Source organism: Lepus europaeus, chromosome 18 (genome assembly GCF_033115175.1).
Source record: "Lepus europaeus isolate LE1 chromosome 18, mLepTim1.pri, whole genome shotgun sequence".
Classification (NCBI taxonomy): Eukaryota; Metazoa; Chordata; class Mammalia; order Lagomorpha; family Leporidae; genus Lepus; species Lepus europaeus.
The window spans coordinates 61853972-61923404 of record NC_084844.1 but is presented as its reverse complement, the minus strand read 5'-3'; the positions used below and the strand labels follow the sequence as shown (position 1 = coordinate 61923404).

The following is a 69433-nucleotide window of genomic DNA, read 5'->3' as shown; positions in this document are numbered from 1 at the left end:
TGACGTTTGGAAACCTCCCGCACCTGCTGGGGCCCCGCTGAGCAAGTGTGTGGACAGCCATGAGCAGCCGGCAGCCGGAACCCTGCCCCTTGACCCCCAGCGCAACCCAAGTCAGCCTGTATTTTTATTTAAAATTTATTTATTTATTTATTTATTTATTTATTTTGGAGGCAGAGCTGCGGACAGACAGACAGAGAGATCTTCCATCTGCTGGTTCACTCCCCAAATGGCTGTAATGACTGGAGCTGGGTCAACTGGAGTCAGGAGCCAGGAGCTTCTTCTCGGTCTCCCACGCAGGTGCAGGGGCCCAAGCACTGGGGTCATCTTTCGCTGCTTTCCCAGGTGCATTAGCAGGAAGCTGGATCAGAAGAGGAGCAGCCGGGACTTGAACCAGCGCCCATATGGGATGCCGGTGCTGTAGGCAGAGGCTTAACCTACTGCACCACAGTGCCAGCTCCATCAGCCTGCATTTTGTCTGTTTTTCATTTCATGGTGTCACACACTGGCTCTTTTTTTTAAATCTCTCTTTTTAAATTACAGAACAATTTTTAAAAATATTTATTTATTTGAAAGGCAGTTACAGGGAGAGGGTGAGAGATTTCCCACCCCCTGGTTTTCTTCCTAACTGTCTGCAATGGGCAGGGCTGGGTCAAGCCAAAGCCAAGAGTTTGGAACTCCACTGGGTCTCCTAAGTGGGCGGCAGGGGCCCAAGGACTTGGGCCATCTTCCACTGCCAGGCCATAGCAGAGAGCCAGATCAGAAGTGGAGCAGCTGGGACTAGAATCGGCACCCATATGGGATGCCGGTGCCACAGGCTAGGGCTTTAACCCGCTTATACCACAGCGCTGGCCCCTAGAATCTCTTTTAAATGATTTTACGTGGCCTGTCTCCTCTTGCTGCACCTGGGGTAGTGGCTGCCATCATGTGAGTCCCCCAGAATTCCCAGGCCTCAGTTCCCACATATGCAATCCTGGACCACACAGGGCGGTTCCGTGCGAGTGTCACATGTTAGTTTTGGTTTTGTTTTCCTGGAAGGTATGGTACCTTCTAGTCTCACGCTAGAATCTACATTTTCTTCTTGGCGCTCTGCCCTGGCAACTCTTCAGATCCGTCTCACCCTTTTTATTTATTTATTTATTTAATTTGAAAGGCAGAGTTACAGAGAGAGAGAAGAAGGAAGAGACAGAGAGAGAGATCCTCCATCCGCTGAGTCACTCCCCAAATGGCCGCAATAGCCAGAGATGGGCCAGGCTGAAGCCAGGAGCCAGGAGCTTCTTCTGGGTCTCCCGTGCGGGTGCAGGGGCCCAAGGGCTTGGGCCATTATCTGCTGCTTTCCCAGCCCACAGCAGAGAGCAGCCGGGTCTTGAACCAGCGCCCATATGGAATGCCGATACTGCAGGCGGCGGCTCTACCCACTACGCCACAGCGCCAGCCTCCATCTCACCCTCTTTAACTTTGCATAGATTCTTCCTCACAACCTGTGCAGCTGCTAATTCCACACGCTGTACTGTATGAACATCTGAATCTTTACAAATTTATCTGATACAGAGCCAGACGGAAATATCCCACCCCTGGTTCAATCCCCAAAGGCCCCTCTTTTCATTGACAAAAATCCAGCGTTCTAGACCAAATATAATTTTGTATCCTGAATGTGAAGGCATTGTTGTACTTTATTTTTCCTCCCCCGGGCTGATTCCCCGGGGCTCCCATTTGGATTATTTTATTTGAAAGGAGAGAGAGAGAGAAAGAGAGAGAGAGAGAGAGAGATCTCATTCGCTGGTTCACTCCCGAAATGCCCACAACAGCCAGGACTGGGCTAGGAGCAATGACCTCCATCCGGGTCTCCTACGCGGGAGACAGGGGCTCAAGGCCTTGTGCCAACATCTGAAGCTGGCATGCAGAGCAGAGCCCGGGACTCAAACCCGGGCACTCAGACACGGGATGTAGGTGTCCACACAGTGTCTCAAATGCTACAGCAAATGGCAATCCCTGGAGGGCACTTCAGTTGTCCCCCTGTCCCTGGACGCCATTAGCCTTAAAAACATGAGCACCAGGCCGGCGCCGTGGCTCAACAGGCTAATCCTCTGCCTTGCGGCGCCGGCACACTGAGTTCTAGTCCCGGTCGGGGCACCGATTCTGTCCCGGTTGCCCCTCTTCCAGGCCAGCTCTCTGCTGTGGCCAGGGAGTGCAGTGGAGGATGGCCCAAGTGCTTGGGCCCTGCACCCCATGGGAGATCAGGAGAAGCACCTGGCTCCTGGCTTCGGATCAGCGCGGTGCGCCGGCCGCAGCGTGCCAACCGCGGCGGCCATTGGAGGGTGAACCAATGGCAAAAAGGAAGACCTTTCTCTCTGTCTCTCTCTCACTGTCCACTCTGCCTGTCAAAAAAAAAAAAAAAAAAAAAAACCATGAGCACCAAAACACTTTGCAATCCAGCGGCATGCAGCGTCCTGCATTTTAATTGGCCATGGCAAAATGCCCATCTCAAGGGTGCCCCACCTCCCTGCCTCCCTCCCTCCAGGAGGAGGTGACTGTTGGTCCCCTAGGTGCCCACTCCCCGCCCAGCCAGCACCTGGTAGCATCAACCCCAAACACTCTGCCAACCCAAGGAGGGACAAAAGGCGGCTTACCACGGTCGTGTTTTTCTGATGGGTGATGCGGTTACAACTGGAAGCCAGAAGCTCACTGCGGGTCGCCTCCCCATGAAGGTGGTGGGCAGCCAGAGCACAGAGTAGCAGAGAGCTGGAGTCGGGACGCAGCCAGCATCGGAACCCCAGGCACTCGACATGCGATGGGGGAGGGGGTCCCAACAGGAGGTTTAGCTCCCTGGGTCACACCGTGTCGATTGTGGCTATTTTGAGATGTACAATGTGTTATAATACCAGCGAGCAACAGCTCCCTCCTATCTCTATCCTGTCTCCCTCCACCAGCCTCGTCATATCCTCTATCCCCCCCGCCCCAAATTTATGTTACAGAGAAGGAGAGATACACAGAGAGAGATCTTCCATCTGCTGGTTCACTTCCCCCAGGGCTGGGCCAGGCCAGGCTGAAGCCAGGAGCCAGGAGCTTCTTCCAGGTCTCCCATGTGGATGGCAGAGGTCACCTTCTGCTGCCTTCCCAGGTGCATTAGCAGGGAACAGGATCGGAAGCGGAGCAGCCAGGACCCGAACCGGCATCCTCATATGGGATGCTGGTGCTGCAGGCAGCGGCTTAACCCCCTGAGCCACAGCACCGGCCCCATGCAGCGCTCATCCTTGTGTGGCTTATGTCGCCCAACCACAACGCCTCTAGATCCCTGTTGTCACACCAGGTTGCCACAGGTGACCAGTTTTACAATCAGGAAGAGCCCCACCCTTCTTTCACTAGCTGAGGAGAGTTCCAACTGATTTCCCGTCTGCCTGATGCAGAACTCGGGGTGGGGTGGAGGGGGTGGGGGAAGGGTGCCCCGAGTTCCGTCCCAAGGGTTTGACTCCCTGATATCGCTGAAGGGGAACTGAGTGGCGGGGCTGGGTTAACGCCTCTTGCTCTCACGCTGCCCAGTGGCGCAGGTAGCTCCGTCACACACAGGAGAGAAAATTCAGAGCCCGTGAGATCAGCTCCATTGCCGCCGAGTCTTCCCGCTGGCCTGTGGCAGAGTTAGGATTCTGGCTGGGGCCGCGGCGTAGCTAGCTCCCAGTGTTCAGCTTTGACAGGCGTCACACTGGGTAGCCTGGGCTGGGGGCAGTCAGGGCTGGCTTCCCGGAGGAGGTGACACACCTTCACAAGGAGCTCTTAGAAGACGGAACAGGACAACGAGGTAAGAAGTGGCTGTGCAGGAAGCCTGGGGGTGCCTGAATGGTGTTGAGGGGCCGAGAGCTGGTTCAGCCAGCCTCGCCTAGACGTGTGCAGGTGGCGCTCAGGACCCTGGGGCGGGGGGGGGGGGCAGGGCTGGAACAAAACGGAGCTGATTCCCCCGGGCCCCCAGGCCTGCACTGAGCCCCTACACAAGTGGGCCACTCGCTTGGGGAGCCTCGGGCTGCGCAGGCGCGGGGTGGGAGTGTCTGATTTACATCTTCAGGTTGAGGGGAAAACCCAGGAAGTACAGCCCGGCACTAATGAAATCGACGGCTAATAATAAACAGCCTGAGTAATGAGTGGTCGCAGCAGCAGCAGCCGCCGGCCCGAGCAGGCGAGGCGGCCGGAGCCGGGCAGCCGCAGGGAGCGGTGTGAGTAGCAGCCTGGGGCGGCTGGGGCAGCGGGGCTCCGAGGGCCCAGCGGGCTCTTGGCGGGGTGCGGGCAGTGAATTCGCATGCGTGGCCAGGCCCCCGGGCCGCCCCCAGCACCTGCACGTGGAGCTGCCGGGCTGGGCCCTGTCTGGGGGTGGGGTGGGGTGGGGTGCAGGACCTGCCTTCCAGGAGCAGGGTAGCGGAAGCAGCCCGGGGGCCATTCCGCCCTCCCCACTGGATCTCTTATTCCAGATGTATGTACCTGTTTGAAAGAGAGATCTGCCATCCACTGCAGCAGCCAGGGCTGGGCCAGGCTGAAGCGGGAGGCAGACTCCATCTGGGTCTCCCATGTGGGTGGCAGGGACCCAAGTGCTCTGGCCATCTTCCACTGCCTTCCCAGGCGCGTTAGCAGGGATGAGGGATGTGGGGTTGCAAGCAGTGCCTTAACTTTGCTGCGTCACAGCGCGGGCCCCATACTGGACCCAAACATCATGCGATCTGATTTGCAGACACTTCAAAACCAAACTGTCACCCCCATCACCCCATCACCACTTTTAGCATCGGCAGCTAGCCAGTGGGTGCTCAAATACTCCTGGTGGTCTGGATGTCTTTTCTGCCCCACTGCTTCCTATCGGGGAGCGGGGAGGTGTCTTGATACTGCCCATGGTAGACCTGTGGGTGCACATTTGAGTCTGCACCAGTCCTCGCCCTGGCTCCTTGTTGTTGTTTTCCCATTGCTGTTTATTTATGGAAGACACGGGACCACTTAGCCTAGAGTGTTTCGAGCAGGGCAATTTTAAAGGGTAGCCCACACGTGCCTTGGAAGCGTGGATTCCTAGAGCAGACGAGGGGTCCTCCCTTTCTTCCTCCCCCTTGCAAGTGGGACCCCAGGCCCCATGGGGGAGGGACAGCCCAGGCCTCTCCCTGCTGTCTGCCACACCCCAGGCGGCGAGCGTGTCTTTTCTCCAATGCCCTTTTGCGTCCAGCGACCAAGAGCCTGAACAGGTACCCAGCCAAATGCGTGGCGTTTGTTCTGAGACAGTTGGCTAGAGCAGTGATGATGAGGCGGTTGAAATGGTTCGGGGGCACGGGGTGGGGGCCCAGGGACCACAAGTCGGGAACCAGCTGGAGCGGTGACCTGGCCCAGCCGGGCATCCCAGCTCTCACAGCTCGCAGACATGGGCCCCTGCCAACACTAGATTTCGACTCCCTCCTTCCGCTCACCCGCTGTCAAGAGTGCAAGAGCCACCATCCGTCCCTTAAAAACCTAAAGTGCCACCTAGGAAAGGCCATGTGCAAAGGCTCTGAAAAGATTTGTGTTGGAACCAACCAACCAACCCACCCACCCACATGTCTGTCTTTTCCCCACCCCCGCTGTGACCCCAGGGCTTCTGGGTACAGCCCTGGTTAACCAGCCAAGCAAGGCAGGCAACAGCAGGGGCAGGGCCTCTAAGAATCTTCGCTCCTGGCTGTACTCGGGTCTCTGGGGACAGGGGAGAGTCCCTGGGCTGTGCGCGCCCCAGGGCTGCTGCCGCCGGGGAGCCCTCCCAGCTCACGGCCCCAGCGAGCAGAGAGCCGTCTTCCTCTGTCTGCTAGCCTCCAACGGATCTCCTTTTCTGAAAGGTCTCTTCTTTCTGGCCTTGGGAAGGGGAGGGATCTTCCTGCTACTCCCCCCCACCCCGAGGCTGATCAGCTAGGTCTCTGCCCCATCTCTGGTCCGGTCTGGTGGCTTCCCCCTTTGCAAAGAGCTGGAGAGTCAAGGACTTCTTTTGGAATTGTGCGCGCATTTGCGTGGCTTGGAAACCAGATGGCGCAGAGAGATCCCAGCTCGCTCCTCTCACAGGGGCCCCTTGCGAGTGAGTGGACATGGGGCGGTGTCTTCGATGTGGTCTGGATTTGCACTTCCCCGAGGTCATGCGGCTTTCCAGGCAGGCACCTGTGCGCGCGCATCTGTCTGCTTTGCAAAAACATCTATGTAAGTCTTGCGCCTGTTTTGAAATGGGATCATTGGTGTTTTTATTGCTCACAAGGGAGAGTTTAGATCTTCTGGGTGCGTGTTCCTTACCTGATAGGCGATTGGCAGATACCTCCTCCTAGACTGTGTCTCTCGGTGGTGGTCTTTGCCAACAAAAGCTCGAAGCATAGAAGTCCAGTTGCTCCACCTGTGCGTTCGGTGTCACTGTGTAAAATCCAGAATGTGAAGATTTGCCCTGAGCTTTCTTTGAAGAATCTCCAGCTTTTAGCTCTCATGTTTAGGTCTTTGAGCTACAAGAGAGAGCTACCTTCTGTCTGCTGGATCACGGCCCGAATGGTCACAAAACCAGGAACCAGGAGCTTCTTCCAGGTCTCCCACATGGTGGCAGGGTCCCAGCACGTGGGCCACCCTCTGCTGCTTTCTCAGGCATATTAGCAGGGAGCAGAATTGGAAGTGGAGCAGCCGGGGCTCAAACCGGCACCCACATGGGATGCCGGCACTGCAGGCAGCGGCTTTACCCACTACGCCACAGCGCCAGACCCTGTCATTGCTTTTAAATAGCAGGTGTAAGTGCACTGTCACTGAGCCAGACCCCTGCTGGTGGACCGCTGGGTCACCTCCCATCTGCTGGGACAGACATCAGCCAATGAACCTGTCATTCACACCACAGGAGCAATCCCAGCATCCCGTCACCAGGTCAGAGACTGCATCAGTCTTTTTTTTTTTTTTTTTTTAAGATTTATTATTTATTTATTTGAAAGTCAGAGTTCAGGGTGTGGCACTGTGGCTTAGTGGACTAAGCCTCCTCCTGTGGTGCTGGCATCCCAATGGGTGCCAGTTTGTGTCCCGGCTGCTCCACTTCAGATCCAGCTCTCTGCTGTGGCCTGGGAAAGCAGGAGAAGATGGCCCAGGTCCTTGGGCCCCTGCACCCACATGGCAGACCTGGAAGAAGCTCCTGGCTCCTGGTTTCAGATTTGTCCAGCTCCAGCTATTGTGGCCATTTGGGGAATGAACCAGCATATAGAAGACCTCTCTCTCTCTCTGCCTTTCTCTCTGTCTATAACTCTACCTCTCAGATAAATGAAAGAAAAAGAAAGAAAGAAAGAAAGAAAAAGAAATAAAAAAAGAAAGAAAGAAAAAGAAAGGAAGGAAAGAAAGAAAGAGAGAGAGAAAGAAAGTTACAAGGAGAGAGGGAGAGATCTTCCATCTGCTGGTTCACTCCCCAAATGGACACAATAAACAGGGCTGAGCCAGGATGAAGCCAAGAGCCAGGAGCTTCATCTGAGTTTCCCACATGGGTAGCAGGGGTCCAAGCACTTGGGCCATTTTCTGCTGCTTTCCCAGGCACATTAGCAGGGAGTAGGATTGGATGTGGAGCAGCCAGGACTCAAACCAGTGCCCGTATAGGATGCTGGCACTGCAGGTGGCGGCTTTGCCCTGCTTTGCTGCAGGGCTGGCCCCAAATTTTTTCCTTTCCACCTTCCACCAGAATACCGCTCCCCAGAGATGCACTGGGCTGAGGCAGTGCAAGCTCACGCTGTGCACCTGCCCGCCATCCATTAACACAGAGCCGGGGTACACAGCAGTCCTGATGAGGTCAGCCACGTATGCCTGACTCAGTCATTTATGAGCTTTTATTGAGCACCTACTGTGTGCCTGGTATTATGGAAGGCATGAACAAGACAGTAGGAAGAAATAGAATATGAAATGCTGTTAGTATTCAAGTTACATTAGATACAAAATGGTCCCTCTCAACCCCTTCTGCTTTGCGCCCTCTGTTTCAGAATCTTAACTGCCAACAGTAACCACCAGGCTTTAAGCCAGAAAATGGCTGATCCCTATTTTATTTTTAAGGTTTATTTATTTTGAAAGAGTTACAGAGAGAAGGGAGGGAGGGAGGGAGAGAGAGGTCTTCCATCCATTGGTTCACTCTGCAAATGGCCGCAATGGCCAGAGCTGGGCTTATCTGAAGCCAGGAGCCAGGAGCTTCTTCCAGGTCTGCCCAAGGACCTGGGCCATCTTCCACTGCTTTCCTAGTCGCATTAGCAGGGTAGCAGGGAGCTGGACTGAAAGTGGAGCAGCTGGGACTCGAACCGGCACCCATATGTGGGATGCCGGTGTCCCACACAGCGGCTTTGCCCGCTACACCACGGCGCCAGCCCCGATGCCCATTTCATAGTAAAGAAAGCCGAGACTCTGAGACACCAGTGACTCGGCTCCCACACAGGCTGGCCCTGAGTGCGGTGCATCTGTTTTCAAAATGAGCTCAGAGGAGGCAGAAATGACAGTGGGGAGAAACGGCCGCCCCATTGACGCAGAGAAACCCCAGAGAGACCTGCTGAGGGCTCAGCAGTATCTAACTTCAGACGCAGCCTGGGCCCCGGCTCAGAACCTGGCAGTGCTGGGTGGGCAGGTGCCCCTGGCGGGGCTGGGCACTCCCCAGAACCCGGTGAGAGATCAGGAGGTAATGACCCACAGAAGAAAATCTCTCCCCTCTTCCTCCTCCCCACCCCCCAGGTTGCCATCCCAGCTCGGGGTGGGGGTAGGGTGACCGGAGTGAGAAGGAGGAGCCGGCCCCTCCCTCCCCTATGGAGAAGAGGGAGCTGGCTCAGCCCTGGCAGTGGGAGGAGATGGCCCTTTGCACAGAGCTGTGTCTTAGCTCCGGCCTCCTGCCACCGCGTGGGATGTCAGCTGGGGATGGAGTGGGGGGCGTCGCCGTGCCCTCGCTCATATCGAGGGAGCTGCCTTCTTCCCCTCACCTACTGAGCGTCTGCACCGTGCCACAGTGGGGATTCCGTCAGATGCTTTTTCTGCTCCCTTGAGATGGCAGGTGCTTTTCTGCCTCCTTTCTCTTGATGCGATGCGTTGCCTTGATTGACAACCCCGTGTTGCAAGCTGTCACTGCCGATCCCGGTTGCCATGGTTTTATGGAGGACTTTGGCATCTACACGTGGAAGGCCTGTCACTCTGCAATTTTCTTTTCTTGTGAGGGATTTGATGTCAGGAACTCTGAACTCAAAGGAGACGTTGGGAAGTGTTCTCTCTCCTCTTTTGCTAGAGTTTGAGAAGAATGGGTGTTCGTGATCTGGTTAATGTTGAGTTGCAGGACTGTGGCATTGTGGGTAAAGCTTGCATCCCATAAAGTCACCTGTTCAAGTCCCGGCTGCTCCACTTCCCATCCAGCTCCCTGCTAATGCACCTGGGAAAACAGGGGGTGAAGGTGGCTCAAGTGCTTGGACCCCTGCACCCACATAGGAGACCTGGAAGGAGCTCCTGACTCCTGGGTTTGGCCTGGTGCAGCCATCTGGTGAACCAGCAGATGGAAGACCTCCCCGCCCCTCTCTGCTCTCTAACTCCAATTCACCAGGGAAACCACCTAACCTGGGCTTCTTGTTGAGAGATCTCTACCAGTTCTGAGTCCATTCAGACTTTCTATCTCTTCCTGTGTCAGTTTTGGTAGATTATGTACTTCTAGGAATTTGTTCTTGTTACTTAAGGTATCTGGTGTGAGGTCGTGCAATTGGTCATAGGATTCTCTTATGAGGTTTTTTTTTCCCCTTCCCCAACTTCATGTCCGAGTTTAGTAATTTCTTTCTTTGCCGGAGTCAGTCTTGCCAAACGCGTTGTCGGGTGATCTTCTCAAAGAAGAAGCCGTGTTTGGTTTGGTTGATGTTCTGCTCCGGTTCTCTGCTCTCTGGTTTTGTTTTTCTCTTCTGCTCTTAATTATTTTTTCCTTTCGGCTATGGCTAGCTCTCGACTTCGTTTGCTGTTCGTTTTTTTTTTTTTTTTTCCTCCAGGTGTAGAATTCAGGGGATGATTTGAGTGCCTTGACCTAAGTTTCTCTGTAACCATTGCTTTCATTGTAGATAAATCAATCTTTAAAAAAATCCAATCTGCCAATTTCAGCCCTTTAGTGGGACACTTTAGTTCACTTACATTTAATGTGATTGCTTATAAGGAAGGATTTGCTTTTGCCTTTTTTCCTCTGTGTGTGCGCGTCCGTGCTTTTTTTTTAAGATTTATTTATTTATTTATTTATTATTATTTATTTGAAAGGCAGAGTTACAGAGAGAGAGAGAGAGAGAGAGAGAGAGAGAGAGAGAGAGAGAGTTCTTCCATCTGCTGGTTCACTCTCCAAATGGCTAAAACTGGCTGGGCTGAAGCCAGAAGCTTCTTCCAGGTCTCCCACATGGGTGCAGGGGCCCAAGCACTTGGGCCATCTTCTACTGCTTTCCCAGGCGCATCAGCAGAGAGCTGGATAGGAAGTGGAGCAGCCGGGTCTCGAACTGTCACTCATATAGGACTCCAGCAGGTGGAACCTTAACCAGCTACACCACAGCATCCGCCCCTCTATGTATTTGGAAGTTTCTTGCTTAGTGGTTACCATGGAGATGACAATGAACCTCTTAAAAGTACAGCACCCTAGCTTGAATAATACCAGCTTTGTTTTTGGTATACAAATCTCCATGCCTGTACCTCTTTGTCCCTGGCCCCTGTACTGTTACTGTCCCATATTCCCTCTTTACGCCTTAGATGGTCCCGCAGCCAGGTGTGGAGTCATGGTTTTATGCATCGGAGCCTTGAACAACAGAAGCAAAAAGAAAGCTTATAAACCATACCCACAGTGCGTCCCTGCTGGCTCCTGTGTTTACTTATGTAAATGCCTTGCTAGTGTTTCTCTTTCTCTCTCTCTTTTTTTTTCTCACAGCTTCCGGTTCCTGTCTGGTGTGTGTTTGTTTAGGCAAGGACTCCTTATTTAGCTATGTTTGTAGGGCGGGGTTCCTGCCCATGCAATGCTTCTGGTTTTGTTTACCTAGAAGTATCTTTGTTTCTCTTTTGATACTGTAACATCCATCTGGGTCTCCCATGCCAGTGCAGGGGCCCAAGCACTTGGAGCCATCTTCTGCTGCTTTCCCAGGCACATCAGCAGGGGGTTGGATTGAAAGTGGAGCAGCCAGGACTTGAACTGGTGCTCCCACGGGATGCTGGCATCACAGGTGCTGATTTAACCCACTGTGCCACAGCGCCGACCCCAGGGCCACTTTCTTCAGATGTGTTTCCTGCTGCTCTTTTGTGTTCTTCTTCCGGAATCCCTGTATGTGTGTGTGGGTCCCTCTGATGGAGTCCCACAGGTCCCTCGCTCGTATGTCTTTCTGCTCTGCCGACACTCAGCTCAGCTGCCTCATCTCCAAGTTCACCTCTCTTTCTTCTGCCTGCCCAGCTTTGCTGATAAACCTCCCTGGTGGCTGGTACATGTCAGCCTTTTCAATTTCAGAATCTCAGTTTGTTTCGTTTCCTTTTTCTCAATAGGCTTTTTTTTTTTTTTTTTTTTAGAGCTGTTTCAGATTGACAGCAACATTGAACAGAGGCAGAGAGAGAGAGGGAGAGAAAGAGAGAGAGAGAGAGCGCTCTTCAGTCTGCTGGTTCATTCCCCAAGTAACCACAATGACTAGGGCTGGGCCAGGCTGAAGACAGGGACCAGGAGTTTTTCCAGGTCTCCCACGTGGGTGCAGGGACCTAAGGTCCCAGGCCATCCTCTGCTGCTTTCCCAGGCGCATTAGCAGGAAGCTGGATTGGAAGTGGAGCAGCCAGGACTCGAACTGGTGCCTATATGGGATGCTGGCACCACAGGTGAAGGCTTTACCCGCTACGCCACAGCGACAACCCCTCCTTGGTGTGTTTTGAGAACTGGACGTGTTGAGCGTCATGTCGTGGTGATGGCAGGATCTCGTTAAGGTCTGGAGCTCCCTGCTTGCGACTTTCCTAAACTTTTTTTGCACAGTGGGTTGGGCCATTTTCTGCTGCTTTTCCAAGTGCATTAACAGGGAGCTGGAGTGGAGGTGGAGCAGCCGGGATTTGAACCAGTGTCCCAACCGATGTCATAGGCAGTGGCTTAACCCTCTGCACCACAGGCTGGCCCCAGCCTGCTCCTACATTTCACATGACACCTGTTAGCACGCAGGGGATGGGCCCTTTCAGTCTGGAAGCCATTGTCCTCCAAATCACCTGTCCACCTCTGGACCACCCGACGTTGAGTCCATGCTTCCAAGTCCCGTCTCTCCCATTTTCTGGATAGCTCCTTCCGCCGCATCTTCTAGCCTTTCTCTTTAATATCTGTATTCGGCTTTGACACTTGGGGTTTCTCACAATTCTGCTTTGTTCTATGAACGTCTTTCCAAGTAGTGACTGCCCTGCCAGGGTTGTGCGTGCAAAGTCTTTTCTGTTTATGAGGACATCCACAATTTCTGCTGTTCCCTCTCGTTTTTCTCCATTCCCTGCATCGTCTGTGGGTGCCACGCTCCTGTCGTCTGTGTGCTGGAGTTGGTCTCTTGCATGCCGGATGCTCCAGGATCCAGTGATCTTGGCTCCTGGCGCACGGCTTGGACTGGCGCACTGAGAGCTTGAGTGTGAGCCCTGGGAACGGACGGGGCTGATGGAGTAGGTGCTTTGCCCTTGTGCGCTAAGGCAGGGCCCTGGCCAACGTCCTGCGAGAGGCTCCTGCTGTCACAGTGCTGCGAGATCTTCTTGGCTTGCTTTTCCCGCAGCGCCCCCTGCTGGTTACCCACTGGCTGCACTGTGGGGACTGGGCAGCTTTGCAGCATCGCCCCCTGCTGGTTACCCACTGGCTGCACTGTGGGGAGTGGGCAGCTTTGAGAACCTGGCACTGTGGTGCAGATTAAACTGCCTCTCGCAGTGCCGGCATCTCATATGGACACCGGTTCGAGTCTCGGCTGCTCCACTTCCGAGCCAGCTCCCTACTGATGGCCTGGGAAAGCAGTGGAAGATGGTTCAGGTCCTTGGACCCCTGCACCCCATGGGAGACAGAAGAAGCTCCTGGCTCCTGGCTTCAGATGGGCACAACTCCAGCTGTTGCAGCTTTTTGGGGGAGAGAACCAGTGAATGGAAGACCTCTCTGTCTCCCTCTCTCTGCCTGTGACTCTGCCTCTCAAATAAATAATAAATATTTAAAAGAGAAAGAAAAATTAAATGCTTTGCCAAAGTAGCGGGAAGCTGGTATTGTGAAATCAGACAGGATGAGAGAAGAGGCAGTGACCCTGAGGGTGACAGCTCCCAGTAGCACCAAAGTGGCTGCAGAGAGCTGGACCATGACAATCACCGAGGTCATTCGGTCAGACAATGGCAGACATGGTGGTCCAGGATGGCTACCCCTGCCTGTGGGGAAGATGCACTCGTGTAGGTGCAGGGGCCCAAGCACCTGGGCCATCTTCCACTGCTTTCCCAGGCCCATTAGCGGGGAGCTGGATTGGAAGAGGAGCAGCCGGGACTCAAACCTGTGCCCGTATGGGATGCTGGGGGTGCTGGCGCTGTAGGTGGTGGCTTTACCCACTCTACCACAGCACGGGTTACCCTGGGAGGGGCCCAGGGAGTGTTGCAGGCAGCAGGAAGTGCTGTCTGTGTGGGCTACAGCAAAACACACAGGTGCACACGTGCATAAAAAAATGTACCAGCCATGTGCTTCGGTTTGTACCCCAGTAAATAAGAAAACCAGGAATAAACTGACGTGACACCAGCGCCTGCTGCTTTGCAAAAAATTCGTGCAACGAGCGCCTACCGTGCCCTGAGCTCTGTGTAGGTTCTGAGGACTGGCAAAGGACAAAACCATGGCGCTCACAGTCGCTGCTGGTACTGTGCCCGGAGTGATGGGTGGGGGCGCAGTGGGCGTGGCAGAGGGCTGGGGAGAGTCAGAAAGCCAGCCCTGGGGGAACGAAGGCTACACAGGAGTCTCAAGGGTGAGGAGGGAATCCCCAGCCAAAGAAATAGAGCATCGTATGCAAAGGGAGCAGCATGTGCAAAGGTCCTGTGGTAGGAAGTGGAACGGAGGGCTGTGAGCAGGGCCAGGCAGGGCACAGCTGGTGTGAGAGGGGGTAGGGATGCTCAGAGCACCCATTTCACTGATGGGGAAACCGAGGCTCGCTGGGTGGCCTTGGCTGGCTGCCCTCTCCTCGCTGAGACGGGGAGAATACCCCTGAGTCCCCTGCCAGCTGCCCTCACACCCCCACCTCTCAGCTCCACAGGGCCCATGGACGGGGCTGGCCATGAGTTCCTGCCCCGAAGAGCAGTTCTGGGACCCCCTGCTGAACACCTGTGTCTCCTGCAAACCCATGTGCAGCCACCGGAGCCAGCGCACCTGTGCGGCCTTCTGCAGTGAGTCCGGGGCCCGTGCCCGCCTGGTCCCCCCAGAGCCGGGCAGCCGTGGAGGGGCGGTGGGAGGGGCTGGGCGCCGAACTGTACCCCTCCATCAGGCCACACTGCCCGCCTCTGGCTTCTTGGGGGGGTGCCCGGCCCTTCTCTGCCCCAGGCGCCTTGCCCAGGTGGTGCCCCTGTTCTGTGATGTAGCCGCAAGACCATTTTTGTCATTCTCCAGCGTGACTCTCTCGAACCTTCTGTTACCAAAGCCATTGCCGTCAGCTTCAACTCTCGTGGCGACTTCGCCTCTTTATGTGAAAGCAAAGCCAGGAGCTCCCATCATTTGCCTGTAACTGCTCCATCAGACTCCCTAACCTCAACACCTTATCACCCCCGTGAATAGCCCCTTAACATGATTTTCACGCTTGGCCCATCTCAGATATTCCCTTTTTATTTATTCATTTTTAAAGTCTCCTGACTTTCAGAATAAATAAATACGGGGGTCGGCGCTGTGGCGTAGTGGGTAAAGCTTCAGCCTGCAGTGTCCACATCCCATATGGGCGCCGGTTCATGTCCCAGCTGCTCCTCTTCTGATCCAGCTCTCTGCTGTGGCCTAGGAAAGCAGTAGAGGATGGCCCAAATCCTTGGGCCCCTGCACCTGCATGGGAGACCCGGAAGAAGCTCCTGGTTTCGGATCGGCACAGCTCCGGCCGTTGCGGCCATCTGATGGGGAGTGAATCAGTGGATGGAAGACCTCTCTCTCTCTCTCCCTCTCTCTCTCTCTCTCTTTCTCTCTGTATCTCTGCTTTTCAAATAAATAATTAAATGTTTAATAAGAAAGAACTTGTGTGACATCCACATATCAATTTCAAAATACAAGTAAATCTTATTTTTTAAAAAAAGATTAATTTACTTGAAAGGCAGAATGATGGGGGAGAGAGAGAGAGAGAGAGAAAGAGAGAAATCTTCCATTCACTGGTTCATTCCTCAAATGGCTAAGGTTGGGCCAGGCTGGAGCCAGGAGCCCCATCCACGTCTCCCACACAGGTGCAGGGGCCCAAGGACTTGGGCCATCCTCCACCGCTATCCCAGGCCATAGCAAAGAGCTGGATTGGAAGTGGAATAGCCGGGACTCGAACCAGGATGCTGATGTCACAAGCAGCAGTATAACCCACTGTGCCACAACACCTGCCCCAAGAAGATCCTTATATATATTTGAAGACTAAGAAATACACTTTCGAAGGATCTATAGCTCGAAGAAGAAATAATGGTCAAAAGTTAGAATGTCTTGAACCGATTTTAGAAAAAAAACCCACCTATCAAATACGGGCAGTGCGGCTAGAACGGAATGTAGAGGACCATGCATAGCCTTCCACTGGAAAGTTCTAGAGGCCCTGTGATCTGGAATTGCTGTTTGGAAACCAGACTGTGATTTTTTTTTAACTCTGACGTCTCGAGACCACCCCCGACTCCCGCAGGCCTCCGGACCCCGCACTGCCTCTCCTTTCTGTCTCTCAGAGTCGCTCAGCTGCCACAAGGAGCCAGGCAGATACTACGACCCCCTGCTGCGGGACTGCGTCAGCTGCGTCTCCGTCTGCGGCCAGCACCCCAAGCCGTGCGCCCACTTCTGTGAGGGCCGGTTCCCGGGCCGAGGGGGCCTCTCGCCCGAGCTCAGGCGGCAGCAGGGTGGGGAGTCGGAGGCCAGGGCGGACAGCACAGGAAGGTACCAGGGATCGGAGCACAGAGGCTTGGAGGCCGCTCCAGGTAAGCCGCTGCTGTGCACCTGCTGGGCGTCGGCCCCTCTGAGTTGGGGACGGGGTGTGGGGAGGGGCTGCACCAGGGAGCAGGTGTCCTGGCAAACGGCCAGAAGATGGGGTCTTCCTAGCACAGGAGAGAACTTAAGAAAAATGCCGAGTAGTCTGGGGGCAAGAGGAGGCAGGATGACCAGGCAGCGGCAGGGGGCCTTGAGGTCATGGCTGTGGAGGCCCAGTGGGCTATGGGTCAGCTGCCCTACTGTGTGAGTGCCCAGGTCACCCCTCAGCCCTACTGTGTGAGCGCCCAGGTCACCCTCAGCCCTACTGTGTGAGTGCCCAGGTCACCCCTCATCCCTACTGTGTGAGTGCCCAGGTCACCCTCAGCCCTACTGTGTGAGTGCCCAGGCCACCCCTCAGAGCGCCCAGGTCACCCTCAGCCCTACTGTGTGAGCACCCGAGCCACCAGCAGCCCTACTTTGTGAGCGCCCGAGTCACCCTCAGCCCTACTGTGTGAGCACCCAGGTCACCCTCAGCCCTACTGTGTGAGCACTCAGGTCACCCCTCAGCCCTACTGTGTGAGCACCCAGGTCACCCTCAGCCCTACTGTGTGAGCACCCAGGTCACCCTCACCCCTACTGTGTGAGCACCCGAGCCACCAGCAGCCCTACTGTGTGAGTGCCCAGGTCATCCTCAGCCCTACTGTGTGAGCGCCCAGGTCACCCTCAGCCCTACTGTGTGAGCACCCAGGTCACCCCTCATCCCTACTGTGTGAGTGCCCAGGTCACCCTCAGCCCTACTGTGTGAGCACCCGAGCCGCCAGCAGCCCTACTGTGTGAGCGCCCGAGTCACCCTCAGCCCTACTGTGTGAGCACCCGAGCCACCAGCAGCCCTACTGTGTGAGCGCCCAGGTCATCCTCAGCCCTACTGTGTGAGCACCCGAGCCGCCAGCAGCCCTACTGTGTGAGCACCCGAGTCACCCTCAGCCCTACTGTGTGAGCACCCAGGTCACCCTCAGCCCTACTGTGTGAGCGCCCAGGTCACCCTCAGCCCTACTGTGTGAGCACCCAGGTCACCCTCAGCCCTACTGTGTGAGCCCCTGACTCACCAGCAGCCCTACTGTGTGAGCACCTGTGACAGAGGCATCTGCTGTCTGCCTGGCTGCCGGCGTCTTTGCAGAACCTCCTGAGAATGAGGAGGAAAGGCTGTGTCCCCTGAAGCCCTTCATGGACGTGGCAAGAAGGGCCCTGCGAGAGCGTGGGGCCCCCTGAGTGCCCGGCACTGGACACGATCCACTCCATCCCTCCCCCCACCGCACCTGCTGGCTCCCCTGTGGCCCCGTGGCATCAGAGCAGGTGACAACCACGCATACCGGGCACGACCTTCGACCTTGGGGCTGCTCTCGGCCGCAGTCCCCAGCAGGCTGAGCGGTTTCATCCCTGTGCCGTGCCCTCCTCATGACGGCATCAGTCTCGGGAGGCCAGGCCCCCACACGCTGAGAGACCAAAGGCTGGGCTCGAGGGCTGGGCCACGGGGGACCGCGGGGGCAGAGCGCCACTGCGGCAGCACCATCGCTGACGTCTTCCCTACACTCAGTGCTGCCTTCCGTTCTTGTACCCAACCAGGAACTCCCCCCCCTGCCACGCAACCACTTCCCCTTTTGTGTCAGTCATACCCATTTGACAGATGGAGATACTGAGTCTTGACATTTGCAGACTTGCCGGGGGGGTCACACAGCAGGTGCACGGCCGTGTCGGGCCCCAAGGCACGGTTGACCAGCCTGGGGCGGGTCCCCATGGCCCTGGGAGGGTGGGCTGTGGCCCACCCCGCCATGGGAGGAAGTTAGCTGCTTCCCGTGTGTGACCAGAAGGGGGCGCCTGCTGCAACCCCAGAGCCTCCTTTGGTGTGGATGTGGGGTGCCGTGTGCCAAGATGGGTAGGGAGCCCACGGAGTGCACACGGCTGTTGAGGCGTTGAGGCCCGTGGGGCTAGCGAGTGCCCTGGGCAGCGGGCACAGCGCGTGCAGGGGCCATTGAGGAAGGCGTGGGCGTGGTAAGGCTGCGAGAGCCTGGGCATCCGAGGAGCAGGGACTGAAATGCCTGCCTCAGGGGCTCCCAGCCCGGGCGGACACCGTGGGACCCCTGCCCAGACTGCAGGCTGCACGCCCTCACCACGGAGCGGGGGGGCGGGAACAGGAGGGATTGGGGGAGGATGCTGGTGGTGGGGTTGGGGGTGTGGCTTTGGTTGGGAGGGGGAGGAGCTGGGATGCAGCTGACAGAGGGTCCTGCCCACCAGGCCGGGAGGCAGTGGTGGGCACGGTGGGGGTGGGGGGAGCTGCAGGGAGGCCTCCTGATGCCCCTGATGGGATGGTGATGGGGATGCCAGCAGGGTGCTGGGAGAGGCGATTTCTTTTCTTTTCTTTTTTTTTTTTTTTTTGACAGGCAGAGTGGATAGTGAGAGAGAGAGAGACAGAGAGAAAGGTCTTCCTTTTTGCCGTTGCTTCACCCTCCAATGGCCGCTGCGGCCGGCGCATCATACTGATCCCAGGAGCCAGGTGCTTTTTCCTGGTCTCCCATGCGGGTGCAGGGCCCAAGGACTTGGGCCCTCCTCCACTGCCTTCCCAGGCCATAGCAGAGAGCTGGCCTGGAAGAGGGGCAACAGGGATAGAATCCGGCGCCCCAACCGGGACTAGAACCCGGTGTGCCAGCGCTGCAAGGTGGAGGATTAGCCTGTTAAGCCATGGCGCTGGTCGGGAGAGGCGATTTCTGATACCCTCGGAGGCCACATCTGCACTTAGGAGAGACAGCTCTCAGTGGGCGGGGCCATCTCAAGGACAGGGACCCCCCCACACCACACACACCAGAGAATCAGGCCAGTCCAGGGGGCAGCCAGCACCGCCCCTCCCCTGCAACGTGGGAGCCTGCATAGGGGCATCTCATTGAGGGGTCAGAAACCCTGCTAAGGGGCAGTGGGCGAGGCCAGAGGCCCAGGGGGAGGGGAGGAGGCTCCTGCTCTCTCAGCATATGTGGGACGCAGTGGCGTGCTGAGGGCGGAATGGGCCGGGTGCCCGGTGGCTGTCCCCACGCCCCAGCCAGTGAGCCAAGCCCTGGAGTCAGTTCCATGGGCACAGGCGTCAGATGTCCCCAACTCCTCCCAGCGCACCCTCTGTCCACCCTCTCTCAGGCTCCTCCCTGTGGGACAGGCAAGCTGGGGGCGGCTAGCTGCAACTTTCCACCCAGGCCTCGCTGCCTCGTTTGCCTGTGACACCAAATGACAAGCAGTCAGCACACTTCTCTGTCCTGCCTTTGTGGCCAGCTGCTGGGGCCGGCCCCACCCTGGCCACACAGGCCCCTTTGAGTGACAGGTTACAAGCGTGCCCCACTGGCAAGTTGGAGCCTAAGCCTGGGGCCTGCACTAAACTGCTTTTAGGTAAGAGAAGCCTTTGAAAACAGTATTCCAACAAAACAAAACCAACACAAGATGGCTTGGAAAGCAACTGGGTTTGTGCTGGGGTGCCCTCTGGTGGTCATTCTCTGCAACCGTCAGAATGCGTGGTCCCTGGGAGGCTGGGAAGATGGCTCCATCATCTCCACCTGCGCTGGAGGCCCACGCTTCGTTCTCCTTCCCTGGTTCCAGGTTCCGGAACCTGCCTAGCCCCAGCCGTGGCTGCTGTGTTCATCTGACTGTCGCTCTCCTTGGCTGCCCCTCAAATAAGTAATTTTTTTTTTTTAAGGAAAGAATGTTTTCAGTGGTGGTGTTTGGGTCCAAAAGAGGCCACTCCACCCACCACGTTCGAGGGACCTGGGGGCCCGTGCCCCTGGGTGACACGTGGAAAGTGGCCTGTTGTGTGGTTTTTGTTTGCTTTTTTCTTTTTAAAATTTATTTACTTGAGAGGTAGTGTTACAGAGAAAAGAAGAGACAGAGAGAGGTCTTCCATCTGCTGGTTCACTCCCCAGATGGCTGCAACAGCCAGAGCTGCGCTGATCCAAAACCAGGAGCCAGGAGCTTCTTCTGGGTCTCCTATGCAGGTGCAGGGACCCAAGGACTTGGGCCATCGTCCGCTGCTTTCCCAGGCCATAGCAGAGAGCTTGATTGGAAGTGGAGCAGTCGGGACTCGAACCAGCACCCCTATGGGATGCCAGCACTGCAGGCAGCGGCTTTACTCGCTACACCACAGCGCCGGCCCCTCTTGTCTCAGCTGTGTAGTACCGCTGATCGGAACGGCATTGGAGGCTGACTAAAGGAGATAGGCAGAAGGGAAGTGGCGCACACAAGCCTGTCATAAGTGCGTCGTGTGCATGTGACATGGGACCGTCATGGGTGTTGCACGTGACATTAATCCTGGCACACAGGACCGTCATGAGTGTGACACACGCACATTAAATGTAGCACATGAGCCTGTCATGAGTGCACTGTGTGCACGTGACCTTGAATCTGGCACACGGTACCGTCATGGGTGTCTCACGTGCAGGTGACATTAAGCCTGGCATGCCTGTCCTTGCACCCAGGGCCCAGTGTTGCCAACCTTGTAGGGAGCAGGAGAAACTTGAGCTGAGGACAAAGACCCTGGTCCTGCTCCTGTGGGCTTTCATCCGTCCACCTCTGGGACTATCCCAGTTTCTCCACAAAAAAGTTTGTGGAAAATGCCAGCCTCAGTCTGGCACCAAAACATGAAATCCATGCCTAGTTTTTTCACATATGCATTGTCCTTGAATGTTTAAGATTTATTTTATTTATTTGAAAGGCAGAGTTAGAGAGAGAGAAAGAGAGAGAGAATCTTTCAACCCCTGGTTCACTCTCCAAATGGCTGCAAACAGCCAGGGATGGGCCAGGCTGAAGCCAGGAGCCAGGAGCTTCTTCCAGGCCTCCCACATGGGTGCGGGGTGGGGGTGGGGGAGTGAGGTGGGCTGCTTGGGCTTGGTTGGGGGTGGGGGCGCAGACTTCGGATAGAGAGAGGTCTGGGCAGCTGCTGATCTAAGGGCGCAGCCACTTAGCGTAGGGCCCTGGGGAGTGAGGGCTGCTCCTCACTCGGGTCCTGAGCTCCGGGTCCCTTCTGTCTTGCAGCGCCGCTGGTGCCCAGGCTGAGCGCGCACCAGCTGGCCCTGGTCTACAGCACGCTGGGGGTCTGCCTGTGCGCCATCATCTGCTGCTTCTTGGTGGCCGTGGCCTGCTTCCTCAAGAGGAGGGGCGACCAGGCTTCCTGCCAGCCCGCGGCAGGGAGACCCCGGGCCAAGCCCTCCCAAGGTGAGTGCATGGGGGAGGGAACGCGGGCTTGCCTACGCGGCCCCTGCGCCTACGGGGACAGCCGTATCGTCCAGGGAGAGGTCTGGGGCACCTTCCTGCTCCGTTTTGGCAAACTCGGATTAAAACAACTGGGCGGGAAGAGGGGAGAAGAGGGTCCCCAAGCCAGGCCCTGGGTGCAGGGCGCACGGCGGTCGGTGCAGGCAAGAGGGCAGAGCTGGTGGTGGTAGGGGGCGCCCTCGGCTTCTGGAGCCCGGGGCAGGGTGGGGGTCTGGTCGCGGCTTCCCGGGCCCCATCGCCGCCAACGCCCTCCCTCCGTCCCTGCCCTCCCAGATCCCGCGATGGAAGCCGGCCCCGCAACGTGCGCGCCGCCCGGCCCGGTGGAGACCTGCAGCTTCTGTTTCCCCGAGCGCAGGGCGCCCACCCAGGAGAGCGCAGCCACGCCCGAGACGCCCCGGCCCGCGGTCGCTGAGAGCCTGGGGCGCTGCCCCGGGACCGCAGCCCCGCGGTCGTGCGCGCGCGCCCCGGACGGCGGCCTCGGCCCGCTGTGCGCGCCCGCCCAGGAGGGGAGCCTGGGCGTTTGAGGGGAGGGGGGGGAGCGAGGAGGAAGGGCGCCCTGGGTCCCGGTGCGAGCGACGTAACTCACCCAAAGTGCCCAGTAATAAAGTCGCTTGTACCTGCTGGCCCAGCCCCAGGGAGTTCCTTCTGCGGAGCCAGGCTCCCCTGCTCCCCAGGATGGGTCTCCGCCCGCGACAGCCCAGGGCCTGCACCTGCGTTGTCCCCCTAGGGCCGCTGGCGTGCCCCTCCCCGGAACTCCCAGCGGTCTCACCGGGATTGCCACGCCCTGCTCCCCCTGACCGCCTGCTGGTGCGGACCCTGGGGCGGGGAGGGGTTGGGGAGGGAGAGCAGCAGCCATGGCTCCGATGGCTGGGTTCCTACCACCCACGTGGGACACCTGGATTCTGAGCCCAGCTCCAGCCATTGTGGGTATCTGGGGAGTGGGCCAGCAGGTGGCAACTCTATGACATTGTGGCCACTGGGGAGTGAACCAGTGGATGGAAGACCTCTCCCTCTCCCTCTCCCTCTCCCTCTCCCTCTCCCTCTCCCCCTCCCCTGTTGTGTGTCCGCTGATTTCCGCTGCCCCGCCAGCCTGAGACAAAGGTGGGAGGTGCTCAGATGCGGAGGCGGGCACACCTGTCGCCCCGCCCCCTCACTGCTGTGTGCCTGCGGGGTGGATGGCACTGCGTTTGCTGTCTTGCAGTGCGTCCTGCGGCGCTGGCCGCCTCCCTCCCTGACTGGCACCACCCTGCAAGGGCCGGGTTGAAGTCCTGGCGGAAGCCCCAGGAAAAGAGCGCGTGGCCAGTGTGGATTCCCGCTCTTCCGCTGACCCGCGCTGGGCCCGCAGTTCTTCGAAGCAGCACCTGCGTGGGTGGCAGGGCGTCTCTTCCTGTGCTGGGCCCCAGGCAGCTGTTCTCAGCACCCCCCCCCCCCACCGCCCCCATCTCTGCAATCCAAAGGCTGGGGGGTGATGCATTTGGAGAAATGCTGCGTTTAAGATTTATTTATTTGAAAGAGTTACACTGGTTCACTCCCCAAATGGCCATAATGGCCGAAGTTGAGCCGATCTGAAGCCAGGAGCCAGGAGCTTCTTCCTGGTCTCCCACGTGGGTGCAGGGGCCCAAACACTTGGGCTATCTTCTATTGCTTTCCCAGGCCATAGCAGGGAGCTGGATCGGAAGTGGAGCAGCTAGAACTCGAACCGACATCCATATGGGGTGCTGGCACTGCAGGTGGCAGCTTTACCTGCTGCACCACAGCGCCGGCCCCAGAACTTCTTTTTGGAAGGTTTATTTATTTGAAAAAGCAAGAGTTAGAGAGACAAGAGATCTTGCACCAACTGGTTCATTCCCCAAATGGCCACAAAGGCTGCGGCTCAGCCAGGCTGAAGCCAGGAGGCTGGAACTCCATCTGGGTCTCCCAGCTTCTTTTCCCAGGAGCATTAGCAGGGAGCTGGATGGGAAGTGGAGCAGCCAGACCTTGAACTGGCGCCCATATGGGATGTCTGCACTGCAGGCAGTGCGTTAACCTGCTGTGCCACAAGCCCACAGGGAGTGATCTCAAAGGGAACCCCCCCCCCCCAGGGAGTGGAGCTTGGAGCATCCCCTGGTCTGGGTGAGCCAGGGCTCAGGGCTGGAACTACATCCATACACAGGGGAGGTCTCACTGATAGCTTGGCTGTCAAGGGCGTGGAAGGAACAGAATTGAGAGGGCAACGAGGTCTGGGTGCGGATGACCTCAAGGCCGGTAAAGACCCCTGTGTCCCTGCTGGCCACGGGACGCTCTCAGTCCCCCATGGACACACCTGTGAGCTTGCAGATGCAGCTGGTCTTTAGAACCCTGCCCCCTGGCTGAGCCACGGGCAAAGGAGACATTGCGCACCAGAGCCCAGAGTGGGCTCAAGGTCACGCACTTGCCCTCACTAGGGTCCACCGGGCTGACCCTGCCCTGCATGGCAGACTGACTCACCCCCAGGAAGACCAGCGCCCTGCACCAGGCCCTGCCGCAGTCAAGGGGCAGGAATCCGTCTCCACTGGAGCCAACCCACATGCTGTTTGGAAGCTGCCTTCAGGGGGTGGGGTGGTGAGGGCGGGGGGCCGCAAGTCCCTGGAAGCAGCAGCTGGGCTGGCTCAAGACAATGCTATGGGGAAGCCCCAGTGCATCCCCAGCTTGCAAGAAAAACCATTTGTTTCTGGTTGCCAAGGCTGGGATGGGAGGAGCAGAGATCAAGGTAAGGGTAATGGGCATGGCTCTGGTGCCGCACTTTGCAACCCCATCCATCACAGGTAATTCTCATTCCTGGCCTGGGAAGTTCTCAGACCCCGCGGGGCGCCCGACCCAACAGTGGTTCTATTTGGAGCGCCTGCCACTCCAGGGGCACAAGGACCCTGTGAGGACCGCGGTGGGGCTGTCCGGTGCCTCTTGGTATTCCCAGGGGAGGTAGGTGAGAGGCTCTCCCACAGAGGTTTGCAACCCACGCATGCAAAACAGGAGGTGCACACCTGCTCAGAACTCGCAGAGGTCTGGGGCAACCAGCTCCAGAGCCCTGATTGCCAAAGCCTGGGGAGGGGACGGGGCCACGGAGTCCACACCAGCCCCCTAACCAGCTACACAGTCACACACTCCCACTGCTGTGCGTGTTCTGCCCACGTGCCACGTCCTCGCCGGCACTGTCACACGGGGCATCACACGGTTGTCACCTGGCCTGATCCCAGCCCTTACAAGGCCTCAGGTGACCTCCATGCGCGCTCCAGCAAAGGCCGCGGCTGCAAGTCCATGTGTGGGGGAGGGGGCGGCCGCCGAGGTGCTGCAGCCCCGCCACCCTGGCAGTAAGGAGGGAGCCGGGCTTCCGGTTATTTTTCGGAATAAAATGCAGCTTTATTATAAGGGGAGAGACTACAAGCCGGGAAGGGAGGAGGCCGGAGCGCGCGGGTCCTCCGACGACAGGGAGGGGAGGGGTGGGGAGGGGCGGACGTCTGGCCATCGAATCTCCAACCACAGCACGAGCATCGGAACTGGTCTCTTCCGGCTTGTCTTCAGAGCAAGAGCACACGCAACGGGCACTGGAACTGGCAGGGGCACATCAATGTCACACGACGCGAAGCACACGCGGCAAGCAGGGGAGGGGGCGCCTTCCCGTGAAGCACCGCGGCGGGGTGCGGGGTGCGAGGCCGGCATCGCAGAAACGCAGGTCGCGGTCACGAGGGGTGCGGGTGTGGGGCTGAGCTGCACCCCAGGCGTCTGGGAGGACGTGTGGGTGCGGGGTGTGGGGTGGGGCCGGCATCTCAGAGACGCAGGGGCGGTACAGGTGCCGTAGGGTGTAGGGTACGGGGCGGGCTGCACCCCAGGTGTCTGCAGGACGTGCAGGGTGTGAGGCGAGGGCGGGGCATTACCGGGAAATGGAACACCATTTTCCTGAACAGAAAGCAGCACTGGGGAGCTGGAAGCAGGCAGAGTCGCCGACTCAGGACATCAGCGTCATGTCCCCAGGGGACACATGGAACTTGGAATGCAGTGCCCACAGGCAGGAGGCAGGAGTGCAGGGCAGGGCGCCACCTGGCTCCTGGCACCAGTGTCTTGGGCGTGGCTGACACTCGTCGGGGACAGGAGGAGCTGCTGCGTGGGGCCCAGGGGACTCGCCACAGAGGCCCAGGCCGGCACACAGGCCCGGCCACGCCTGCGCCTGGACACCCAGCAGGCCAGGGTGCCCCGTGGTGCGCAAGCCTTCCAGAAGGGTTTCCCAGCTCAGAGTCCCGAAGCCACTTCCCCTGCTCCAAGCTGTGCCCGACTCAGCACCGGGTCACCCCAGCCCCCTGAAAACGCTTCGGCTCTTAACCCTACTAAGCACATGGGCGCAACAGGACAGTGCAGGCAAGCTGTCAAGTCGCAGGCCGTGGGGATGCCGCAGGCCCTGACTGTGCCCACCTGGGGGGCAAAGGTGGTAGTGGGGGGGGGGTTTCCCACCGCCACTCTCCTGCAGTCTCTCAGCCAACAAAACAGTTTCCCCAGCTTAAAATATTTTAATTTGAACTTCCTTGATCCATGAGGATGACATGTTCATTCTGAGTCCCTAAATACAGAATCCCAGGGAACACGCCTCCCTGGCTGCTTCTACAGGCAAGCCCGGCCCTGGAGCCACTTCATTCCCGGCCCACACACGAAGCAGGTACCCCTCGCGCACCGCCCACGGCCCCTGCAGGCCACTCCAGCTGCAGCCCCAGCATCCCCGCGCCGGCAGTGAGGGAGAGGAGTTGGGAGAGCGGACCAGGAAGGGGAGGAGGAGGAAAGGGGCCGCTAAGACCGCCCAGAGACCTTCTGCTTGCCCCCCTCCCCATTCAGACCCCAGAGAGAACATGGGCAGCGGCAACCTGGCTCCCTCCGCTGTGCCCGCCCCTGGAACGGAAGCACCAAGTAGAAAGCAAGCTCCACCCACGCACAGTCGGCAGAAACCCCAGGAGGCGGCCACCATCAGGGGAGAGGAGGGAGGGTCAGAAAGCCTACTTCTAGAAACCCGAGATGGCTCCGGCCGGTGCGTCCTCATGCAGTGTGGTTCCGGGCCCCGGCACAGCAGCCGCCCTGGCCCTGCCTGCCCACAGCTGCCATGGACGCCCCTGGGCGTGGGCATGGGCGCGGACGCAGGCTGGGCAGCCACCAAGGGAGGCACCCGCGAGACGCCCCAGGGGCAGGGCCCTCCAGCCAGCGCTGCAGCCTCTGTGCAGTCCCTGCGGGGGCCCAGCCTGGGCAGAGGGGCCCGCGGGCCGGAACGCTGTCAGGGAGGCCGGGGTCGTCGGTGAGGTCGCCAACTCGTCACCTTCGTCCTGGCTGGCCGGCCGCGGACGAGGCTACTCGTACTCCAGGAACTGTTTGTGGTAGAAGAGCAGGTACCTGGGGGAAACAGAGACGTGGGGGCTCGGGGAAGGCCGACACCTGCCCGGCCCCTGCAGGCAGCTGCCCGCCGCCCACCCCCGGGGCTGCATGGCTTTGGTTTTCCTCTCCACAAGGAAGCGAGAACCTCGCCGGCCTGCGCACGCGACAGCTGGCACCACCAAGTCCAGCCCCACCTCCCTGGCGCCTGGAACTCTGCTCCAGGCAGCTGGGTCTGCTGCAGCCCTGGACCGGGTGGGTAGGAGCTGCCGCGTGCCGTTCCGTGCGCTAGGGGGCGCCCGTGGCCAGGGAGGTGCCCGCTGCAGAGCAAGCTCTCAGCAGTCCTTGGAAGGTGTCCCCCCCCCCCCCCCGATGCGGTTTTGGCACAAGGGGAGGTGGCGCTGCCCGCCAAGGGCCTCCCTCCCTCTCTCCCTCCAGAGCCAGGCCCGGGCCGCACCCTTCACTGTCCAGCACATCCTTGATGCTGGCCTTGGTGATGATGGCGTCATCGCACTTGAACCACTGGTCTTTGTGCTGGCGGATGAAGCTGGTGTAGTGGCCGCTCTCCAGGGTGCCTTGGTGGTTCACGACCGCAAACAAGGAGTACCTGAGGGGGGGGGACAGCGGCTGACTCCATGGGGTCCCCATCAGGAAGCAGACACCCGTGCCAGGCGGGCCCCTGAGGACCCGACGCCAACCCCCCCAGCAGCGGGCAGGGCTCGCAGCACAGAGCCGTGGGAGGGGGCCCTGCCCCTGGCTCCCCGCCCCCGGGGCTGCCCACGACTCACTTGTTGTCATTGTTGAGGCTGTCTGTGGGCTGCTGGTACTGCCCGTTCATCCTGCTCTCCTTGCTGCCACGACAGGAGCCGAACTCAGCAGGGGTGGTAAAGCAAGTGCCCGAAGACACGCAGGGGGCTGTGTGCGTCCAGGGCCACCCCGCCACGTGCTGCAGGGGGACACACTCCCCCTACCCCCGCCCCGTGATGGCTATGGCAGCAGGTGCAGGCTGTGTACGGGGCACAGGCCTGGCCACGCCTCCTGGCACTTCCACTGCAGCCTCTCCCGAGGATGGAGCGCAGCTGGGACAGATGTGAGGCCTCCACAGCTGACGCGGCTGCTTCCACAAAAAATATCACACAGCGGCTGGCACTGTGCACCGGCATCCCGCATGATCACCGGCTTGTGACCCAGCTGCTCCACTGCCCATCCAGCTGCCGGCTAACAGCCTGGGAAAGCAGCGGAAGATGGCCCGAGCGCTTGGGTCCCTGCCACCCCACACGGGAGACCTGGATAGAGATCCTGGCTCCAGCCTGGTCCAGCCAAGCCTGTTATGGGCACTGGGGGAGTGAACCAGCAGGTGGGAGATCTCTCTGCCCAACCACTGCAGCCCCCATGCCCCTCATAAATAAAACTTTAAAAAGGAAAGAACTGTTTCAGGAAGGTAAAGGCTCGTGTCGCCTCCGCCCCCCCAGTCTGCACCCCCAGCCGCTCGTGGCGGAAGAGACGCCGCCCACCTGGAGGCCATGAAGGGAGTCATGTCCAGCTCCAGGGGAAAGGACACGTACGTGGTGATCTTGCGTCTCAGCTTGGCCGAGTGCTCGAAGCGCTGCAGACAGGGGCGGGGAGGGAGGGTGAGAGGGAGCTCCCCACTCTGTCTTACGAATCGCCTTCTGCTCGCATCTGGAGCTGAGTTGAAGTAGCACCTTGACAGTAGGGACTCCATTTTGGAGAACCTGAGACTCCATTCTGGGAAGGTGCCCCCCCACACCGTGAGACTCTGGTCTGACACTATGATCTAAAACAGTTGAACAATAGCAGTCCACTACATCACACTTGGCAGAGCACAGAAACCCCCTACCATGATCACTCAAGCTTGGAAGTGAGTAGGCTACACCTGGGTTAACAATAAAAATGTAATTTGTCTAAGTCCTACATATGATTAAAACCAATACCTGGATTAATGTCAAGATTATAATTGAAATCGTTAAGATTGCAATTGGTATTGTCAAGATTATAATTGATACTAGTTTTGCATAGGTTTTAGGTCAGCTTGACCCCGGTAACCATGTATTCCCCCCGATCCTAGCAACCATGTATTCCCCTCCCGATTTTGTGGTTTTTGCCTTTATAAACCCTGTTGCTTTGGGCTTCAGGGTCTAGAGTTCTTCAGGGCATGAGCCCACTCTCCACCGCCGGCAAATAAAGGACCATCAAATTTTATCAATGTGTGGAGCTCCTTTGTTCATACTCGCTCAGGTACAACAGAGTCACCAGCACAAAGTGAACCCCACACAGGCCTCAATTATGAGGTTCAAGTCAGGTCCTAAAAAGGCTGGGCCTTCTGGGGGGGGGGCGGTGTACAGGAGGTCTCCCTCCTCCCAACCCTGCCACCCCAGCAACCTGCGGCAGCAAACCAACGCAGGAGATCGATCAGGCAGTGAGCCAGGAGGGTCCTGTATTTAAAAGCACCCTCGGGTGCTGGAGCTGTGGCAGAGCAAGTAAAGCCACCGCCTGCGACATGAGCAAACCACAGAGACACTGGTTTGAGTCCTGGCTGCTCCACTTCCGATCCAGCTCCCTGCTAATGTGTCTGAGAAAGCAGTGGAGGATGGCCCAAGTGCTTGGGCTCCTGCACCTACGTGGGAGACCCAGGGGAAGCTCCTGGCTTCGGTCTGGCCCAGCCCTGGCTGTCGTGGCCATTTGGGGAGTGAACCAGTGGATGGGCGAGTCTCTGTCATTCTGCCTCTTAAAGAAGCGGCAGGCAGCCTGCAGAGCCCCTGGCTGTTTGCAGAACGGGCTCAGGAAGGCCTCAGCACAACACTGCGATGCTAAGCCTCTGTGTTTATGAACGAACAACAAAATGTGGGCAGGGGAACTGCAGGACCTGGGTGGAAGAAAACCTCCCAACTGCCGCCCAGGGAGCAGCTCACTCCCCTCCCACCGTGCACTGGGGTCATAGCGTGCCCCGTGAGCTGTGCCGGGGACCCGGGGACCGCAGGCGGTTTCGACCGGCCGCCCAGCAGACCGACCTTGAGATGAAAACAAGCCACGATGGGCAATTTCTTCATGGTGAGCTGCTTGGTGGACTCCTGGTAGCTATGGCAACCACTGCACTTGATCTTGGCGCTGCTCCCCAGGTGCTCCGGTCTGGTGAACCTGCCGGGTGTTGAGAGAGCCGAGAGTGCGGTCAGAGATGGCCGTGCTGGACCCTGGCCCGTAGACTCTTGTCCCCTGTGTGCCCACAGTCACATGTGCACGTGTTTGGAATTCCACAGTGAGCGACACAAGTTCTTCCTCCTTCATCTTTTCTCCCCTGGTGCTTCTAAAAATATTCACCTTCAATGTTCTGGCTGCAGCAAAGGGCCAGGGAATAGGTAACGGGCCTTTAACTGCAATACGACCCAGCAGATGAGACTGTCCCGGAGAAATCAAAATGCAATGTGCACACAAAAACCATACACAATTCTACGGCAGCTTTGTTTGCAACAGCCCGAACCAGGTGAAGAGTCTGTGATGTCAGAAAGGCTGCGTCGGGGCTGGCGCCGAGGTGCAGCAGGCTGAGCTGCCGCCTGCGATGCCAGCTTCCCATATGGGAGCCGGTTCGAGTCCTGGCTGCTCCACTTATAGATCCAGCTCCCTGCTAATGGCCCGGGAAAGCAGAGGAAGATGGCCCAAGTGCTTGGGTGCCTGCACCCATGTGGGAGACCTGGATGGAGTTCCTGGCTCCAGCCTGGGCCGTTGCAGCTCCTCGACTTCTGATCCAGCTCCTGCTGATGCACACCCTGGGAGGCAGCAGACGGTGACGACTCAAGCCACTCGGGCCCCTGCCACCCACATGGGAGACCTGAGTTGACTTCCAGCTCCTGGCTCTGGCCAGGCGTTCCGGGAGTGAAATAGCAGATGGTAGTTCTCCCTGTCCCTCTGTGTCTGTTGGTCTTTCAGGTGCAGTTAAAATAAACACACACACACATACATACACAAGCTGTGTGAGAAACTCAGGGAGGGGCTGGTGTGGCACAGCAGGCTAAACCGCTGCCCCCAGTGCCAGCATCCTGCGTGGGCCCTGGTTTGAGTCCTGGCTGCTCCACTTCCGATGCAGCTCCCTGCTAATGCCCCTGGAAAGGTAGCCCAAGACGGCCAGATTGCTTGGGCCCCTGCCACCCATGTGTGAGTCCGAGGATGGAATTCCAGGCTCCTGGTTTCAGTCTGGCCCTGCCCTGGCAGTTAGTGGTCATTTGGGGAACAAACCAGAAGGAAGATCTGTTTGTCTCTGTAAAACTCTGCCTTTCAAATAAATAAATTAAAAAACAAAACAAAACAAAACAAAACCAACCACAGTGAGCGTTTCTGGCACGTGTGGGAACTACGTGCCAGGCCTCAGCAGAACTTCACCAAGAGCCGCTCTGCTTTGTGCACAGCGGAGGAGGGGGTGCAACCCACCCCCACCCCAACTCAGGGTCTGCGCCAGCCCAACCGTGAAGGGCGACTGCCCCCTTTCATGACGTAAGTGACTCAGTGAGGACTCCGGCAAAGTGCTCTGCTTAAGTCAAAGCTGTGGAGGGCCCACTGCAGGTCATTAACTTGAGAAGCAAGGCTGACACCACGTTCAACAGCGCGCGCACACACACAGGCACACCCATACACACACGCAGCTTTGTTCCTGCTGACAAGGGCAGCGAGGTAACCAGAGGCTGAGCAGCTCTCGTACGCAGCCCGTCCGCTCTGGCAGTGACCGCGGACCGCTGCAGGGAAGGGGGAACAAAGGGAGGCCTCCTGGGGCCTCCACAGGGCCGAGCAGCTGCACCCTAAACGCCAGCACCTGCCTCAACGGACCACCTCGTAAACGGCTGAATCAGAAAACGGCTGCAGGTGCCCAGGCGAGAGGGGCCAGCCCCTCAGCTCACAGCCGGGCACTGCCCGTCACCCACAGAGGGCCAGGAAGCTTCGAGATCTGCTCTCTTTCTCATTTACCCGGGACTGGAGGTGGAGAACCGCTCGGGAGCCAGGCAAAGCTCGGGAGGCAGACACAGCCACTCATCTCGCAAAAGACAACCTAGGAGCGCCTGCTGGGTACCAAGTGCAGCGAAGGCTCCACCTGTCCTCAGGGCGCTGTCCCTGCCCGGGGCCTGGTCCTGGATGCTGGGCTTTTCCTGGCTCAGCCACTGCTTGTGCTGGCCTGGCTGCAGGTCTGTGTGCGTCCCCTGAGGGTGGAGGTGTGGGCCTGGCTGTGGGTCTGTGTGCGTCCCCTGAGGGGTTGGAGGCGTGGGCCCCAGGGTGGCACCATCGGGAGGGGCAGAACCTTTAGGAGGTGGGGACTGCTGCAAGGTGCCTATTGGTGGCACTGGAAGGGGTCACAGGACCACGGTAAGCTCTCCCAGCCGCGGCCCCGCCCTGTGGGTGTGCACCCCGGCCCCCCGCTGCTGTGCTGCTGTGATCCTGACCTGCTCCCTAGAAGGTCCTCGCCAGAGGTCAGAGGCGGGTGAGAGCTTTTTTTTTTTTTTTTTTTTTTTAAAGTCAATTACGCAGTGGCCAAGTATCTCATTACAGCAATGGAAAATGGAGTCCTACAAGGGCACTTTAAAAAGGTAGCAAGGGGCCAGCGCCGTGGCTCACTTAGCTAATCCTCTGCCGGCACTCCGGGTTCTAGTCCCGGTCGGGGCGCCGGATTCTGTCCCGGTTGCCCCTCTTCCAGGCCAGCTCTCTGCTGTGGCCCAGGAAGGCAGTGGAGGATGGCCCAAGTACTTGGGCCCTGCACCCACATGGGAGACCAGGAGAAGCACCTGGCTCCTGGCTTCGGATCGGCACGGTGTGCCGGCCACAGCAACCAGCTATGGCAGCCACATAGGGGGTGAACCAACAGAATGAAGACCTTTCTCTCTCTTCTTCTCTCACTAACTCTGCCTGTCAAAAAAAAAAAAAAAAAAAAAAAAAGGTAGCAAGGGTAGGGGCTGGCGCTGTGGTGCAGCGGGTTAACACCCTGGCCTGAAGCACCAGCATCCCATATGGGCGCCGGTTCCAGTCCTGGCTGGCTCCTCTTCCAAATCCAGCTCTCTGCTGTGGCCTGGGAAAGCAGTAGAAGATGGCCCAAGTCCTTGGGCCCCTGCACCCATGTGGGAGACCTGGAAGAAGCTCCTGGCTCTTTGACTTTGGATCAGTGCAACTCCGGCTGCTGCGGTCAATTGGGGAGTGAACCATCGGATAGAGGACCTCTCTCTCTCTCTCTGCCTCTCCTCTCTCTGTGTAACTCTGATTTTCAAATAAATAAATAAATCTTTTCAAAAGAATTTAAAAAAAAAATAAAAAGGTAGCAAGGGGCTGGTACTGTGGCGTGGCAGGTAAAGCTGCCCTGCAGTGCCGGCGTCCCATATGGGTACTGAGTCGAGTCCCGGCTGCTCCACTTCCCATCCAGCTTCCTGCTATGGCCTGGGAAAGCAGCAGAAGATGGCCCAAGTGCTTGGGCCCCTGCACCTGCATGAGAGACCCGGAGGAAACTCCTGGCTCCTGGCTTCGGTTCGGTGCAGCTTCGGCCATTGTGGCCATTTGGGGAGTGAACCAGCGGATGGAAGCCCTCTCTTTCTGCCTCTCAAATAAATAAATCTTAAAAAAAAGTAAAGAAAAGAAGTAAAAAAATGGTTTGTTCAGTGCGAACGCATAGTTGTTTCACAGCACACGCCTCCTCTGAAATTTCCCAAGACCCCCTGGCACTGGCCGGCACTGTCCCCGTGCCAGGGCCAGGCCTCTTACCTGCGCAAGCAGTCGGTGAGCGTGGTGGTGCCAGACACGTGGCTCTCGCCGTTCACCACGCTGCCCTCGCTGCCGGGGCTCAGGGGCCAGAAGGGAGTGGAGCAGCCGGGCAGGTCTAAGCTGATGTCCCAGAAGGGGTCTATGGTGGTGGAGACGCCACTGGAGCAGAGGGAGGTGCAGGTGCACTGAGGACCAACGCCTCTGCGCCCCCAACAATGCCCGGCCCCAACGCACCCCCCACCCCCAACGCGCACCCTGCCCCCGTCGCCCACCCCACCCTCAACGTGCCCCGTCTGAGGCCCTCCCAGGCCAGGACAGAGCAGCAGCGCTCACGCCAGACAAGCCTGGGGCTCCAAGCCCCTACCAGGGATCCGAGTCATGCCTGGGAGGCAAAGGTTGCTGAGAAAACAACAGTCTCCCAAGCCAGCAGATCATGGCCAGCACCTAGGGGTTTTCTGAAAGTGCACATTCCAGGCTCTTGGTCCAGAGCCTCAGCATCCACGCTGCTACCTGGAAACTGCCTGCAAACTGCCACTGCCCCTCTCGTGGACAGCAGAGACCCAAGGCACACTTCAGGCTGAGAAGGCAGCGGCCGGGCCTGCAGCCCCTGCAGGGGGGCAGCGGGTGCTGCATCAAACACAGCCAGCACCTGCCCAGAGACCTTACAGTAGAAATAGGCTGGAAATTTACTAGAGAGATATTAAACCCGGAGATTCCCCCTGGCGAAGGGACTGGGTAGCTCACGGTCAGCGGGCGGGTACAAGCTGCTCAGAGCCAAGGCCCAGCACTGTCTCTGCTACTCACAAAAATACCCTGTACCCGTGCCTGCACCTGCGCCAGGGCAGCACCTGCTCCGCCCTACACAATGGCAGACACTGAAACGACTTCAAGGGCTCGGGGCCAGGACGCCTCCAGTGTGCGCCGAGGGTGACCGCGGGACTCTACAACGTAACCAAGCAGAGGATTCTTTCCTGAGCCTGCAGCCTGGGGCTGTGAACAGACACAGAGGGGAACCCGTGACCCTGCAAAACCTGCGCGCTCGGGGGCCAGGGGACGAGCCTGCGTCCAGGATGCAGCCGTGCCCGGCACCGAGGGTGTAGGGAGCACGCCGCCGGCCAACCGGCACGACCTCCCACCCACCTTCGGCACCCGCCGAGCTGTCTCGTCTCAGTGACTGACAGGCCCGCCTGTGTAAGTAAAGCACCTGTCCCTCGCCTGCAGGCTGCTGCAGGCGCTCCTGTGAGTGCCCGAAAAAACCAGGCGCCGCCCTTGCCACAGAGGCCGCGCGGGTGGGGGCGGGCGGCCGGGACACAGAGGCCGCGTGGGGGCCAGGACACAGAGGCCGCGCAGGGGCTGGGACACAGAGGCCAAGCGGGTGGGGGCAGGCGGCCGGGACACAGAGGCTGCGTGGGGGCCAGGACACAGAGGCCGAGCGGGCGGCCGGGACACAGAGGCCGCGGGTGGGGGCGGCGGCCGGGACACTCACTGGCAGACCTGGCAGGTGACGTCCGACTGCAGCCCTCCGGTGAAGATCTGGTCGATGATGCAGTTGCAGTGGTTCGGGTTGTTGGCCTTCTTGCCGTTATCGTCACCTGGGGACAGAGCACGGCGCTGGGGCTTAGCGGCCGCACCCTCCAAGGTGGCAGGCTCCCCGGGCCCCGAGGGACATGCGAGCCCACAAGGAAGGGCTGCCCGGAGCGTGGGCAGACAGCCCGGGCAGAGCGGCCGTCACGCCTGGGCAGGAAACACCACCCCACACCCCCACCCCCTGCCTCAGCGTTTTTCAGCAGGAATCAGAGTGCCAAGAAAGCAGAAGCCAAAGCCACAGCAGCTGACGGAGGGTCCGCTTATCTAAGAGTGGGTGTTCCTGAGCCACAGGGCATCATGGTGCAGGGACCAAAGGCGTGGGAACAGCCATCCCTGAGCCGGACAAGGAGCTCTGGGTGCAGGCAGCCGACAACGCTTGATCTTTGCAAGCATGGCAACTTGGACAAAAACCAGCTCCTCTCAGAACTTGCTGTAGTGGCCCGGAAGCTGCAGGAGCCCACAGCGAGCAGCTTCCCCCACAAGGTGAGTCCCCGAGACCTCCTCGGTTACAGCCCCGCCCCCCACCCATGTGGGGACCCTCCAGACGGGGACTTCCACGGGGAGAAGGGCGGGCAGAGGCCCAGTGTGGCTCCAGTGGCTCAGCCATACTCCCCCACCCCTGCCAGAAGGTGTCCGTATGGAAACCTCCCCTCATGAGGGCGCCCCACCTGGAGGCCACGCAGTGGAAGAAGCAGAGTTTCAAGAGCCCCCGGCTGGGATCAAGAAGAACCGGCCACGGGGCCAGGGAGGGCTGGGGCGGCACAGACTGTGGATGGGATGAAGGGCTTGGGGGATACTGCTTGCAACAGGTCATGGGGGTCAGAGGCCAGCATCGAGACAGCTGGGGAGTAATTGCGGACTGTGACTTACTGGCAAACATCACAACTGTGCCTGGTGCAGCAGGAATCAGGCGGGGCTGCCCCCACCTCCTCCCCCGCTGCACCCTCACTGCTCCCCCCTGCTCCTCCCCTCCCCCTCCCCGCCGCGCCCCGGGCACCACACCCACCTTTGCAGTGCCGGTGCAGGACGTCCAGGGCGGCAATGAGGAACTCGTGCGCGTCCTGCTGCTCGTAGCCAGCCAGGTGCCGCGCGTGCGTCCACACCAGGTGCAGCAGCTTGTACGGGATGTGTGGGGACCGGTGCCCCGAGTAAAACTGCTCAGAGAGAAGAGGGGACGCTTGTGGGGCCACCGGGAGTGGCCCGGGGCTCGTCTGACCAGAGGTAATCCAGCTGCATGTGCTTGGCCCGCTAGTCCCAAAGGAACTTGTTGGCCCAGGACACACGCACCCACCCCCTGGTGCACTAGGCATGCGGACGGTTTACCGACGCAGTGGCACAGTGTGGGCGTGGGGAGAGAGGGGCCGAAGCCCTCAGTCGGCTGGGGTTTGTGCCCAGGACACCACAGAGGCCGAAGACAGCTCCACAGGACGCATGTGCCCAGCCTCAGCTGCCGGGGAGGAGAATTCACCGCGCGGTCGGGATGCTGCTACTCGTTCTGGAAGTGCTGGGGCTGACTGGGAACTTCTCTGAGCGCCGACACGCAACGTCGCCACCGCTGCACTGGCCATTGGACAAACACCCACGCCGAATGCCGGGGCAGAAACACACACGAGAAAGGCCACGCCTCTCTACGAACACGGCGGAGGGCCTCTGCTCCAGCGACGGAGAGGGGTCCTCCAGGCACGGCCACCTGAGCTCACGCAGGGGGAGCCACCGAGACCTCACACCCTGGGGGCGACGGAGCGACAGACAAGTCCACCACCACAGCCCACGATTCCAAAAGTCCCCTTTTGTAAACAGAGCAAGCGCAGGTGGCTCTAGCACCAGGTGAGCTCGCCCTCACCCCGGGGGACATCCTCTTTCTAAATCAGAATCCGACAGCGCTCACCAACTGGGAACAAAGCGCACAGCTGGAGCCACAGCTCCAACCAGAGCTGGGACTTACTCCTCACCCTCCCCACAGGCAAGGCTGGCCAGAGGCTCCTCAGCCAGGCCAGAGGCAGCTAAGAAAAATGCTCGGCTTTACCCACTACGCCACAGCGCCGGCCCCGTTTGCTGTCTTGAGTGTGGTAGGAGTTACACAACCACCCATTTGTCCAAATTCATGATCTCTGCGTTGAAAGGCAAACTGTGCTGACATCCACTATACTGTGATAGACTTGAGTTCAACAAACTTGAGTTCAACAAACAACCAGACAGGGGCCAGTGCTGTGGCACAGTGGGTTAACTGCCACCTGAGGCACCAGCATGCTATATGGGCACCGGTTCGAGTCCCGGCTGCTCCACTTCCGATCCAGCTCCCTGCTAACGCGCCCAGGAAAGTGCCCAAGTTCATGGAGAGGCCAGCACTGTGGCACAGCAGGTTAAGCCACTGCCTGTGAGGCTGGCATCCCTTATGAGCACTGGTTCCTGGCTCCTGGCTTCAGCCTGGCTGAGCCCTGCCTGTTGCAGCCATTTGGGGAGTAAACCAGAGGATGGAAGATGTAACTACCTTTCAACTAAATAAATAAAATCTTAAAAAAAAAAACAAAAAACAAGGCCGTTGCCGTGGCTTAACAGGCTAATCCTCTGCCTTGTGGCGTCGGCACACCGGGTTCTAGTCCAGGTTGGGGCGCTGGATTCCATCCCGGTTGCCCCTCTTCCAGGCCAGCTCTCTGCTATGGCCCGGGAAGGCAGTGGAGGACGGCCCAAGTCCCTGGGCCCTGCACCCACATGGGAGACCAGGAGAAGCACCTGGCTCCTGGCTTCGGATCAGCACGATGTGCCAGCCGCAGCGGCCATTGGAGGGTGAACCAACAGCAAAAAGGAAGACCTTTCTCTCACTATCCACTCTGCCTGTCAAAACAAACAAACAAACAAAAAGTTAGAGGCAGACAGTTCCTATCTGCTGGTTCATTTCAATGGCCAGGTTTGGGTCAGGCTGAGACCAGGAGTCGGGAACTCCATCCCGGTCTCCCACGTGAGTGGCAGGGCCCACCCCTCTGAGCCATTACCTGCCACCTCCCAGAAAGCACATTAGCAGGACACTGGGAGATGCAGCTGGGACTGGCACCCAGGCCTTGCAATACGGGATTCGGGCGCCCCAAACAGCAGCTTAACCACTGCATGGGCTTCACGAGACTCCCACTGGCAACGGCGGCACTTGTGTTAAGAAGCACCAGCACAGCAGCTCTGGCAGAACCAGCAACACGGGCCAGCGTCATGGCGTAGCAGGTCAAGCCGCCCGCCTGCAGCGCTAGCATCTCATGTGGCCGCCAGTTTGAGTCCCGGCTGCTCCACTTCCGATCCAATCCCTGCTCATGCGCCTGGAAAAGCAGCAGAGGATGGACCAAATCCCCTGCCACTCATGGGGGAGATGTGGAGGAAGCTCCTGGCTCCTGCCTTCGGGCCTGGCCCAGCTTGGCTATTGTGGTCACTTGGGGAGTGAATCAGATCTCTCTCTCCCTAACTCTGCCTTTCAAATAAAATTAAAAACAAAACAAAACAAAACAAAACAAAAAAAACCAACTAGTGCCACCACAACCTCAGCTGATTTCCAGCTGTGTCCTGCTCTCTACCTGTCAGTCTGCTCACAGCTCCAGGCCCAGCAGTCATGGGCTTAGTGCAGGTGTGTGGCAAGGGGACAGAGCAGCCCAGAGGCCAGCCAGACTGCTCCAGAAGGGGTCTGGCAGGAGGTGACCTCGGCTTTGCAGGCCGGATGCTCTGTCCAACCCTGGATGGGTGTGCATGCCCCCAACGGTCCTGGACTCCTCTAGGAATCTGCTGGGCAGGTACCAGCCGGGTGACCTGGGCTCTGAGAACCCCACCAAAGCATGTCTGGAGCCGTGCGGCTCCAACCTTCGGTGAGGCACCCCCAAGTGCAGCAGCCAGCAGATCTGCGGAGCCTGCCGGGCAGGGCAGAGGCTCCGAGGCAGCCCCTGCAGGAAGACGGCCGTGCCTCCCTGGGACACGGGACGGCCGACAAGGGGGAAGGGTGAGAGCCAGCGTCCCTGCCAGGCCCTCACAAGCCGCCCCCTGCCCACTGCTTCTCCCTTGGAAACTAACTGCACGCCGTGCACAAGGGCGCTGCCCGCGGCTCAGAGGGGCGCCTGCCAGCGGCACTCACCTCCTGGAAGAGCGAGGACATCTCGCAGACCAGGCAGGAGCTGGGGCTCTGCATCTCGCAGCGGTGCCTGTCGGAAAGGAAGAAGTCGCGCAGCAGCGGCGTGTGGGTCAGGGCCTGCACGATGCAGTTCATGAAGCAGGTGTTGCCCAGGTTGATCAGCCCCCGCAGACCTGCACAGAGGCCACACGGGGGTCACTGCCCGTGCGCGGCTCCGCCCACCCACAATGGAGGGGCGGGGCTGCAGCAGGACTGCCCATCCACGGCAGAGGGGGCGGAGCTGAGGCTGCACCCGCCCACAGGAGTCCCCACCTTTCTTCACCCACCCATTCAGGAAGCAAGAGAGCAATGGCGGCGGCAGTCAGGCTTCTCCGCTTCTCCAGGCACTGCACTGAGGGCCGCCCGGCCGCCCTGCCGCCCCACATCGGGGCAGAATTCCTCAAACCCCTCTTCCGTAGGAACAGGACGAGGGGGCCCGCGCCCACCTATGGTGCAGTTGGACGTGATCTTTCTTCGCTTCGGGTTGTGCTTCAGCAGCTCCAGCTCCCGTTTGGTCGGCTCCCAGGTGGAAAACTTCTCCCCGACCCCTGGAGGAGGCAGACGGAGCCAGGGCTCGAACACACACACACTCAGGAGCTCACCGGCGGGGGCAGGTGCCTGGCCCATGTCGGAGCCCCGTCTCTGCTTCCCACCCAGCTCCCGGGGCGGTGGGCGACGGCCCAAGTCCTCGGAGGCCTGCATGGAGTTCCAGGCTCCAGGTCGGCCTGGACCGGCCCCGGCCCCTGGCTGTTGTGGGAATGCGGGCAGGAACTAGCTCTTCCTCTCTGCCTTTCAAATAAAAATAAACTAACTTAAAAATTAAAAACACAAGAGGTGGGGGCCTCTGGACAGTCACGGAGGGGACGGCAGCAGGACACCTGTCAGGTGAGCACGCGTGTGCTCCCAGTGACGTGGCTGGAGCTCAGCACAGCCTGCCCCACGCTGTCTGCACCCAGAGCCTCCAGAAGCGTCAACCCTGCTGTCAGAGGGACACCTGTGACCTGGACGGGCCCCTGTGCCGGGCCAGGCCGCCCAGACTGCAAGCAGGTGCTCCTCGCAGGCGCGTGCCAAGAACAGGCACAGAACTGCCACTTCTGTGGCCGGGCAGCTGGGGCTTTTCAGCCGACTGTCTAAGCGTTCTGAACAAAACCAGTAACTGACCCGCACTCACTGAGGACGTCACAGGGTTTCTGAGAGGGAAAGGACAGAGCTACGCGCCCAGGAGACAGCTCTCCAGGACAGCCCTGGACAGGAAGCAGCCATCACCACAGTCTCCCTCGGTGAGCAGTGGGTGGGTGGGGGTCCCCGGCTTGCCCTCATTTCTCTCTACAAGAGCTCTGCCCTTGCCAGGCACGAGGGGACCCTGGGGCGCGCGGCATCCTCGGGGCAGGGCAGCCCAGGCGACAGCAAACCTTGCATCTTCCAGGCTTTCCGCTGCTCCTCCTTGGCAATGACCTCCATGTCCTTGTCGTAGATGTAGTCCTGGCACAGGAAGCAGTAGATGCCGCCATACATGAGGTCGATGGCTAGGAGAGAGCGGCGAGGGGGTTCAGTACGGCCATCCGTGCCACTTCCCCATCCTCGGGACCAGACACCTATCCCCAGGCATCTGAGGGGCTGTGCTTTGTGTGCAAGCTCCTGCAAGGGCGGAGGAAGCTGGGCGGGGAAGAGACCTTCGCTCTGTCCCTAACGCACGGTTACCATGGTTATGGCTACTTGGGCTGCTGGAAGCTCTTTGCTACTCTCCGAGGTATGATCCTTTCTAGTCTCGTAACCTCGACTTCCTGCAACAGGACTGATGCCTGGGCTCTTAATTATTCCAGAGACAGGGAAGATCCAGGCCTCTGAGCACCTGGAAGACAGGCACTCTCTCAACTTAACAATCCAAAAAAATAAAGGGGGAAGGGGAATTGGGCCCCTCCAGGCAGTATCAGATGTGGGGGGCGGGGTGTGGGGGTCCATGCAGCAGGCGGAAGAGCCGCTTCAGAACACCTGCTGTCCCTCTAGCCCCGTCAGCCTCTCCTGACAAACAGGTTTCCTTTTAAAAATCGGCTTCACTTTACTACACGGCTCCAGCTGTTAACAGCCCATATCACTGACGGGCCTTTAAAAGCAGCTAAGCATTGCCATTTAAACTCTACGAAGAGCAGCCCAAGGATCCCAGGGCTTCCCATCACCCCCTTGAGCCACTGACAAAGTCCAGCAAATGCCTGTGGCTGCCCTGAGCTAGCCAGGCGTCCTGTGCACGGCCCCCGGCAGGCGGACAGCGAAGAGAAACCGCGCTGGAGACAAGCCTGCGGCTCAGGTGAGGGTTCTTCAGGGAAGCACAGCCAGCAGCGAGAGGCGCCCCCGTGTACAGCGGACAGTCAGAGCTCCAGCTCTGGAAGGCACAGAATCCTTCTCTTTCCATTTTACTGGAAAAGACAAGTATGTGCAATGGCCGGGGCCAGACCTAAACGGAGAGCTGGGAACCCAATCCAGGTCCATCCTGGACAGCAGGGACCAACTCCTTGAGCCACCTCTACCTGTCTCTCTGGGGGCATGTGAGAGGAAGCTGGGATTGGAAGCAGAGCCGGGACTTGAACCCAGGCGCCTGACACGGGATGCAGGTGTCCCAAGCTGCACCTTATCCGTAAGCCCAAACACCTGTCCCAATGAGCTCTCGGGGAACTGGCGGACGTCCCCTCGGCGGCCGTGGGAGAGGAGCAAAGAACCGACTTCTGCTCGTGAGGATGGAACCAGAAGGAAAAAAAGCTAGAAAATTGGTAAATATGTGGAGTTTGAACACAAGTGCTCACCAGTGAGTCAAAGAAGTCAGAGGGAAGAAAATACCTTGAGACAAATGAAAATGAGGGGCTGCTGTGGTGCAGTAGGTACAGCTGCCACCTGCGATGCCAGCATCCCATATGGGCGCCTAGTTGGGTCCCGGCTGCTCCACTTCCCATCCAGCTCCCTGCTGATGGCCTGGGATAGCAGCAAAAGATGGCCCAAGTGCTTGGGTCCATGCACCCACATGGGAGACCCAGAGGAAGCTCCTGGTTCCTGGCCCAGTCCTAGCCATTGTGGCCATTCAGAGAGTGAACCAGCAGATGGAAGATCTCCCTCTCTCTGTAACTCTGCCTTTCAGATAAATAAAAGCATAAATCTTTAAAAAAAAAAAAAAAAAAAGTCAACTACCTCCAAAGCTTGCGGAGGGAAGGAAATAACCATCAGAGTGGAAACACGTGACACAGAGCAGAGAAAACCAACTGGGAAAAACCGCCAGAGCCAAGAGGTTTCAGAGGACCAACAGCGCTGGCGTTTAGCTGGGCGGACGGGGAGACGCAGACCACTAGAATTAGCAATGAGACCTTTACCAAAACAACAAGGCCTGTGCGAGGACACCCCGAGCGGCTGCACACCAGGAGCCTGCACGAGAAAGACCCCTGAAACCCACAGCCGCCCCACTGAGACACAGGGGGACTCGGTCAGCGTCGGGACCCAGAGCCATGTGGCTGCACCCACGACTCCTGACCGCCAAGAGCAGTCAGCACCAGCCCTCCCTGAGCTCTTCCCAGCCAGGCACTGCCTACCCCAGCCTGTGAGGACAGAGCCAGAGAAAGACACCACAGGAAGCCCACAGCTAACGCCCCCGCCCCCCACAAACACAGAGCCAGCAGTCCCCAAAACACCAGCAACGGAGTCAGCAGCACCTTCAAGCACCCTAAGGCCCAGCAGGATTCATTCCTGGAACACAGGAAAACCAATCAACCAGCAGGATGATGGGGCACAGGAAAACCAGTCAACCCAGCAGGATGATAGGACAGAGGAAAACCAGTCAACCCAGCAGGATGATGGGACAGAGGAAAACCAGTCAACCCAGCAGGATGATGGGACAGAGGAAAACCAGTCAACCCAGCAGGATGACGGGACACAGAAACACGTGGGCACCAGTCTGGGTCCCGGCTGCTCCACTTCCAGTCCAGCTCCCTGCTAATGGCCTGGAAAAGCAGTGGAAGATGGCCCAGGTGTTTGGGCCCCTGCACCCATGTAGGGGACCTGGAGGAGGCTCCTGGCTTCCGCCTGGCCAGGCCCTGGTGGTTTTGGCCATCTGGGGAGTGAACCAGTGGATGGAGGGTCTCTCCCTTTCTCTCTCCTCTCTGTGGCTCTGCCTTTCAAATAAATAAAATAAATTTTTAAAAATACCAAAAACAACCAATACACAATCGGGGCCAGCGTGGTGGCATAGCAGGTAAAGCCACTGCCTGCAAAACTGGCATCCCACCCACATAGGCGCTGGTCTGTGTCCAGCTGCTCCACTTCCAATCCAGCTCCCTGGGGGAAAGCAGCAGCAGATGTGTCTGGGCCCGTCACCCACATTTGAGGCCTGGATGAAGCTCCTGGCTCCAGTCTGGCCCAGCACCCACCGTTACGGCCATCTGGGGAGTGAACCAGCAGGTGGAAGATCTCTCTTTCCCTCTCTGCAACTCTAACTTTCAAAAACATAATTAAATCTACACTGAGCTTGCTCTTCCTCACAGAAAGATCAGTAAGGGAAAATTACCGAAATAGATTTCAGATTATCTACTTCATCCTATAAAGTGGTTCTGAAGTGAAAGGGAAAATTGTTCCTCAAAAAAAATATAAGAGGGGACGAGGATGACCCCAACGAAGGAGCGCGGAACACAAGGGGCAGGCACTGTCGTGTTCCCGAGTGTGCACGCATCATAACAGACAAGCAACCATGATCCCAACCGATACCTACACACACACCCATACCTACACACACACAACTATACCTACACACACATACCTATGCCTAACACACACCCATACCTACACACACACCCCTACACCTACACACACACACCTATACCTAACACACATCTATACCTACACACACACTGCTATACCTACGCACACCATACCTACACACACATCTGTACCTACACATACACCCATACCTACACATACCCCTATACCTACACACACCTCTACACCTATGCACACCTATACCTACACACACCTATACCTACATACCCCTATACTACACACACCCCTACACCTATACCTACACACACATCTATACCTATACACACCCTTGTACACATACACACCCCTACACCTATACCCACTTTCACACCCCTGTACACACACACCTATGCCTACATACCCCTACATCTATACACTCACACATACTTTCACACATCCCTATGCACCCCTAAAGACACATCCCCTATATCTACACACACCTACATATCCCTACACACACTTATACCCCCATAAACCCTTATCACAACCCTATACCTACACACACACATCCCTACACCTACACACACCCTTGAACGCACTCATACACCTATACCTATACTTTCACACATCCCTACACACCCGTAGACATGCCCCCAGACCTACACACATGCCCCTACACCCATACATCCCTACATACACTCTTAAACCTACATGTACCCCTGTACACACACACACCTAAACATACCCTTGTACACACCCACACCTATACACACACACCTACAAACACATCCTTACACCTACATCTACCCCTGTATATACACATACCTACACATCCCTACACCTACCCAGCCACACACAGCCCTACACACACATTTTTACACATACACACACACCTACCCCTACCCCTACCGCACACTCACACCCCTACACACATACACACACTCTTTAAGAGGCTCAGGAACTCTATCATAGCAGAGAGCTGCTCCTGCTTCCCATTTCAGGCTTCTGCTTTTTTTTTTAATTTTTAAAGATTTATTTATTTATTTATTTGAAAGGCAATTAGAGAGAGAGAGAGAAATCTTCCATCCACTGGTTCACTCCCCACATGGCTGCAGCAGCTGGGGCAGGGTCAGGCTGAATCCAGGAGCCAGGAGCTTCCTCCGGGTCTCCTACATGGGAGCAGGGGTCCAAGCACCTGGGCCATCTTCTGCTTTTCTAGGTGCACTAGCAGCAGGGAGTTGGATCTGAAGTGGAGCAGCCAGGACTGGAACCGGCGCCCATGAGGGACGCTGGCCACAGCTTCTGCTTTCTTAAAGCAAACTTCAAAGGCACCGCCGACCAACAGGGCTGTCAAAGTGAGCACACAGCGCACACCTCCACGGTGGTTTCTGTACACAGCTGTGGCGGCAGTGAGAAGCTGCAGATAACGCTAAGTCCCAATCCACAGCCCACCTGCTGTGGCCGTTCCACCACACCAAGTGGCAGCCCAGGCCCGAGAGTGGATTGGACTGCCGGGACTCAGACGAGACAGGAAACAGCCACACAGGGTGGAAACCACAGGACGCCATCACTGCCCCAGGGTGCCTCCCCCGTAATTACTCAACCTAAGAGGTTGGCACTGGCAGCTGGCACTGGCACATAGCGGGTGGAGCATCTGCTTGTGATGCTGGCATCCAGTTTGAGTTCCAGCAGCTCCGCTTCCGATCCAGCTCCCTGCTAATGCAGCTGGGAAAACAGTGGACGACGGCCCAGGTGCTTGGGCTCCTGCACCCACATGGGAGACCCAGATGGAGCTCCTGGCTCCTGGCTCCTGCCTGGCCCAACCCTGGCTATTGCAGCCATGTGGGGAATGAACCAGCGGATGGAAGATCTCTCCTCCCCACCCCCCTGTTGCTCAGCCTTGTAAATAAATAAAATTTTTGTAAATAAATTTAAAAGTCAGAGTTACACAGAGAGAGAAGGAGAGGCAGAAACAGAGAGAGAAAGAGAGTGAGGTCTTCCATCTGCTGGTTCACTTCCCAATTGGCTGCAACAGCCAGAGCTATGCTGATCCAAAGTCAGGAGCCAGGAACTTCTTGCAGATCTCCTGTGCAGATGCAGGGTCCCAAGCACTTGGGCCATCCTCTGCTGCTTTCCCAGGCCACAGCAGAGAGCTGGACTGGAAGAGGAGCAACCGGGACAGAATCTGGCGACCCAACTGGGACTAGAACCCGGGGTACCAGCGCCGCAGGTGGAGGATTAGCCTAGTGAGCTGCGGCGCTGGCCCCTGGTTGGAATTTTTAAGTATGTGAGATAGATTTGGGCCAGCGGGTTAAGCTGCAATGTGGATGCATCTCATGTTTCAGGGCCTGGTTCGAGTCCCAACTGCTCCACTTCCAAGGCAGCTCCCTGCTAATGTACCTGAGAAAGCAGTGGAAGATGGCCCAAATGCTTGGGCTCCTGCACCCGCATGGGAGACCCAGGAGGAGTTCCTGGCTCCTGGCTTCGACTTGGCTCAACTCTGGCTGTTGTGGTCATTTGGGGAGGGAGCCCATGATGGAAGACACCCCACTCCCCTTGTTCTCTCTCAGGCTGGGAATCTTGACAGGCCAGCCGGCTGGACGCCTGCTCCTGCACGAGTCCTGTGGGGTCAGAGGCGGGGTGCGGGGCGGGAAGCGTGAACTGCAAAGCCAGCCCCGCGGCGGGAGGCGCTCACCCAGGTTGTGCCGCTTGGACTTGGCGTGCTCGTGGATGTGCTTCTTGGTGAAGCAGCCGAAGAAGACGCAGTAGAGGCAGGAGTGCAGCCTGTTCAGGTGGACGCCGCAGACGTGACAGACACAGGACTTGGCCTGCAATGCAGAGAAAGAGAACTAGCAAGCGACCGACAGGGGACACCCAGCCAAGCCCCAAGCCATTGGGCTGTGTCCAGTGCCCGTCCCTGGCCCCCGAGAGCTCACGGGGTGCCTCTGGCCTGCGGTCACCCCCTGCAGCACAGCGGCTCATGCCAGGGTGCTCTGGACGTGCTGGGATAATCCAGGCTGCAGAAAGGGAGACAGGCACGGGACAGCCGCCTTCCATGCTCAGACCCCAAGGACAAGGCAGGCTCAGCACCACAGGGTGAGGACGCCGGGCAGGACATCGCCAGGCGACTCTCAGAACAATGACCTACTTATACTCAATAAAAACCCCGAGTCCACGCTGACAGCAGTTCCAAGTATGCGCACACACACACACAGAAGTCTCTCTAATAAATATAGTAGGAATGACAACTATTCAGACATTCATTTTACAGAAAGATTTATGGGCGAGCGCTGTGACGTAGCGGGTAAAGCACTGGTTCAAGTCCCGGTTGCTCCACATCTGATCCAGCTCCCTGCTAATGGCCTGGGAAGGCAGTGGAAGATGGCCCGAGTGCTTGGGCCCTGCACCCATGTGGGAGACTTGGCAGAAGCTCCTGGTTTCTGGTTTCATCCTGGCCCACCCCCAGCCCCTGAGGCCATTTGGGGGATAAACCAGCAAATGGAAGAGTTTTTCTCTGCTTTTCAAATAAATAAAAAATAAGTCTTTAGGAAAAAAAAAGATTCATTTATTTGGAAGAGTGACAAACACAGTAAGAGATATCTTCCATCAGCTGGTTCATTCTCCAAATAGCCGCCAGGAGCCTGGAACTCCATCCAGGTCTCTTACGTGGGTGGAAGGGGTCTAAACACATGGGTCACCAGCTGCTGCTTTCCCAGGCACCTTAGCAGGGAGCTGGACCAGAAGAGCACCTGGGGCTCAAACCAGCGCTGAGACAGAACATTGGTGCCGCAAGCTGCAGCTTAACCCGCCACGCCGCAACGCTGCCTCAAAACCTTCTTAGTCTTCCCAGAAACAACTGATTCAGGCACAGATCACCAATGGATGCGAGTCACTGGGTTTACATAGTGGATCGTTCCTGACAGTCAAAGCACTGAAGCAGCCCACATACCCACCAAGGGATGAACACGTTGAAGCATCGCACAACCGAGTGTCGTCTCAGCACAAAGGGGGACAAGGGGGCGGGCGTCTGGTGCAGCTCGGACACTGCCTGCGATGCCTGCGTTCCCTCCCCAGTGCTCCTGGACTTCAGTCCTGGCTACTGTGCTTCCGATCCAGCCTCCAGCCAAAGCACACGCTGGAGAGCAGCAATCAACAGCTCAGGGACTAGGTCCCTGCCACTCACGTGGGAAACCTGGGCTGATTTCCTGGATCCTGGCTGCAGTCTGGCCCAGCGGCACCATGGCATAGTAGGTTAAGCCTCTTCCTGCAGTGCCAGCATCCCACATGGGTGCCACTTCAAGTGGCTGCTTTACTTCCGATCCAGCTCCCTACTAATGTGCAGCAGAGGATGGCCCAAGTCCTTGGGCCCCTGCACCTACGTGGGAGACCCAGAAGAAGCTCCTGGCTTCAACCTAATCCAGCTCCAGCTCCAGCCATTGCTGCCATTTGGATAGTGAACCAGCGGATGGAAGACCTCTCCCTCCCTCCCTAACTCTACCTTTCAAATTAACAAATACATCTCTAAAAAGAAAAAAAAGATTAAAAATAGACTACACGGCAGATGGCACTGTTGTATTAAACTGAGCCTCGAGCGTGGGGCATGAGCTGTGGTTCCGTGGAAGTGTCCTCGGGGCAAATGCAGCCCACTGTCAGCTGGCTCTGGAGAAAGGCACGTGGCTCACAGACCAGGGGGCAAAATCTAAAACCCGCCAAATCTAGGTGAGGGTGGAGGACACTGATTTCAACACTGCTTCTTTTCAAAACCACTGTGAAACAGAATAGGGGCTGGCACTGTGGGACAATCGGCTAAAGCCTCTACCTGTGGTGCCAGCATCCTACACGGGTGCTGGTTCAAGTCCTGGCTGCTCCACTTCCAAACCAGCTCTCTCTGTGGCCTGGGAAAGCAGTGGAAGATGCCCAAGTCCTTGGGCCCCTGCACCTACGTGGGAGACTAAGAGGAAGCTCCTGGCTCCGGATCGCAGCTCTGGCTTCCACGGCCATTAAGGGAGTGAACCAGCAAATGGAAGATCTCTCTCTCTGCCTCTTCCTCTGTTACTGTCTCTCGAAATAAATATTTTTTTTAAAAAAAGAAAAGAAACAGAATAAACGCTCCACAGCCCCACAATTCCACTCCTAGGTTTCAAGACACTGAAAACAGAGGGGGTAATGTGTCGTGGTGCAGTGGGTTAAGCCACCTGTGCCAGCTCCAATCCTGGCTGCTCCACTCCCAATACAGCTCCCTGCTAACGCACCTAGGAAGGCAGTGGGCCCCTGCACCCACATGGGAGACCTGGATGGAGTTCCAGGCTCCCAGCTTCAGCCTGGGCCAGCCCAGGCATTGCCTATATTTGGGGAGTGAACCAGTCAATGGAAGAGCCGCATCCTAGGAGGAGGCCGGTGCAACCGAGGTGCGGAATGTTGAGGTTTCGTTTTCCTTAAGCACCGCACAGCACAGTTTTCTGCGTTTGTTTGCCATGGCAGCTGACCTCCCTCTGGGAAGCAGAGTTGCTAACCTTGAACACCACGAGATCCCTGGGACTGGCCATGTAGCACTGACACCTGGGCCCACGGTGTCTACACAAAGGCAGAACTTGTGAACACTGCCCTGTCTGGGAACAACTAACTGTGTCATGAAGTCAGGGCCCCGACTGCCACCACAGGGGTCCTTGAGAGATCAGGCCCAGATGGAAGACCCCAGGAGGGTGGCGGCAGGGCCTGCAGGTGGTCTGCAAGTCTTCCAGCTCCCGGAAAAGGCCAGGATCAGTGACTGGCATTGTCACGTGGCAGGCTAAGCCCCTGTCTGGGACACACACGTTGCATATCTGAGTGCCAGTTCAAGTGCTGGCTGCTCCGAGCTGGGAGATGCCTGGCCTCAGAGCTGCACAGAATACACCCTGTGGTCACTTGTCACGGCAGCCACAGGGACACCAACACATGATGCACCTTAGCCATGGTTCTCACTGCAAACTACCGACGTCCTAAGTCAGAAGGCAAACCCCCGAGACGCAGGGGCAGGGATCCGAGCGGAGAGAATCCTCAGTGCTGAAATGGACCCCACAGAGGGGCCCAGGTCTCACACAGCAGACAGCTTCCTGGCCAGCAGCTTCTGCCATGGGAGAGGCCTCGTGGGCAGTGGGAAGCCTGGTCCTTTGTTGGTCTTGCTCTAACAGCCTCCCATCAAGGCCGTGGCAACGTGCCCGGGTCTACAGGGCAAAACGCTTCTCCACACCCCCAGGCACGTTCCTGCAAGTGACCGCTCGCTCCTGCAGCCCCTGCCATGACTTCTATATTAACCACAATCTTCTCGCACAGACATTGTGGGTTAAGCCGCCGCCTGTGACACCAGCATCCCATATGGGTTCGAGTCCCAGCTGCTTCACTTCCGATCCAGCTCTCTTCTGTGGTCTGGAAAAGCAGTGGAAGATGGCCTAAGTCCTTGGGCCCCTGCACCCATGCGGGAGACCCGAAAGAAGCTTCTGACTTCGGCCTGCCCCGGCCCAGGCCATTGTGGGGTTCTTGGACAGAGAGACAAGGAGGCTCATAGCAGGAAGTGAAGTAGACAGGCATAGAGGCTAAAACTGATTAGGTTTGTGAGCTGGAAGACCACGCCTTCGCCACGCTCCTGTGTGACATCACGCCCTACCTGACCATACCTGAGCGCACACTTGCCCACTAGACCATGTAACCACTCCCCTGTGAGAGATATGTAAAAGGGAGGTGCGTCCCAAAAGGCTCTCTGCCTCTGCTTGGCTGCCGGTGGTAAGCGGTGGACAGCAGCTCAAGGCGCTTGCTGCACATGGTTTTTGGCCTGCTCTCTGCTTGGTATGGACTCTACCCCAATTTCCAGATGGTCCCTTCTCCTTAGACTGAACCAAAGCCTTCACTCGCCCATGCATCTTTCACACTAAATAAAAGCTTAAAATGTACCATGCCGCCTCGTTTATCTGTGCCGATATTCAGAATTCTTCTCTAAATATTAGGCAAGAACCCACTTGGGCTTATTAGTATTGGGGATTTATTAATAAGCATATGGTGATATTGTATGGTACCCCAAATTTTGATAACGTGTGGCACTCCACGTGGGACTTCTGGGGAACTTTAAGTGGCCCCATTCCGATATGTTTTTAAGGGGTCAAATTTCAGTATCAGAAGCACTGTTTATGTCTGTTGACAAGGGCCCAGTGAATAACATTCAAAGACTGAACCCCAAACAAAGCGGGGCACTGCCTTACATACAATCTTAGCTTCTCTGTCTCCCTTACATGGTTACAGACGCTCCCATTGGGTATTTAAGGATACAGGGTTGCTATAGGTTGTTATAAGGTTATGCATGTGCACAAAGGTACTGATTATGCCATATTGTTCTTTTTCTGTGTTGTCCTTGGAGGGCCCTTAAAAAAAAATAAGTTAAGATTTACTTTTTTGAAAAGCAGAGCTAGAGAGAGAGAGAGAAAGAGAGAGAGAGAATCTTCCCTCTGCTTGTTCACTCCCCAAATGGCTGCAAAGGATGGGGCTGGGCCAGACCAAAGCCAGGAGCTTCTTCTGGGTCTCCCACGTGGGTGCAGGGGCCCAAGCACTTGGGCCATCATCTGTTGCTTTCCCAGGCACATTAGCAGGGAGATATACTGAAGTGGGGCAGCTGGGTCTCACACCAATGCTCACAGGGGATGCAGGCACTGCAGGTGGTGGCTTTAATCGCTGCATCATAGCACCAGACCTCTAACTTTCCTTTTGAAAGCCCCTACCCTCAACTCTGCCTTTCAAATTTTTTTTAAAAAGTAATAAATGTTTATATCAGGGGCTGGCACTGTGGCACAGGGGGTTAACACCCTGGCCTGAAGCGCCGGCATCCCATATGGACACCGGTTCGAGACCCGGCTGCTCTACTTCCTGTCCAGCTCTCTGCTATAGCCTGGGAAAGCAGTGGAAGATAGCCCAAGTCCTTGGGCCCCTGCACCCATGTGGGAGACTGGGAAGAGGCTCCTGGCTCCTGGCTTCAGATCGGCACAGCTCTGGCTGTTGCGGCTATCTGGGGAGTGAACCATTGGATGGAAGATCTCTCTCTCTCCCTCTCTGCCTAACTCTTCCGAAAGCAGTGGAAGATGGCCCAAGTCCTTGGGCCCCTGAGCCCACGTGGGAGACCCGGAAGAAGCTCCTGCCTCCTGGCTTCGGATCGGCCACTGTTCCAGCAGTTGTGGCCAACTGGGGAGTGACCCATCGGATGGAAGACCTCTCTCTCTCTCCTCTCTCTGTGTAACCTGACTTTCGAATAAATAAATAAATCTTCAAAAGAAAAATAAATAAAAACAAGTCAAAATGCTCTTTCTCCTCTGAATGAATTCAAGTAGATTCAGGCGCCCGCAAGTAAACCCTGCAGCAGAAGCGGGACCGGCACGCGGCAGGCACAGGAGGGTTGTGATCTGTCTGTCACAGTGTGCACGGAACATACCCGCAGCCCAGCCTTTCAGCTCCAATATTTAGGAATTCCCTTTGCGTATCCCAGCCTCTCTCATCTCCTTCACGCGCGGCTTCTTCCGAGAAGGGAGGGGAGGCGGCAGGAGGCGCACAGCCCTCCAAATAGAAAACGTGTGGCTGACTCAGTGCAGGGGATTCCAAGTGCAACGTGCAAGGCGGGCAGGCGTGTCGCGGCAGCCTGAGAGCCGAGGCACCCTACTCACATGCCCACGACCCAACCACGGCGGATCCAGCGAGACTGCACCCTCTCCAGCCACTTTCTCAAGAGCTCCGCGTGCTTGCCTCCCACCATGAGCTCTGATGCACGTGAAGGGACAGGCATAAAAATCCCACTTTCCACACACACACCTGTGCCACCAGAAAGAGCTAAGAACATTTTCTGAAAAACTAAACCCCCCAACCTCAGAAACCTCCTAAGCCAGACCTTTGTCTCTGACTCTCAGAGCTAAAACAATCTTTTTAAAACAGATTTTATTTATTTGACAGGCAGAGTTAGAGAGTGGGGGGAGATGAGTGTGTGTGCGTATGCGAGAGAGAGAGAGAGGGAGAGAGAGAGAGAGAGGGAGAGAGAGAGAGAGAGATGTCAATTAATCTTGTTTCTGGTTGGGCTAGAGCCTGGAACTCTAAGCACTTGGGCCATCTTCCACTGCCTTCCCAGGTACATTAGCAGGGAGCTGGATGGGAAGTGGAGCAGCCGGGACTCCTAAGGGACACCGGCATCACAGGCAGTGACTTAAACCCGCCGTACCATGACACCGGCGCCTTAAACAGATGCTAAGATTCACTCAGTTCCACTGTCCAAGTCACGGCGATCTTGGGCAGCATGAACCCAGGCGATCTTGGGCAGCATGAACCCAGGAGGCCCAGAGCTGTCTGTCATGTGCCAGCTCAGGAGACTGGGCTGCAGGGCTCCAGAGAGAACCAAAGCACAGGTATGGAGGACAGGGGCTCCTGAGACCTAAAAAGCTCAGAGAATGAAAAGTGCTCTGATCGTACCTGGGAGATGACAAAGGAGCCCGGGGTCTCACACCTGGGCAGACGTGGGCTGGGGCAAAATCCCCAGGCACAGAACTCCATTCTGCGTCCTCCCAACTGGCGCTTGCCTCCCAGCTGTCCCTGACGCGTGTATAGGGGGCAACCAGATTCTCCCAAAGCCCCGTTTTACCCTTGCTTTCCCCACTTGCTCTTAGCAGTAGCAGCACAACTCCCTGACCCCCACTCCTGTTCAGATCTCTTAGACACCCTCTGCTACAAGCACCAGCTAACACGAGTCAAGATCACTTCCAGGGCCAGCGCCGAGGCATAGTAGGTTGGGTTGCTGCCTGCAGTGCCAGGATCCCATATGGGCACCGGTTTGAGTTCCGGCTGCTCCACTTCCATTCCAGCTCTTTGCTATGGCCTGGGAAAGCAGTGGAAGATGGCCCAAGTACATGGGTCCCTGCCACCCACAGAGTCCCCTGGCTTTGGCCTAACCCAGCCCTGGCTGTTGTGGCCAGCTGGGGAGAGAACCTACAGATGGAAGATTTCTTCTCTGTCACTCTGCTTTTCAAATAAATAAATAAATAAAACTTAAAAAAATACATTTTGAACTTGCAGCGTGAGTGCCATCAGCAAAATCCAGACTATGGGAAAGTCAACAACTCAAAAGGCCCTAGCTCTTCAGAGATAAACTGTCAGGAAAAAAAAAAAAAGTACTAGAGAAATAAATGGGTGAAGAGAGAACCTGCAGAGATGTAACAAACTTCCACACGGGGGCCGCTTTGTGGTGCAGCAGGTGAGGCTGCCAGCTCGGATCCAGCTCCCTGCTGACCCACCCGGGAAAGCAGTGGAGGATGGCCCAAGCGCCTGGGTCCCTGCCACCCACCTGGCAGACCCAGATGGAGTTCCTGGCTTCTGGCTTCAGCCTGGCCCAGCCCTGATAGTTACAGCCATTTGCAGAGTGAACTAGCAGATGGAAGAGCAATCTCTCCCCCTCCCCTGCCTTCCAAATAAATTAGTTAAAAAAAAAAAAAAAGAATCAATACAGCCATAGGACAGAATTCTATTCAATTATGAAAAGAAAGAGCTACCAATCCATGCAATGCACATGGTTACATGACAGAAGCCAGTCTCCAAAGGTTGCAGGCTGGGGCAGGAGTCCGGTACAACACTGTCTGGGACGTTTGCCTGGGACATCTGCACACCATATTGGAGGTCAGATTCAAGTCCCAGCTCCTCTGCATCAGGTCCAAGTTCCTGCTGTTGCACACCCTGGGAGGCAGAGGTATGGCTCAAGTACTTGAATCCCCAACCCCCCACATGGATTGAGCTCCGGGCTCCTGACTTTGGCCTGACCCAGCCCCATCTACTGTATCTGGGGAGTAAGCCAGTGGAAGAAAGACCTTTCAAACAAAAATAAATTAAAAAAAAAATGTTTAAAAAGAAACCGTCCAGGGGCCGGCACTATGGCGCTGCAGGTTAACCCCACTGTCTACAGTGCTGGCATCCCATATTGCCAGTTCAGTTCCTGACTGCTCCACTTCCAATCCTGCTCCCTGCTAATGCACCTAGGAAAGCAAATGAAGATGACCAGAGTACGTGGTCTCCTGTAGCCACAAAGGAGAACCAGATGGAGCTCTTGGCTCCTAGCTTTGGCTTGACTCAACCCTAGTAAGCATTTGGGGAGTGAACCAGCAGATGGAAGATCTCTCTCTAACACTGCCTTTCAAACAAATTAATTTTAAAAAAATGCTGTTCGGGACAGTGTTGTGGCACTGGTTGTTGGCACTTTGTAAGCCAACATTTACAAAGCTCGCATTCCATATTGGTGTGCCAGTTCAAGTCCTGGCTGCTCTGCTTCCTGCTAATGTACCTGGGAAAGCAGCAGAAGATGGCCACAGTACTTAGGCCCCTGCAACCCATGTGGGAGGATGGAGTTCCCAGCTCGTGGGTTTAGCCTTGCCCAGCTCTGGCCATTGCGACAGAACCAGCAGACAGAAGTTAGATCAATCGGTTCTTCTCTCTCTGCCTTTCAGATGAGTAAACAGATCTTTAAAAGAGAGAGAGAGAGAGAGAGAGAGAGAGACCATTCAACAACAAGCAGCTGGGGACCACAGGAACCCAACTCCGCAAGATCCTGGCTCAGGCAAGCCCACGGAGATGGAGAACGGAGCAGCAGCTGCCAGGGGCTAGGCAGGGCTCAGGGGTGATGGGCACCTGGTCTCTTGGGGCAGTGAAACTGTTCTGCTAGCAATACGCTGGTGGGAGCGTCTGTCAGGATCCCCCGCGTTTCACAGAACTGACAGCAAACCTTAACAGGTGCAGAGCTGTGACTGCTGAGAGGGTCGGGGCGCCGGGGGTGACAGGGCGAGGTAGCTGAGGAGCCGGGCGATGAGCAGGCCGAGAGCAAAGGCACGTTGATGATGCCCAAGTGCTGTTCTCAGCAGCCCAGGTAACACGGCCCACACCTATGTACCTGTGCAGTGCACAGGTGTGGGGGGAGCCAAGTCCCTCTCTCCAAGAAAAGGCCCAGGGGGACAGCCAGAATGGTCTGTGCCACACTGGGGGACTTGGGGAGATCCCATTAGCTTAAAGGAAGCTGGATGGACACAGGAGGGCACCTCAAAAAGATTGTGGAAAACGGAATTAAATGAAGTTAGGGCAGGCATTCCACTCAGCACCTGAGGCCTGCAGACTTGTAAGAATGCCTGGGTCTCACTCTGCACTCGCTTCCAATGCGGCTGCCTGTTAATGCCCACCCTGGGAGGCAGCAGGTAATGGCTCAGGTGCTTGGGTCCCTGCCATGCACACAGAACAAGATAAAGTTCTGGGCTCCTGGCTTCACCCTGGCCCAGCCCCAGCTGTTGCAGGCATTAGGGAAGTGAACTGGGAGCTCCAGACGGCATGTCTCTGACACGGGCAGTTAGTTAAAGCTTAGGTGAGCTGGAATTCTTGCAGCCCTGCAACATAACCCTATCTCTTTAAAGACTTATTTATTATTTGAAAAGAGTTAGAGGGAGAGAGATCTTCCATCTGCTGGTTCATTCCCCAAATGGCCAAAACAACTGGGCTGGGCCAGGCTGAAGCCAGGAGCTTCTTCCAGGTCTCCCACAAAGGTGCAGGAGTCCAGGGACTTGGGCCCATTTCCGCTGCTTTCCTGGGCCATAGATAAGATCTGGATCAGAAGTGGAGCAGCTGGGACGCAAACTGGCGCCCATATGGGATGCCAGCGCTGCAGATGGCGGCTTAACCCGCTATACCACAATGCCAGCCCTAACCCTATCTCTTTAACTGTCAGCTTGATTTGCCCACCTTCCCAGGGTGCACCTGTCCCATCAGGGACACGGGCACATGCTAAGACCCCAACCCCTGCCTCATAAAAGAGGAAGAGAACAGAGGGAGTCGAGCTCTCTTCGCCATGGACCACACGTAGAGGCACAGCTAGCTCTCCTCTTTCTCCCATGGGCAACCCTCCGGCCACTGTAATGGGTAGTTCTCTGTGTGGAGCACTGAGAATTCCCTCCTCTGTGTGAGGCAGGAACCTGGGGTAAAAACTTAGATACCCAGGCTTGCATCACATCTCCCTCTGCTGCTTTGCCTTTCAAACAAAATAAACAAACAGAAAATGAAGCTTATTTTGGTGCCAAAAAATGAAAGAAAAAAAAAATCTTGACAGTCCATCAAGTTTGGTATACATTTTCATGTTGCATATTTTAATGTCAACAAATCTGAAATTCATGCAATTTTTTCCAAACATATTCTCCATGAACTTTTTGAAGACCCCACGTATAACAAACCTGGGTGTGCACATTTCTCAGCTCTGTCCCTGAGGGGGCTGAAATGTCACCACACCCTGAAGTTAGAGCCACCCAGTGCCTAGATCTTGGTCTCCAATTGCACGCTCCAGGAACAGGAACCTGGGATCCTTCAAGGACCACACGCCTAGGCCGGAAAGCAAGGAAGGGCTCAAAACAACCAGTTGATGTGAGTACGTCAAGGGCACACAGCCACCAACCAGGAGAGCTCCCGATGGCTGAAGCATGAACAATCCGAGCAATGAAAGAGAGGACGCACTGCTGGGTTATAACCCAAAGTATCAAAATTTCAAGGCCAGTGCTGTGGCATAGCTGGTAAAGCTGCAGCCTGCAGTGCCAGCATCCCACACGGGCACTAGTTCCAATCAGAGCTGCTCCACTTCCGACCCGGCTCCCTGCTAATGTGCCTGGGAAACAGTGGAAGATGGCTCAAGTGCTTGGGTCCCTGCACCCACGTGGGAGGGAGGATGCTCCTGGCTTCAGCCTGGCCCAGTGCTGGCTGTTGTAGCCCCTGGGAGATTGAACCATGTATAGAAGATCTGTCTATCAGTCTCTCTGTTTCTCCCTCTGTCTTTAACTCTTTCAATTAAATAAATAAACCTTTAGGGGCCAGCGCTGTGGCACAGGAGGTAAAGCTACTGCAGCGTAGCAGGTAAAGCCACTGCCTGCAGTGCCGGCATCCCATATGGATGCCGGTTCTAGTCCCGGCTGCTCCTCTTCCAATCCAGCTCTCTGCCATGGCCTGAAGAAGCAGCAGAAGATGGCCCAAGTCCTTGGGCCCCTGCACCTGCATGAGAGACCCAGAAGAAGCTCCTGGCTTTGGGTCAGCGCAGCTCCAGCCATTGTGGCCAACCAGAGAGTGAACCAACAGATAGAAGACCTCTCCTTCTCTCTGTGTAACTCTGACTTTTAAACAAATAAATCTTTTTTTTTTTTTTTTTTTGACAGGCAGAGTGGATAGTGAGAGAGAGAGACAGGTCTTCCTTTTTGCCGTTGGTTCATCCTCCAATGGCAGCTGCGGCCGGCGCATTGCGCTGATCCAAAGCCAGGAGCCAGGTGCTTCTCCTGGTGTCCCATGCGGGTGCAGGGCCCAAGGACTTGGGCCATCCTCCACTGCCTTCCCGGGCCATAGCAGAGAACTGGACTGGAAGAGGGGCAACCAGGACAGAATCCGGCGCCCCGACTGGGACTAGAACCCGGTGTGCCGGCGCCGCAAGGCGGAGGATTAGCCTGTTAAGCCACGGTGCCAGCCTTAAATAAATCAATCTTTAAAAAATGTATCAATATGACTGTGAGTTGTGACTTTTGTTGTGACCTTTGGCATGCTGGCCATCAGGGAAGTTGGGGGTGGTGGCATTGAGGTGTAACACTGGCAGTGCACTAACTTTTCTGTCAGTGTAAAACTGTCCTAAGAGAAAAGTGCATTCATTTGCATAGAACTAAATACACACACACACACGCGCGCAAATAATGACAACTACACAGGTGTCCTATTCTGGCTGTAATACCACACTACAGTTTTGCAAGATGTCACCATACACAGGCTCAAACCAGCACGTCAATCTACAACGATCCCCCAATAAAAACTTCAATTAAAAAAAGAAACATGCTTATGTTTTTGGATAGACCCGTTAGCTGGAACGGCCTGTCCCCTACTTCTCATGAATAGTACAATTTTTGCAATGTTTGAAAGACCCCCATTCCCCAATGAAGTAAGAAATGAATTCCTCAAAGAAACAAAATTTTAAAGAAAGAAGTCTATTTAAAAACAAAACAGGGATGGCATCAGAGCATAGCGGGTAAAGCTGCAGCCTATGATGCTGGCATCCCATATGGGTGCTGGTTCAAGTCCCCGCTGCTCCACTTTCAATCCAGCTCCCTGCTAATACACCTGGGAAAGCAGTGGAAGATGGCCAAGTGCTTGGGCCCCTGCACTCACTGGCTGTTGTGGTCATCTGGGGAGTGAACCAGCTTATGGAAGACCTCTCTCTCTGTCTCTCCCCCATTCTCTGTAGTTCTTTCAAATAAATAAATCTTAAATGAGAACAAGAAAAAAGGCCAGAGCAGGAAAACGAGTAAAACAAAAGAAAAGAAACCCCAAAAATGAAAATATGACTGAGACCAGAAAGAGCTGTCAGCAGTGCCCTCCCTACATCCCCAGCCCCCGTCACTGGTACAACTGGGCACACACACAGATGCCATGGCCTATCCTACTGTCCTCCAGGCCACTGCTGCTCCAAGCGTACACGAAGGAGAGAAGACAAGATCTCAAGACCTCAGACCCCAGCGTGCCGACAGCACTGACCACACTGGCTGCCTGTTCCTGGAAACGCGCCCCAAGTGCCCCTGACTCAAGACAGATGCAAAGGCCATTCTCCCTCTGAGCGGATCTCCCATTCCACACAGCAAGCAGCGGCATGTGCCACAGCCCTAGAGCCCAGGGCATAGTGACCCCTGGGCCCCCACGGCTCCTCCAGATAAGACCACAGAAAGTCTTGCTTGAGATGACCATTCTGTAAGGGGATCGCCAGGCTGTCCTGTTACGTCACACCTGCTCCGTTCCTGGGGGGTGGGGGCCCAGCAACTCCTAGCTAGGTCAGAGCGGGAAGGGGTACAGCCAAATCCTTATGCCAAAAGGCACCTAACCCCAGACTTTCTTCGTTAAGACGGCAAACGCAGAAAACAAAAACAGAAGCCACTCAGTAAGGTCATTCTCCTTCCTCTCCAGCCCTTTTCCCAAATCAAAATGGTCCCTAAGAGTTTTCACCCAAATGCCCAAATCAGGCTCCAATGGCCACACCTCCCAGATGGAACCAGTCTTGACCACAACACTTGTTCAGCAGTAGCAAATCGTGTTTTGTAAAAGTACTTAATTTACCGGAACTACAAAACCGGCTGTGTTGAGGAGGAGTGCTGTAAAATTTGAGAGTCAGAGAAAGGAATGTTTACTTAGAAAACATTACTGGAAGGGCCCAGCGTGGTGGCGTAGCGGGTAAAGCTGCCACCTGGAGAGCTGGCATCCCATATGGGCGCCAGTTCGAGTCCTGGCTGCACCACTTCACTTCCAATCCAGCCCCCTGCTAATGTACTTGGGAAAGCAGTAGAAGATGGCCCAAGTTCCTGGGCCCCTGCACCCATGTGGGAGACCCAGAAGAGGCTCCTGGCTCTGGCCTGGCCCTGCCCTGGTCATTGTGGCCATCTGGGGAGAGAACTAGAAGATGCAAGATTTTTCTCTCTTTCTTTTTTTTCTTTTTTTCTTTTTTTTTTTTTTTTTGACAGGCAGAGTGGACAGAGAGAGAGAGAGACAGAGAGAAAGGTCTTCCTTTGCCGTTGGTTCACCCTCTAATGGCCGCCGCGGTAGCGCGCTGCGGCCGGCACACCGCGCTGTTCCGATGGCAGGAGCCAGGTGCTTATCCTGGTCTCCCATGGGGTGCAGGGCCCAAGCACTTGGGCCATCCTCCACTGCACTCCCGGGCCACAGCAGAGAGCTGGCCTGGAAGAGGGGAATTTTTCTCTCTTTCTATGTGTTTCTTCCTCTCTCTCTGTAATAAATCTTAAAAATCACTTTGCCCCACAGTGTGGGTGTTTTCTTTTCTTTTCTTTTTTTTTTTTTTTTTTGACAGGCAGAGTGGATAGTGAGAGAGAGACAGAGAGAAAGGTCTTCCTTTTTGCCGCTGGTTCACCCTCCAATGGCCGCTGCGGCCAGCGCATCTCGCTGATCCGAAGCCAGGAGCCAGGTGTTTCTCCTGGTCTCCCATGTGGGTGCAGGGCCCAAGCACTTGGGCCATCCTCCACTGCCTTCCCGGGCCATAGCAGAGAGCTGGCCTGGAAGAGGGGCAACCGGTATAGAATCCGGCGCCCCGACTGGGACTAGAACCCGGTGTGCCGGCGCCGCAAGGCAGAGGATTAGCCTGTTAAGCCATGGCGCCGGCCATTGTGGGTGTTTTCAAGACGCAATACGGACTGTAGTAAGTTGTAACAAACAGCTGAACTGTTAGGCTCCTGAGCTCCTGCCAGTCTATATCTTCCCATGCCAACGCTGAGGGAGTAAGACGGTTGCCTTAATTTCTTTCAGACACCATAGAGGCTGAACCACGGGAACAGGTTTACCTTCCATGCCAGGCATCTGCACTAGCTTTGAAGGCTAGCAGGGGCAGCGAGTTACACCTCTGATCCCGTTCTGCCCAAAGAACCCAAAGTTGGATTACAGAAACCGCAACCCGCCTCTCCCTAGATGAGAAAGCTGCAACCAGGTTGAACTACAGAAATCATCTTAGGTGCCAAGTCTCAAAGGTACCTGGGTTTGTTTACAAACAGGACAACTTGAGTTGAAGATTTTCTTTCACAGTGAAGTTTCCATTAGGAAAACTAAGCATGTGGGGTCAGCGCTCTGGCCTAGCCAGCGAATCCATAGTCTGCAGTGCAGGCATCCCATATGGACGCTGGTTGGAGTCCTGGCTGCTCCACTTCCGATCCAGCTCCCCGCTAATGCAGCTGGGAAAGTAGAAGAAGATGGCCCGGGTCCCGGGACCCCTGCAGCCCCGTGGGAGACCCGCAACAAGCTCCTGGCTCCTGGCTTTGGATTGGCACAGCTCTGGTCGTTGTGGCCATTTAGGGAGTGAACCAGCGGATGGAAGACCTCTCTCTCTCTCTCTGCCCCTCAGATAAATACATCTTTTAAAAAGAAAACGAAACCCGTGCCTGCAAATCTGCCGAGAACCCTCTCCAAACCTTGCAGATCCACGCGCTCATCATCAGGCTGAACCGCTTCCCCAACCCTCTCTCTTCCTTGACGGCGCCCCTAGAGAGTACTACAAACGTCTGGCCAGGACACAAAGTGACTCCCCCAGATCGGAGACAAACGCAAGAGGGGCTGGAGCACCCCTGATCGCGCACGGGCAGGCAGAACAGCAGCTGCGGGACGCCCGGGGCCCAAACCCGGGCCAGCGAGCCACCGCCGCCGCCGCGCTGCAGCGTCCAAAGTGAGCCATCAGAAATGAAGACAGCCAAAAAAAGCAGGCCAGGCGAGCAACAGCTTCAACCCGACTCCTTCCATTTCCTCAAGCTCCGCCAGCAAAAGAGAGGTGAGGGGGCAGGCGCCGCCTACGCCACGCGTCTGAATCCAGGCCAGAGAGCCCAGCCTTGCCCGTACGCCCACTTCAACCAGACCCTGAGTTTGTAGGGCGCACAACTCCGGTGGCAAGGATCGCACCCTGCTCCTTATAGCATCGGTTCCCCCTCCGACTCCAGCTCATCCCAGCGTGGATCCAAGGTGAGCGCCAGCACCCCGGAGCCCCGCAACCCCAGCGAGAGCGCAACCCGCAGCACGACGCTACACGGTAGCAAGCGGGGCGTAGCAGCAGCAGAAAGAGCAACACCGTTTCCAGATTTCCCTCGCACGTGGGAGCGCACAGGAACACCGCACCGGGCACCGCCTCCTCCACCGTGACGCCCGGGCGGGCGCCTGCTCTCCCCACACCTCCCCAAGCCGCCCCGCCGCACCTGCGCCCACACCCCGCAGCACGGTAACACCGCACCGGGCACCGCCTCCTCCACCGGCGCCGGCTCTCCCCACACCTCCCCAAGCCGCCCCGCTGCACCTGCGCGCACACCCCGCTCTCCCCAAACCCCCTGCAAAAGGGGTCTCGGCAGTCCCGGGCTCCGGGCGGCCCGGCCCCCGGCCCCGCCCTGCGCGCGCAGCTCGGGCAGAGGGGAGGGGCCGGGGACGCACGGGACCCCTCCCCCTCCCACGGGCGCGCGCGCCGGCCCGGAGGTTTCCAGGCCCCCCGCGCCCCCGGACGGCGCCCGCCGACCCCGCGCGCGCGCCCGCCGCCTCCGGGCGCACCTTGCGCTTGCGGGCCTCGGCGGTGCCGCTCCACACGAAGCACTGGTAGATGGCGCGCAGGTTCTGCTTCCAGTTGTCCACCTTGAAGCTGCCCAGGTGCGAGCAGCCCGGCGGCGCCACCGCCAGCTCGGCGTCCATGGCCTCGCCCTCGGGCTCGGGCCGCGAGACCATGGGGGGCAAGGCCCGGCCGCGCGCGGGGGGCGGCGGCGGCGGCGGCGATGGGGGCGAGGACGACGCCAGCGCGGCGCGGGACTGCCCGGGCGCGGGGAACAAAGCGCGGCGGTCGCGGCGCGGGCGGACAAAGACCCGGCTGCGCGAGCGCCGAGGGAGGCGGCGGACGCAGGCGCCGCCCGCGCTGCGCTCTCCCGGTCTGCGGAGGGCGGGGCGGGGCGGGGCTCCCGGCCGCGGGCGGAGATTACGTCACTCACGGCCAGGCGGCTGGGGCTGTACTGCGCAGACGCGCGCCGGCGCCAGGCCCCACCCCCTCCACGCCTTCCCTTCCCGCGGACGAGGCCGGCGGGGAGGGGCGGAGCCAGCAGGAGGCCCCGCCCGGGCTCCCACGCCATTGGTCGGATGCCAGCCTGGGGCTGTCGTCATAGGCAGCGAGGACAGTCAGTCAGGCTCTGGGCCGCCTCCTGGTGGGGGGTGCGGACTAATCGACGTTCCTGGCTTCTCCGCGAGACGTGGGGAGGCGGGGGCGTGCTGCAGGTTGGGCGGTGCGGGACGTCCGTCAGGGGACTGAACCGGTTTGCACCGGCCTGAGCTTTGCCGCATAGAGGCGGGGTGTCGGGCTGGGGGCGGTGCGGAGGGGGAAGTGGTGGTGGCGACCCGTTCTGTGCCTGGCGCGGCCTGCCGGCAGCCCCCAACCCCAAAACCGGAGCCTGCGGTAGCCCCAGCCAGCAGCTGTGCACCCCGTTTTGAACGACCCCCCCCAGCTGCGTGTGTTTACGGAAACAGCGGGTGCGATTGCGTTCCCCCCCACCCCGTCCTTAAAAACATCACCTGATTGTGAATTTAGGGAAATCTGGGTTTTTTGCAGCAAAGCTTTAACAACATCCAAACCACACAGCGGGTGCATAAAGACCCTACTTTTTATCTCACATAAAAATGCATGTGACATTTTTATAAAGATTTTTTATTATTTATTTCAAAGGTAGAGTTACTGAGAGGGAGGGGGCAGAAACAGAGATCTTCCCTCTGCGGGTTCACTCCCCAGATGAATGTGGTGGCTGGGGCTGGGCCTGAGGCCAGCAGCCTGGAACTCCATCGGGTCTCCCATGTGGGTGCCAGAGGTCCAGGTACTTGGGCCATCACCTGCTGCCTTCCAGGCGCATTAGTAGAGAGCTGGATCTGAAGTGGAGCAGCAGCGCTACACGTGACTATTTTTTTTTTAATTGTATTTAATTGAAAGGTGGCGTACAGAGAGGGAGAGAGAGAGGGAGAGGTCTTCTATCCGTTGGTTCACTCCCCGAACAGCCACCCCGGCCGGAGCCGTGCTAAACCAGAGCCAGGAGCTTCCTCTGGGTCTCCCACATGGGTGCAGGAGCCCAAGCACTTGGACCATCTTCTACTGCTTTCCCAGGCCATAGCAGAGAGCTGGATGGGAAGTGGAGCAGCCGGGACGTGAAGCAGTGCCCCACACTGCTGACAGAGGCTTTACCCACTAAGCCATAGCGCCAGCCCCATATATGACTGTTTAAAACAAAAATTATAACATTGTTTTGAAGGGTTTATAGTGTGTAGGACACACATGGCAACTATGACACAAAAGATAGGCAGCAGGTGTGAATTAAGTTACAAGGTTCCGAAATTTTTTTTGGAGTCAAATATAGGTTATTAAAAATAAGGGGTGTTGAGGCTGGCTCTGTGTTTGCAAGAGGAAAAGCTGCAGCCTGCAATACCAGCATCCCATTTGGGCACTGGTTCGAGTCCCGGCTGCTCCACTTCCCATCCAGCTCCCTGCTAATGCACCTAGGAAGGCAGTAGAAGATGGCCCAACTGCTTGGGCCCCTGCACCTGCGTGGGAGAACCGGAAGAAGCTCCAGGCTCCTGGCTTTGGAACAGCCCAGCCCTGCACATTGCGGCCATCTGGGGGGTGAACCAGCAAATGGAAGACCTCTCTCTCTCTCTGCATCTCCCTCTCTCTGTCTGTAACTCTTACCTCTAAAATAAATAAAAACGTTTTTTAAAAAAGCGGCAAAGTATCAATCTACTGTGGGTACCTTCACTGGATACAAAACCAAGCCCCCCAAATACTTTGAATATAAAAACAAAATATTTTTTAAAAAGAAACAGGAAAGAGGAAGAAGCACCAAAAAAGGTGACATTTTCTATGACTGCATCCAATCAAAAATCACCAAGGATGGGAAATGCAACCCATAACGAAGGAGAAATAGAAGGAGACAACACACGGTGACTGGTTCCACAGGCTGGACGTTAAAATGACAATGATAATTATATTCCAAAGTGTTCAAAAAGCTAGATAGGAGGCTGGTATTTCACCTAGTGGTTAAGATGCTGGTTTGTGATTGGTTCGAGTCCCGGCTGCTCCACTTCTGATCCAGCTCTCTGCTATGGCCTGGGAAAGCAGTGGAGGATGGCCAGAAGGAAGCTCCGTGCTCCTGGCTTCAGCTGGCCCAGCCCCTGCTGAAGTGTCCGTTAGGGAGTGAACTAGCAGATGGAAGATCTCTCTCTCTCTCTGTTTCTCCCCTCCCTTCTCTGTCTTCATAACTGCTTTCTACCTTTCAAATAAATAAATAAATACAATTTTGAAAAAAGAAAAATATGCTGGTTTGGATACCTGTGTCCAACATCTGAGTACCAGGGTTCAAATCCTGGCCCCACTCCCAACTCCAATTTCTTGCTAATGCTCACCCTGGGAGGCAATGGTGATGGCTCAAGAAACTGGGCTGCTGCCACCCACAGAGGAGGCTTGAATTGAGTTCCAGCTCCCAGCTTTAGCCCAGGCCATTGCAGGCATTTGGGGAGTGAGCCAGCACATGGGGACTATGTCTGTTTGCCTCTGTCTCTCTCTTAAAAAAAAAAAAAAAAAAAAAAAAGGAAAATTAGAAGAAAGACAAATTTTTTTTAGATTTTTTATTTATTTGAAAGGCAGAGTGACAGAAGGAGAGACATAGAGAGGTTTTTGTATCCTCTGGTTCATTCCCCCAAAATGGGCTGAGCCAGGCCAAGGCCAAGAGCCAGAAGCTCCATCTGGGTCTCCCTGGTGGGTACAGGGGCCCTAGCACTTGAGCCATCTTCTGCTGCTTTCCCAGGAACATTAGCAGGAAGCTGGATCAGAAGTGGAGCAGCCAGGACTTGAACCAACAACCACATGGGATGCCTATGCTGTAGATGGTGGCTTTACCCACTATGCCACCTCACCAGCCCCTTAATGGAAGTTAAATAGAATGAAACAGGCAGGTCCTAAGCCAGGCCAGTCAGGCCAGCCCAGGGCTCGGCAGCAGCATGTGGCTGGCAGGTGAGTAGGAGCTGCAGGGGCCTATGGGCATACAGAAGGGACAGACACCCCCCCCTCCCCCCAGAGAACTGGGTGGTATGACCACTCCACCTCCTCAGGTGGATCTCATGGGGGTCGCAGAAACAGTGAACATAGTTAGGGGTCTGCTCAGTCCCTGTGGGTCCCAAACCACAACCCAAACAGATCTCTGCTCTTTGTGGGAGCAGCCTGAGCCACTGCCTGCAAACAATCCAGCCAGCCCCTCCACCAGTTGGAAATGCAGACGCAGGAGCCCTGTCCACCACCCGGGCGGCCGCCTCCCCTGCCTGGCTGTGAGTTTCTCTGACAACGGTCGCCCTCGGTTACAGCTGTGACCCTGCAGATCTGCTGCTGGGGAGGCATGCTACAGAGGAGATGCCGTGTTCTGTAGAACCACAGACTGTCGGCAGCCGTGCTGCGTGAAGCCCTGCGGTGAGGCTGGAACATTCTGCCAGACCCAGGGAAGCAGATTCCGTTTGCAGCACAGGTGCAGGGCTCTGGGTAAGGGGTGTGCAAACACAGCAGCCCTTTGTGGTTTCCAAGGTAACAGGACCCCGAAGACCACTTCTCAGTCCAGGCCTGGGCATAGCCCTTCCCACCGACTCCTGCCTGCCTGGGCCCGCCGAACCATGCTCAGACCCTGCCGCCTGCCCCCCTCCACACCCGAGGGAGGAAGAGCCAGCTGCCTTTGGCAGTATGGAGGTTGATAAATTGATTGTTGTTGGACTTCAGGTTTGACCCTGTTCACTTTTTTTTTTTTTTTAAGATTTTATTTATTTATTTGAGAGGTAGAGTTACAGACAGAGAGAGGGAGAGACAGAGAGAGAGAGAGAGGTCTTCCATTTGCTGGTTCACTCCCCAGATGGCTACAAAGGTGGGAGCCAAGAGCTTCTTCCAGGTCTCCCATGTGGGTGCAGGGGTCCAAGCACCCGGGCCATCTTCCACTGTCCTTCCGAGCTGGGTCGGAAGTGGAGCAGTGGGACTTGAATTGGCACTCAGATATAGGGTGCCAGTGTCGCAGGCGGTGACAACTCACTGCGCCATGGTGCTGGCCCCTGGGACCATTGTGACTCCTTCACAACCTTCTCTCCTTCTCTTTCTATTTTCTTTTTACAGGCAGAGTGGATAGTGAGAGAGAGAGAGACAGAGAGAAAGGTCTTCCTTTTTGCCGTTGGTTCACCCTCCAATGGCCGCTGTGGCCGGAGTTTCATGCTGATCCGAAGCCAGGAGCCAGGTACTTCTCCTGGTCTCCCATGGGGTGCAGGGCCCAAGCACTTGGGCCATCCTCCACTGCCTTCCCGGGCCATAGCAGAGAGCTGGCCTGGGAGAGGGGCAACCGGGATAGACTCCAGGGCCCCAACCGGGACTAGAACCGGGTGTGCTGGCGCCGCAAGGCGGAGGATTAGCCTGTTAAGCCATGGCGCCGGCCTCCTTCACAAGCTTCTCTTTGATACTCCCTTTGTTCCTTTAAATCGATGCCTCTCTCTGGTTATCAGAGTGTACCGTCTGGGGCCAGAGCTGCGGTGTAGTAGGCTAAGTCTCTGCCTGCAGTGCCGGCAGCCCATATGGGTGCCAGTGCGAGTCCTAGCTGCTCCTCTTCCAATCCAGTTCTCTGCTACAGCCTGGGAAAGCAATAGACAATGGCCCAAGCCCTTGGGGCCCCTGCACTCGCATGGGAAACCTGGAAGAAGCTCCTGGCTCCTGCCCTCTGATCATCCCATCTCCTGCCATTGTGGCCATTTGGGGAATGAACCAGCAGGTGAGAGACCTCTCTCTCTCTGTCTCTCCCTTTCTCTGTAACTCTACCTCTCAAATAAACAAATACATATTAAAAAAAAAATGTACAGTCCAGTCTCTTTTCAAACATAGAAGCCTTTGCAAAATCCTCTCTCATGGACAGTTTCTGAAAATAAACAAAAGTAGCCGGAATGTCACTTGGCCAGTGCCACAGCTCAATTGGTTAATCCTCTGCCTTGCGGTGCCGGCACACCGGGTTCTAGTCCCGGTCCCAGGTCGGGGCGCCGGATTCTGTCCCGGTTGCCCCTCTTCCAGGCCAGCTCTCTGCTGTGGCCCGGGAAGGCAGTGGAGGATGGCCCAAGTGCTTGGGCCCTGCACCCGCATGGGAGACCAGGAGAAGCACCTGGCTCCTGCCTTCAGATCAGCGCGGTGCACCGGCCACAGTGCACCAGCCGCGGCGGCCATTGGAGGATGAGCCAATGGCAAAGGAAGACCTTTCTCTCTGTCTCTCTCTCTCACTGTCCACTCTGCCTGTCAAAAAAAAAAAAAAAATAGCCGGAAGAATATTGTAACAAATTTTCAAGTAAGCATACACCAAGCAGCTTAAATAATGTCCGTTTTGGGGTCACTCCGGTTTGGGGTCAGTCTTGTTTTGTACTGGGTTCCCTTGATGCTCCCCAAATCATCTGGGCCTGGTGTTCCAAAGCAGCAGCACTGAATGCCGGGGTGATCAGCCCCAGGTGTTGATGAGGGCAGCTGGCAAAATGGGAGACAAGAGGCGTGCGCCCTAAGTGGGAGGGTCTTGAAGGGAGATTTAAGGAACTGGGCTCAGGACTGGTTTCCATGTCTTCAGCCACTCGTTGGATCTTTCAGTGTTACAGGACGCAACCTAAGCAAGTTGGACAGTGCCTAGGAAAGTTCAAGGTCCTGGCGTAGGTGGCCCCGGGTCAGTGCGGTCACGGACTCTGTGTTTCCTGGTCAGAACCGAGGAAGCAGGTGGGGAGGGGGGAGCCTGGGGGACATATTCGAACTTCCACCTCCTCTGGGGAGCTTTGGCTTCAAGCTCGCCCTAGGAGATCACGGTCGAGCCGCTGAACGAGATGTGGGATTCAGCAGGAACTGTTAGATTATCGTTTCAGGTCTG

At 56.9% G+C, this 69433-nt stretch overlaps 2 protein-coding genes across 2 annotated transcripts; one reads left to right on the top strand and one right to left on the bottom strand.

Annotated features, from left to right (window-relative positions):
- Positions 1–14213: 14213 nt before the first annotated feature.
- On the top strand, positions 14214–21900 carry TNFRSF13B (TNF receptor superfamily member 13B). Its single transcript, XM_062175128.1, has 4 exons — positions 14214–14343; positions 15844–16102; positions 21156–21319; positions 21650–21900. Exons 1-4 carry the CDS (start codon positions 14235–14237, stop codon positions 21898–21900), a joined length of 783 nt encoding a protein of 260 aa, XP_062031112.1. The 5' UTR covers positions 14214–14234.
- A 2837-nt stretch (positions 21901–24737) lies between these two features.
- Positions 24738–63239, bottom strand: USP22 (ubiquitin specific peptidase 22). The gene is made up of 13 exons (XM_062216633.1): positions 63054–63239; positions 46636–46768; positions 40622–40735; positions 39656–39757; positions 39174–39343; positions 36075–36222; positions 34968–35073; positions 33482–33640; positions 29767–29893; positions 28252–28343; positions 27526–27588; positions 27195–27344; positions 24738–26758 (listed from the first exon to the last, which is right to left on the bottom strand). The coding sequence occupies exons 1-13, from the start codon at positions 63222–63224 to the stop codon at positions 26716–26718; spliced, it is 1578 nt and encodes a 525-aa protein (XP_062072617.1). The 5' UTR covers positions 63225–63239; the 3' UTR covers positions 24738–26715.
- Positions 63240–69433: the final 6194 nt, after the last annotated feature.

Coding starts and splice junctions, on each gene's coding strand:
- TNFRSF13B (XM_062175128.1), top strand. CDS start 14,235: ATGAGTTCCTGCCCCGAAGAGCAGTTCTGGGACCCCCTGCTGAACACC. Junction 16,103..21,155: donor GCTCCAGGTAAGCCGCTGCT/GTGCACCTGCTG, acceptor GCTGGTGCCCAG/GCTGAGCGCGCACCAGCTGG. Junction 21,320..21,649: donor CCGGGCCAAGCCCTCCCAAG/GTGAGTGCATGG, acceptor CTGCCCTCCCAG/ATCCCGCGATGGAAGCCGGC.
- USP22 (XM_062216633.1), bottom strand. CDS start 63,224: ATGGTCTCGCGGCCCGAGCCCGAGGGCGAGGCCATGGACGCCGAGCTG. Junction 35,074..36,074: donor CCTGCACCGGCACTGCAAAG/GTGGGTGTGGTG, acceptor CTCTGTCCCCAG/GTGACGATAACGGCAAGAAG. Junction 29,894..33,481: donor CTCACCGACTGCTTGCGCAG/GTAAGAGGCCTG, acceptor AACACCCGGCAG/GTTCACCAGACCGGAGCACC.